General features: G+C 43.3%; 2 protein-coding genes across 2 annotated transcripts; one reads left to right on the top strand and one right to left on the bottom strand.

Moving 5' to 3' along the window:
* Nucleotides 1–20,791: 20,791 nt before the first annotated feature.
* Nucleotides 20,792–35,985, top strand: GCM1 (glial cells missing transcription factor 1; the record flags this gene model as incomplete). The annotated part of the gene is made up of 5 exons (XM_079712565.1): nt 20,792–20,866; nt 30,510–30,762; nt 31,787–31,899; nt 33,496–33,624; nt 35,251–35,985. The coding sequence occupies 5 exons, from the start codon at nt 20,792–20,794 to the stop codon at nt 35,983–35,985; spliced, it is 1,305 nt and encodes a 434-aa protein (XP_079568691.1).
* Nucleotides 35,986–49,949: 13,964 nt separating this feature from the next.
* On the bottom strand, nt 49,950–70,807 carry FBXO9 (F-box protein 9; the record flags this gene model as incomplete). The annotated part of the gene is made up of 13 exons (XM_079712658.1): nt 49,950–50,537; nt 52,623–52,774; nt 54,549–54,642; nt 55,091–55,186; nt 55,771–55,861; nt 56,059–56,177; nt 58,919–59,033; nt 59,827–59,957; nt 61,983–62,082; nt 63,481–63,538; nt 66,001–66,156; nt 68,319–68,405; nt 70,772–70,807. 13 exons carry the CDS (start codon nt 70,805–70,807, stop codon nt 50,429–50,431), a joined length of 1,344 nt encoding a protein of 447 aa, XP_079568784.1. The 3' UTR covers nt 49,950–50,428.
* Nucleotides 70,808–72,089: the final 1,282 nt, after the last annotated feature.

Raw genomic sequence — 72,089 nt, 5'->3', positions numbered from 1 at the left:
TTTAAGCTAAATGGCTCTGACCCCACATCCTCTGATTCCATTCAGTTTTGTGGCCATCTGCCTATTGTTGTTTCTGTCTAAAATAAGTAAGCTTGGGAAGAAAGAGGAAGAAAGATGGCTAGGAAGAAAGATGGTTAGGGCTCTCCACTAAAGGGTCCTATCTATTCTTTTTACATCGCATTATTAATGCAATGACAAGGCTTACTTAGTTATGGGCAGCATAAGGTTTTTTAAAATGAATAATACTAACATGGTTAGATGGACGCTTTTTGCGTTTAATTATTAACTGGTAGAGATTCTGCAGTTTTAATACTTATCTTAAGTGAGACTTTATGGTGACATAGAAAACTGTCTCCCTCCCGACTCCCTACAAATCTTAGGGCCAATTCCAGCCCTATCCACACGTTGGAGTGATGAGTGTACTCTTAGGCACAGCTCGTTGCCAGTTTCCCAGGTTTCCCAGCCTCCTCCTCCAAAACTTCTAATGCAAGTCTGAGGGCTTCCCAGGGTGGAAGTGGGAGGAGCTTAAGTTTGGGGATGAGAAGGTAGTAGGTAGTAGCTTTTCTACTGGTTTTATCTTGGTTTTCTCTTCTAGGTAAAATAATCTTGATCTGGACTATAGTGGTTGGTTCTTCTGAGTACAAAAGACAGTGCATGCTAAATAGTCTTTAGATTTTTTAAAACAAAGACAAGTTCTCTGAGATCCTCATCCTCTAAAGGTCTAGGAAACATCATCTGTCCAAATTATTTAGGTAACATTTTTTTCTCTATTTTTCCCATCTTCCTTCACTCTTCTTATTCTCCATCACTTCCTCTTGTCCAAAACCTCCAGGCAGGCGTCAGGTCAACTTGATTCTCTTCAACTGCAACTTCATCAAGGAAACCTTTAAATCCCATAAAAGTAAGTGATTTGTTATATGTTTACTTCTTCGTGTATTTTTAAAATATTCCTACCTATTTAAATAATTTAAGTTTATGTTATTTAAGTGTGTGAATTATTTTAGGAACGAATGGAATTATAATCACAAGCAAGTGTCCACTCCTAATTTTTCCTTTGCTGTTATTTTGGGAAGTTCTGCTTTGATTTACTGAAATTTGCTTTCCTTATGGTCTCCAAGACTGCATACATGACGCGAGTGCCCTTGTCATGCCTTGGATCCTCACGACAGGAACACAAGGTAGCCTTTAGCAAGCTGGAAACAACACAATTTGTGGAGTGAAAAAAGACTGAGGTCCTCAATTTCACTTTTCAAGCTAATAACCTGTAATCTGTGCAAGTGACTTAAACTTTTTAAACATTGCTATCCTTATAGGTTATTAAAATAGAAACTGAGGCATATTAAAAATTTGAAGAGTTCATTTGAGCAAAAACTCATTCAAATCAGGTGGCACCAAACTGGACATGGTTAGGAGAGCTCTGCTGACAGAAAAAACATACAGAGGGAAAATACATACAGAGAAGGTGCAAAGCACAGAAAGGAAATTGTGGGATTGGCTGTAGCTTAAAGCCCCATTGGCTGTTTGTGATGGATTGCCTTTAGGTTTTGATTTTTCTACTTAGACATTTCAGCCTTAAGTTTTGGTTTGCTTATGTAGCCGCCAAAGCTTTCGGGCCACTTCACTCCACTGTCCTCCTTGTTTAATGAATTTTATGGGTAAAATGGAGATAACACATAACTCACAATGTCATTGAAAAATTAAGTACAAAACGAAGGCAAAATCATCTAGCAAGTAGACATTCAGTTCATTCATTTGACAAATATTCATTGAGAGGATTTATTGTCAAGCACCTGGAACTAAATAATTGAAGTGGACAAAACAGACAAAAATATATTGCCCTGTGGAGTTAATATTGTAGGCATAATAAGTACGTGGTATAATATGTTAGAAGTTACAGGGCAAGGTCATACTGGAGAGCAGGGCTGAAGGATCAGGAGGTCAGGTAGGTCACACTGCAAAGGTGACATTCAAGCAGATTTGAAGGTGACAGAAGTTCCCCATGCTGCTGTCTAAGGAAAAGCATTCAAGGTAGAGGGAACAGCCAGTGCAAAGGCCCCAAGCGGGAGCAGCCCTGTCTTGTTGCTGAAGCAGCAAGCAAGCCATGCGTTGTGCTGAGTGGGTGAGTGGGGAGATGACCGGAGGTGGAGTCAGAGAGGTGAGGGATAAGGAGGCAAGGTCAACTGAGTTTTGTAGGCCGTTCAGGGACTCTGGCTTTTCCCTCTCTTTCTTCCTTCTGAAGTATACTTGATGGGTGATACTATGTGTTACAGGTGTACAATATGGTGATTCACAGTTCCTGAAGGTTATACTGCATCAATAGTTATTATAGGGGCTTCCCTGGTGGCACAGTGGTTGAGAGTCCGCCTGCCGATGCAGGGGAAACGGGTTCGTGCCCCGGTCTGGGAAGATCCCACATGCCGCGGAGCGGCTGGGCCCGTGAGCCATGGCCGCTGAGCCTGCGCGTCCGGAGCCTGTGCTCCGCAACGGGAGAGGCCACAGCAGTGAGAGGCCCGCGTACCACAAAAAAAAAAAAAAAAAAAAAAAAAAAAAAAGTTATTATAAAATCTCTGGTTTTTGCTCTGAGTGAAACGGGGAGTCAATGCAGGGGTTTGATATGACTTCCATTTAATAGGATTTTTCTGGAGGCTGGGTGGAGACAATATCAGACAATAGTGGAAGCAGGGAGAACTGTTAGGAGGGTATTGCCGTAATCTAGGTGAGATGATGAGGTGATGATATCCGTGAGATGTGGTCAGAGATGCTGGATAAATTGTAAGTGGAGAGCCAGCAGAATCTCCTGACCGATTCTAGGTGGAGAGAAAGAGGGTGATCAAAAGGGCATCAGGGATTTGGGCCTGAAAGGAAGGATGGGGTGCCAGTAACTGAGGGAGGGTTGGGATGCTGGGGAAGGTGAGGGACCTGGAGTTCACTCTGGACTGATGCTTGGACTGGGATGTCGACTCTGTGGGGTCTCTTAGATGCTCCCGTGGCGATGCCAGGCCGGCAGTGGGTGACGAAGCACAGCAGGGGAGAGGCCTGGGTCGGGGTATTTATTTGGGAGTCATAAGCCTGAGAGATGGGCTTTAAAACTGTGAGTCAGGAGCAGCCTAGAAAGGTAAGGGCAGGAACAGAGCGAGGAGGTCCTGGGGCCCCAGCGATAAGAAGGGAAAAGAGGAACCAGGGGAGGAGGCTATGAGGAAGCATCCAGTAGGCAGGAGAAAAATCCAGAGGGTGTGGTGTCTTGGAAGCCAAGTGAAAGGAGAGCTTTGAGGCCGAGAGCAATCCCGGTGTCACAGCTGCGCAGCGACCAGGTAAGATAAGCCGGGAACGGCCGCTGGCTTTAGCCTCACAGGGGCCGTTGGTTACTAATGCGAGCAGTTTCGGTGGAGTGATGGGGATGGTTTAAGAGAGATTTGGGGGGGTTCCCTGGTGGCGCAGTGGTTGAGAATCCGCCTGCCGATGCAGGGGACATGGGTTCGTGCCCCGGTCCGGGAAGACCCCACATGCCGCGGAGCGGCTGGGCCCGTGAGTCATGGCCGCTGAGCCTGCGTGTCCGGAGCCTGTGCTCCGCATCGGGAGAGGCCACAACAGTGAGAGACCCGTGTACCGCAAAAAAATAAATAAATAAAATAAAATAAAAAAGAGAGATTTGGGGAAGAATCGTGGCCTTCAAGTGCAGATAATTCTTTGGGGATTTTGGCTGCGGAGGAGAGCAGTAGCTGGTGGGAGCAGAAGGAAGGCCGGGAAGAGGTTTTCTTTCTTTCTTTTTATTTTTTTAAGATTGGAAAAATTACAGCTTTTTGGTGTGCAAATAAGAGTGATTTAGTAGACAGAAAACCTGATAATGCAGAACTGGGTAAAATTAATGGGGCAAGCATCTTGAGTACAGGAGAAAGGATGGGATTAAGTGGCTTTGAATTGGAGCACAGAAGGTGGGGGGTCAGCAAACGCTTTCTAGAAAGGACAAGATAGTAAATTTTTTAGTATTTGCAGGTCCCACGGTCTCTGTCACAACTGTTCTGCTGCGGCTCTAAAGCCGCTGTGGACGATACATAAATGAATGGGCATGGCCATGTTCCAATAAAACTTCATTTCAGTTCATTGAAATTTTAATTTCATATAATTTTCACATGTCACAACCTATATTCTTCTTTTGATTTCCCCGCCTTCGACCATTCCAAAAGTCAATGGCAGGCTGTACAGAAATGGGCAGTGAGCTGGATTTGGCCCCCAGGCCAAAGTCTGCCAACATCCAATCTATGTACCTGAAAAGAGTAACCCAGACAGGTACAAAGAAATTGGAGAGAAGTGGTGAGGGGAATCTGAACTCTCCGGAGTGCTTCAATTTTCTCAGTGAAGTAGGACCCTGAGAATGAGGATGAGTGAGAAAGTATAGAAGATTTGAGGAGAGAAGCAAAGACATAAAATACAGAGCATGGATTGACCGGGAACATCTAAGTAGAACGAGTCTCCCTGCAGCCTTAAGTCCCCTTTTGAGGACTTGAGTCTGAAGTCAGATCAGATTTGAGGACTTGCGGTCTTGAGTCTGAAGTCAGATCTCTTCAGGGGAGGCTGTGTTTTTCTGCAGCCACGATACAGAGTTGTCACAAAGTTGGGCTTGAGAAGCTGTGGTTCTGCCAAAGGAGTTTCAAGTAGGAGGAAGCGAAGTTAAGAGTTTTCATCCAAGAGATTATAGATGATCGTAGGCTTATGAGAGATTTAACAAAAAATAATACAGGACGCCCAGTTAGATCTGAATTTCAGATAAACAACAAATATGTTTTTAGTGTAAGCCTGTCCATGATTAGGAGGAAGAGAGAAGATAAAGCAGTCCGAGGAGATGTGCAAATTGGGACATCAATGGATTGGAGGTCTTGTCGGGGAACGGGTGTTGGGGAGGACCACCAGCAAGGACAAGGTAGAGTCGAACTCCTGACCTTGAGATGCTGAGCAGTGGCAGCTACCGGTCATGACAAATGTTAGGCTTCAGCCACTGGAGGAATGAGTGGCATTGGGTGGGGAAGATCATTGGAGGTAAGGAATTCAAGGAACTGTGCAGGGGGATCCTGTACATTGATAGCGTATGGATAGCACCACGGATGACTAACAGTTCACACTCACCGTGTGTCCAGCTCTATGTGGGGACATGAATTAAAGATTAATCAGGATCCCAGTCCAGCGTGACCTAGAAAGGGCATTTAGAGCTAGATCTTGGGCCCTTGGATGTGATGCTAAGAACTTCAGACCACTGGTTTAACATCCCTCCCCTTCTGTGTGAAGGAAAGTAACAAATCAACGAAATCAGTACACCTCACCCGATTTGACATACCTGAATATGAAAGTGTTTAAAATACTTGCAACACATTATGTTATGATATATATATATGGGGGTTGGGTTAGCTGCAGTTAGGTTTTTTGTAAGCTTTCATGATCTTCTGATTACTTTTAAATGAAAGTGATTTAGAAAATACTTGAAGGACGTTCTTTTTAATTTGCCCGGAACAAGTGAGTAAAATTAGACTGAATAAAAAGAGGAAGGTTGAACCCTAAAATATGCCTGTGGTTGATGCTGCAGGGTGGGCTTAAGGAGGACTTAGGGAGGAGCCAGCAAGGGGGGTTGTGACCCAAACCAGGTGTAAGTTCTGACCTTCCAGAAGAGGGAAGAGGCAGGCAAACATTTTCTGCTAACTCATGTCCCTGGTCCACTTCAGCGTGAGCTCACCACTCCCCTTCCCCTTCGCACACCCAGGTGGTCACTGGGATTTGGAAACAAAAGCTCCAAGGAGACACACGGGGGCTTTAGAGTTTTCAAAGTACAGTCCACTCGGCAAGATGTTGGCTAAGATGTGTGGCCACCTCTCCAGAAGGTGAGCTCTTGTTATCCAGTCAGAAATGAAAAATGATTCGGTTTTTATTATTATGATAGAATAAGCTCAGGAAGAAAGTACAAACTCAGTAGAGAAGTGGCAAACCCACAGCAGCTACAGAGATCCTCACTCGGCTCTGGAAGGGATGGAAGAACGGTACGGGAGAGGGACTGGGTGATGGTTAAAACCCCTCTAACCTACCTCTGGAGACTAAGTTTCAGGGAGCAGAGAAGGGGTTTGTGCACAGCTGTACCCTCAATTCCTAGAGCAGCTCCTTGACAGAGAGGAGGAATAATACTTGTCGAGTGAATAAATGAGTACAGAACAGTGAAAGAAAACCTGGGGAATCTCCTCGGCTACCTTTGGCCACTTAACCAGATGTGTGGCCTTGGGCGAGTTAATTAGCATCTCTGAGCCTCAGTTTCCTACACCTCCACACCTTTGCAAAGCAGAAATGAGATAGCGCTTAACTTTTAAGAATAGTGGTTGCTGTGGGTTACTGATAGGAAAAGAGATGGGGCGTGATCTTTGCGTGGTGGGAGCGTTTTTTTTAGAACTAGCTTGAGAATTTTAAAAGGGGGCGGTACTTTAAAATTTTGGGAAATCCTGGAACTTAGAAGAAAATTTTTCAAGTAAAGTTAAAAAATTATGTACTTTCTATTATATGTCAACTCATATGGAAGACAGTAATATACATTATCTGCAGAAAATCCTTGGGGATAGGCAACATCCTAGGAAAAAACATAACAAGTATGTAAATGGCTAAAGAGCAGCATGTAAACAGGGGGGATAGGGCTTCAAACCAAAATTCAGGTTTAAGTATCTTGGAATGTTAAAAGCAAATTTAGAGGGTTAGTCCCATCTCCCACACAGAGCCCAAATCTTCTCTGCAATAGTGAAATCTAGATTTGGAGCCAGAGTTAGACCTCTTAAGACAGTCCAATTCATTTTGAATTAGTTGAAGGTTTTTCCTTCCAAAAAATTAAAGCTAGTCTCGAGCAATTTCCCCTCTCTGGCCCTGGCTCTGACCTCTGAAGCTGCCCGGAGGAAATACAGACCAGCCAGAAGGACAGGGGGTTGTGTCCTTCTCACCATCGTTACTGCTTCCCACAGCCGTGCACGCAGGGGACACTCAGGAAATGCTTGCTGCATCAAACCTGGCCTTGCCTTTTCTCGCAATGACGCCTAAGAGACGAAATAGCCCCAGTCTCCAGCCCTCCAAGATCAGTGCTGCTGTTGCCCTCTGAGATCCTGGCTCCAAGCCTTGACCTGAAAACCCCCTGGGAAGATAGGTTTATGCTCTCATTAACTCAGTCGGTCAAGAAGCAGCCACCGAGCGCCTACTACGTACCAGGTGCTGTTGTAAGTGCTGGGAACCTATCTTCTAACAAAACAGACAGATTACCCTTGTATCTTCTGTGTGAGAATACACAACGAATATAAGATGTTCCAGAAAGTGATAAGTGGTAGGGGAAAAAAAATGGAAGCAGGTAAGAGGAATTGAGAGTGTCAGTGGTGCTTTCAATGTAAGTGGGATGGCCATGTCAGCCAAGAAGAGGAGGTGATGAAAAGGTATCCATGAGATCATTGTGAGGGGGAGTGGCAAGGGAACAGGCTGTATAAAGTGCTGAAGTGCCAGCCTGCATGGTAGGGGGGAGCAGAGTGAGCTCGGGGCAGCAGGGGACCCATCACAGAGATGCTGTCAGACAGATGCAGGCTCGGGCTGCACTGTCCCCAGCAGGAGCCTCCAGCCACGTGGGGCTACCCAGCTCTTGAAATGTGGCTATGACCCACTACATTTCAAAGACTTTGAATGAAAACAAGAATGTGACATTTCTCAATTTTTACGTGGATTCCATGTTAAAACGGTAACAACTTAGAGATACTGTGTTAAATAAAATATACTATTACAATCATGTCACTCGTTTCTTTTTACTTTTTTATTATGGTTACCAGGAAATTTAAAACGCCACGTGTGGCTCCTAATCTGTTTCTATTGGATGGTATTGGTCTAGGGTCTTGCACACCCTTCTGAGGACTTTGGCTTTTATTCCAATTGAAATGGGGATCCCTTGGAGAGCTTAGGGCAGAGGAGTGACAGGATCTGGCTTTTTACAAAAGGATCACTCTGGCTGCTGTATTGAGATTAAATTGCAGGAGGTCACTCATGGAAGCGGGAGCCCCTTCAGGAGGCCATGGCAGTGATGCAGGGGAGATAATGGTGGCTTAGTCTAGGGGGGTAGCGGTGGAGGCGGTGAGATGTTGTTGGAGTGAGATGTTGTTGGAATCGGATGTATTTTGAAGGTAGTGCCTACAGGAGCGCCTGCAGGATTAGACGTGGGATGTGAGAGAACGGAAGGAACCAAAGGTGCATGCAGTGATTTGGGCCTGAGGAGCTGGCCATTGCCTGAGGGAGGAAGACTGTGGGCAGAGCAGTGGACTGTCAGGAGGTCAATTTGGGTGTCAATTACAGTCATGTGCAGATGCTGAGCCAACAGCTGGGTGTTAGAGGACAGTGCCCAGGGGAGAATTTTGGGAACTGTAATATCTAAGTGGTCTTTAAAGTCAGGAGACTGGAGGAGCTCACCACAGGAGTGCAATAATATTGGGAAGAAGGCTAAGGACTGAATTTAAGAATATGAGGTTGGGGAGAAAAGGTGGAATCAGCAAAGGACTAAGAACGGAGGAGGCAGATGGTGGTGACCTGGAGCCAAGGAAGAATGTGTTTCCAGGAGAAGCAAGAAGTCAGCATGTCCAGTGCTTCTATGGACAGAGTTAGGATGAGGATGGAGAGCTGACAATTGGGTTCAGATTATGTGGAGGTCAGGAGTTTTTTGGAATAGTCTGAGCAAAAGCCTGATAGCAGTGGGTTTGCCCAAGAATGGCAGGAAAGACTTTGAAGACAGCGAGCATGGAAAACCAGGAATTTTACTGGAAAAGGGAGGAGAGAGGTGAGGCCATAGATGACAGGTACTTGGGGCCAGAGAGGGATTCTAATTAATGATGGGGTAGATAACAGCAGGTTTGGGTGCTCGTGAGAATAGCACAATAGAGAGAGGAAAACTGATGACGTGGGGTAAAGGTGGACCATTGCTGGAGTCAGGTTCCCATGGAGATGAGAGGGGATTCTATCCAGGGCACGGGCAGCCTTGCCTGTAGGAGCCACGGCAGTTCCCCTTCACTAACAAGTAGGAAAGCCAACTGTAAGGGTGTGGATGCAGGTGGGGACGTCACGGAGGGTCTCTTCCAGCTGCTTCATTTGCTCAGAGAAGTGGGAGGCAAACCCACCAGCTGGGAGAGGCTTTGGAGGTCTTGCAGAGTGAATTCAAAGTGTAAAATAGGTGTCCAGGAGAGAGTGAGAGAGAAAGCACTGGGGAAATAGGGGCTGATTAACGTCCCCCCCGCCCACCGACACCTTGGTACTTTTCGGAAGTGGGTTTAAAGTGAGAGCAGTGGGCATGGTGGTGTGTTTTCTCTAGCCACTTTTCACAGCAAAGGGCCAGGAGTACAGTAAGCCCGGGGCTGTGGCACCTGCCAAGGTGTGAGCGTGCCCTCAAGGGAGCGAGCCTAATGACTGACCACAGACTTGACTCGTTCAAACAAATATTTGCCGAATGGCCGCTGTCATCACATCAGTAAGGTAATAAAACTGCTTTTGCGCTCAGCTTACGTTGTGGTCCTGTCGCCATATCAACCGCCTCTCTGGTGACGCTGCGTGCTCTTGCACTGCGTCCCCGTGGCCGTGGCAGGAACTGCGGCTACTGAGGCACCAGATGAGACAGGCCTGCCGCCTCCTGGCCAGTTTCTGCTACTGCAGATACGCCAGGACCACATCTACAGCTAGCTTCTCACTGCCTTGGGCTGGTGAGCGGTAAAAACAAGGACCCGACCAAAGGCTAGTGCTGGGCACCCAGGACCTCTGCTTTTCCCCACCCCTCCGTCTTCCATTCTCATTCTCAGTAAGGAGCAACGAAATCCCTACTAAAGGACGCTCCTCTCCTGGGAAGGTTTCCACCTTAGCAGACAACTTTAAGCATCCAAAAGCCCTCAAGAGCTATGGAAATGAAACAGTCATTGAATTTCAAGCATCTGTGGAAAATCAATGCAGGAAATATATGAGATGCAAAAGTCTGCCTTGTGGCTACTCATCCACATACTACCATATAGATGGCATATTAGCATTTTTGTTCTCTTTGACTTTGGTTTCACTCTCTGGTTAGTAGGTTTTGCTGATTTCACTTTCCTACTTGTTATTAATTTTTCATTTCACTGTTATAGTTACAATTTCTCAACTATACTTCAATAAGAAATAAAATAAAAGAAAGATAAAAAAGAGTTCACTGTCATGGAAAACCATCACATAAAATATTAAGATTAGAAGGACCTTAAGATGTTGTCTAGCTTATATTTCTGTGCCTCACAGTGAAATTGTACTCAGGAAGTGACTTCTAATGCTCATCACAGCTATGGACAGGCAGTGTGGACAAAGGGACAGGGTTGAAGCTGGTGTTGTTAGACCGCTGGTGGGGTCCCTGGTACCCCACCTGGTGATGAGCTAATGGCTGAAGTTCTCACCTTCTTCATCTATAAAATTGCACAAATAATCACCCTGCCCATCTTGTAAGATGGTTGTAAAATCACATGTTGTAATTCAGATCGAAATAGTTCATTAATGGCGTACTGCATTTGTATTCAAAGATAAGTTTATGGAATTTGCCAGGAATTTTGCTACACGTTATGTGGAATGTGCAGTACCTTCAGTCCTTCTCTAAATTCAGAACATTCCCTGATCTTATGAAACTTACAATTCAGTAATATCTCTTTAGAGAAGAGGGGAAAACAACAAAGACAAAAATCTTACTTTTTTTTTTTTGAACACTGGAATTTGCTTCTCGAATTTGAAATAACTCAGTGCATACTTCTCTGATCCACGTCTACTGCCATTAGCTCTATTTTGCTTTTTTCTTGGCTGATGCATTTTCTCTACCCTTTAAATGAAGGCTTGAAAAGCTTAAATGCGGTGGAAACATCCCAAATGTCCATCAGCGGATGGATAAGCAAAATGCGGTATGTACATACAATAGACTATTATTCAGCTTTAAAAAGAAATAAAATTCTGAAACATGCTACAACATAGATGAACCTTGAGGATTTTATTCTAAGTGAAATAAGCCAGAGAGAAAAAGACAAATACTGTATGATTTCACTCATATGAGGTACCCAGTCAAATTCATAGAGATGGAAGGTAGAATGGTGTTTGCCAGGACCTGGAGGGAAAGGGAAGTTATTATTTAATTGGTATAGACTGTCAGTTTTGCATAAATGAAAAGAGGTTTGGAGATGGATGGTGGCGATGGATGCGCAACAGTGTGAATGTACTTAATGCCACTGAACTGCACATTTAAAAATGGTTAAAATGGTAAATGTTATGCTGTGTATATTTTACAACAATTTTTTTAATGGGAAAAATAAAGCAGCCTAAGTGCATTGTAACTGTGTAAATCCAGTAGCATGCCCAGAATTAAAAACAGCTGCGCATACTTTTCTAGTCTTACACGTCTGTCACAAACAATAAGCATTCCATACACCTGTGGGGCTTGTTGAATTGCCCTGGATTTCTGCATATCAACTTTCAAGTGACTTCAATGAATTTTTCTCAAGGTTGAGCTTTCTGGATGAAGTTCGAAGGCATTTTAAGAAAGATGACTGAAATAGCTTTCAATAAATACTAAGTTTCAAGTATTACATTAGAGAAAAAGGAAGAATTACAGGGAGTCACTTTCAAAATGAGTCCATTTCAGCCGAATAGTGTTTCCAGCCCTCTAAATGACTGGGATTGCTGGTAAATGTCAGCCCTTCCATTAGCAGGGACCTTGGGCAATCATCTGGTCCAGCCCGTGCCTTCCGGCAGGTAAGATATCATCATCCCATTTTGCAGATGTGGCAATCCTTGTGCCCAGAGAGGCAAAGAAACTTGTGTCAAGTCACACAGAAAGCGGAGGAGTGGTGTCCAGAACTCGGGGCTCTCGCCTCCCAGAACCTGTGCTTATTTCTGCTGCATCATGCTCTGGTTTACGTAACTTCTCTGAGTCTCTGTTTTCCCACCACATTCTAGAGTGAAAATGTATCCGTTCTAATTATTGTGTAAAAATTCTTTAGGTGTCCCAGGCTGTTGCTTATCTGGGAAAAGGTGGGTGGTTATCTGGAATCAAGTTCTGGATTCAGAGTCTAAAGACAAGAATCAGCCTGTGATCTTGGTTGAATTGGTTAACCTCTATGAATCTGACTATCTGTTTAAAAATATGTCAATTCAAAGTGTTTTTGAAAGAGTCAAGTGAGGCTTGTTAGTGCATGTATTCTGTATAGTATAAAGAAAAGTTTTCAAAGAGTAGTCCATGAAGACTTGGGGGTTCCCCAGACCCTTTCAGAAGGGTTCCAAGAGCAAAACTATTTTCATGATAATACTAAGCTGTTACTTGCCTATCTTCACTGCAAATTTCTCACAGGTATGCAGTGGGGTTCCCAGAGGTTACATGGCAGGTGGTTTTGTAACAGATTGAATGCAGGAGCAGAAATGAGGTGTCCAGCGGTCTTCTATTAGGTTAGATAGTAAAAAAAAATAGGCAGAAATGTTAAACAATGTGACTTCTCAATTTTTTGTTTTGAATATAGTTATTTTCATTAAAATGTTATTTATGTTAAAATGTAATGGGTTATTACTATTATTTTAGATGAATTAATAAACATTTCAAAATTTTTTCAGTTCTAATTTCTAATATGGTAATATTGACAGATATAACCACATACACAAAAGCTCTTTTAGGGTCTCAATTTTTCAGAGTGAAAACTGTCCTGAGAGCCAAAAGTCTGAGAACTCCTGCTATAAAGTACTGTACAAATAGTAGATATTTTTACTTTATATCATTGACCTTTAAAGAAAAAAAGTATCACATGATTAAAAAAAAAAAGGATGCATGCTTCTTATGGAAAAGTTAGAGAATTATAGATAAATAGAAAGAAGGAAATAAACAGTATCAATAATCCTATAACACAAAGAACAACTGTTACCATTTTTGTTGCACTTTTCTCACTATTCTCTCATTGTAAATATCTAGCCTGTGATCTTTACAGGCTTCGTCAGTCTTCAGAGTTTAAATAGGGGTGGCACGGGGAGTTTGGGGCGGTTATTCGCTGGTCCTCGGACCACCAGCAGGATCTCGGCTCCGCCCCAGTCATCTCTGGTTGTTTCATCGGGTGGTGTCTCGTGTTCGCTCATCACTGAGTCTTTCGTTACAACACGTCCATCTTTTCCTTCCTCTTCTGCTTTGCCGCTTCGGAGCTGGGACTGCTAAGGTCTGCACAGCCCGCCGCCTCCTGCGGGTCAAGCATCTCCATCTCCGCGGGGCGTACCCCCACTCCCCCATCCCCCCCATCCCCCCACCACCCCAGTGCAATGGGCGGGAGCTCCGGGGCTACGGAAGTGGTGGGTGCTGGGTCTGCTGGAATCGGTCCTGGGTGCCGAAAAGCCTGGCTGTGGGCAGGGCCTCCCTCCTTGAGCGGTATTTTGCCCGACGGGCGCTGATGTTGTGCAGTTTTACCGAAAGCTTCTTCTTCCTCATCATCTCCCTTCGATTCTTGCCCACTTTCTAGTCCTGAGCTAGGAGCCCCGTGGAGGGCTAGACACGGGGCAGTTTGCACACTGAGCTCAGAAGAATATCGCCAGAAAGAGCCTCCCCCTGACGGCCAAGTTGCAGAACTTTAGGACTTGGTACTTTACAGCAGCAGTTCTCAAACTTATGGGTCTCAGGACCAATTTTCACTCTTAAAAATTGAGGCCCTCAAAGAGTTTATGTGTATGTGGTTATATTTGTCAATATTTACCATATTAGAAATTGGAGTTGAAAAATATTTTTAATATTTATTCATTAATCTAAAATAACAGTAACAACTTATTACATTTTAACAAATAATATTATTATGAAAAATAACCATAACACCATATTTTTATGAACTATAAAAAATTTTTATGAAAAAAATTGGGTACCTCCCTCTTTCATAGAGATGGTGGGATCATATTCCTGCTCCATTTGATCTGTGGTTCTTAAGTTTTTCTTTTAAAATGTTGGTGTTGATTTTCTAATTTGCAAAAATGTTTATGAAACAGCATAGTTTTCTCAGTCCTGCCAGTGCCCACATTGTTATCAACCTGTAGGACATCCCATTTCTTGCCTTTGAGCACAAAACAAAAGGACAGCAAAATATTTGCTAGGAATTGGAGACAATCTACCACTATGAATTTGAGAACTTGTTTTTGATTTTTTTCCATTTTTGGGGGGTTGACACTTGGGTTTGTGCTTGTGATTTTGATATTACATACACGTATGTTAGTCATCATTTCTATTGGCAAAACAGTTCTCAAGTTTTAATATTTTAAAATTTTACAATATTTTCCAAAAAGCACCATGACAGCCAGGGGCTTTCCCACCTGACCCACCGACAATGGATCTCAACAGCAGACCATGTTTGTCTTGTCTGCCCAGAGATTTGGAAAGAGAATGCTAAGTCAGCCTCTTCTTTCTCAGAACAGATACAGCTCAGAATCCACTTTAAAATGACGCAGGTTCTCTACAGAACTGAGATATTTAGACAAAACTTGGAGACGCTCCATGTGAGAATCACAAATGGCTTAAAATTTGAGAAACCCTAAAGGAAAAATCCAAAGTTCTCTTTTACATAGCACAGAAAAGCGATCTCTGAGAGTCCCTTGGTTACTTGCTTTAAAGCTGCCTGTGCTACCTAAATGTCTCATTGGGTGAATGGTGGCTGTTCCCTGGGTCCTGCACATTGACTCAGGTGAGACATTAACAAGTATTTTCTGATTTTAAGGGGTATCAGACAAGTGCCTTAGGGTGCCCACCTTTAGAAGCATAAATAAAAGGGACAGTGCTTTATTTTGAAGTCTGGGCTAATTTCAGGCTTACTTAGACGGGAGATGTGTTAGTATATCTCTAACAGGTGCAAGCTGAAGCTGCTCACCTTTAAGGGGTGAGAGTGTAGATGGTCTTTGGGGATCACGTGATTGGGAAGGAGAGGTTAGGGCTGGCCTCGGGCTTGCCTGCATCCAGGTTTCTCTCCTTCCTCTCCCTTTGTCTGTCTCTCCCCTCTGCTTTTCGCTCCCTTGTTGGTTTCATCTCTCAGATCTGTCATGTGGCCGCAGAGGTGACCACAGCAGCTCTGAGGTCAGGCTTACAATTTGGCATCTGAAATGAAAGAGCAATACCTCCACCTCTGATTTGGAAAATTCCAGGGAAGAACTGTGTAGGTCAGACTGGGTCCCATGCCAGAAGGGACAGAAAATTCTGATAAACAGCCTTGGGGGAGGAAAGAAATATTCTGGAAAATGGTGAGGTAAGGAAGCAAGAGAATCTTGATGCCAGAAGGGACTGGTATGTCAGACAGACTTACTCTATCAGGAAGGGAATGCCTTTTAACGTCATTCTTCTCTAGTTGATATTTCTTCTTTGACCAAGGTCAGTTTGCTGATGCCAAGAGATTGGTTATTTCACAATCTTATAAAGATCAAGTTACTTAACCTTCCTGTGCCTGTTTCCTCATACTAATATGGCTTAATAATACTATATCTCATGAGGTAGTTGTGAGGATTAGAGAATAGCATCTACCTCACAGGGATGCTCTAAGGACCAAGTGCTTAGCGTGGCACCTGACACATAGTAAGTGTTTGGTCAAGGAAAGTTTTCGTAATTACCATTGTTATTAATAACAATGACAGAGATCCAATTAGGAGAATTTGGGCAAGAATGTAGGGCGTGGCCTTAAGAGAGCAGAAGTGCCATCACCTGTCTGGGACATACGGTCAGAGCTCAACCAGAGTGTGAAGACGGAGCACCTTAGATCCCCCCGTGTCAGGGTGGGGTTTGTTCTTGGGACAAGGATGGATCTGCTGCTGAGGCTGGGATTCCAGCAGATTCTTCTGTAAAGAGAAGAAGAGTGGAAGATACCAACCTCACCTTGAAGGAAATAGCAGCTTAGCAGGGAACTAGGACTAACGGGCATGCACAGTTAAAGCAACAGTACGTACAGTCGTATTACAATCATGCAAAGTAAGACCTGCATTTGGTGAGGTATGTAGGAAAACAAGAGCCTGAAAGGAGTGACCGAAATGTTACCTGTGGGAATCTCTAGGAGATGGAAACATGCGTTGTTGTTGTTGTTTAAGATTATGAATTTAGGGCTTCCCTGGTGGCGCAGTGGTTGAGAGTCTGCCTGCCGATGCAGGGGACACGGGTTCATGCCCCGGTCCGGGAAGATCCCACATGCCGTGGAGCGGCTGGGCCCATGAGCCATGGCCGCTAAGCCTGCACGTCCGGAGCCTGTGCTCCACAACAGGAGAGGCCACAACAGTGAGAGGCCCGCGTACTGCAAAAAAAAAAAAAAAAAAAAAAGTTATGAATTTATTTTGTAATTAAGAAAAAAAGTGCTAGTTTTAAGTGATGTAAGACAGCTTATAACTCAGTTAAGAGTTCTGGAACACCACTGAAGTGAGAAATCCTGTGCTCTAGACTAACATGGGAAGACGTCATAAGGGGTGACATTTTGGGGACTCCTGAAAGATGGAGGGGGTATAAATGTATGGAGGGGAGAAGACACCTCTGGCGAGGAGCCCTGAGCAAGTGGATAATCATGGCAGGTTCAATTATCACCTTATTGCCTCTCAGCTCCACGTCCACTCTTTGCCCTGCTTCCTGATTCTGGAGCTGGACCCTATGGACATTTCTCTTTGGCCAGCTGGCACAACGTCAGGCTCTGTCCTGCTACCATTGTTCAGGGTGTGGAGAAAGATCCTGACCAAGGAGGGCCTACAAAGAGCAGACCGAGATTAGCCAGGAAAAGCACGAGAAAATCATTCAGGGTCTTCACCTCCAGATGGAGGAGGAGTTCACTCGTGAACTGAAAGCCTAGTGGGACATCTTCCCAACATTGCCAAGGTCTCCCAGGGCCTAACACAGCCGGTGAGGCTTCCCCAGCATCTTGTCTCCCGGCGTGCTCATTCCTCCTTCTGATGGTCTGGACCTTCCTACAGGTACCGACTTCTCATCAGGCTGAGCACACACTTGTCATACCACTTTACCTTTGCCCATGGTGTTGCCACTACCTACAGCAACCTCTTTTACTCCTTGATGCCTTGACTATTTGTCCTTCAAAAGGCTGATCAGGCATCCTATTGGTGTAAAAAGTTTCCCCTGAGTCTCCTCCCTCCAGCTTAAAACCTTCCCCCTGTACATCCTTCTAGACTACCTCTATGCCATGCATCACGTTATCTTAGGCTGATTCAGTGTCTGCTCATCTTTTCCACCACTGAACTTCATGGCTTTAATGATCCCCTGTGTCTCCAGAGACTAGCAGACTGCCTGGAACATGGCAGGTGAACTGAACCAATGTGGGCTGTGCCCCGACTGCTGAGAATGTCTTTTGAAGGCAGGATTATATTATTCTGGCAGATTAGAACACTCAGAATTAGTGGGGCATCATTGTTAGGGGCAGAACAGCATTTTAGTGCTTCTGGTTTGGGAGATCTTGGTTAACCAATATCTATTCCAATAAATTCCATCACTGTCACGTTTCTCTCTGTCTGTCTTCTCTCTCTAGTACACATGCAGAGGTAGATGGTGGAGGAATTATAATCTACCGTTAATCAGTCTGCCTTGGGCTCAAACTTTGAAATTACAAGAAGGAAAACATCTGGACTTCCTCATGAGAATCTTTGCAATGTCCATTTCTGTTAAAATGCCTTTTTGACATAAACAAGGGGAAAGTTCATAGGCGTACTATAGAATATTCATCACATTGCTGGCATTCTGCAAAGAATTGGGCTGGTTAAGTGGCTCCCAGGTCACTCTTACCTATCCCAAGCTGAGAGCATCTAGATTTTGATTGGATTATTGCCAGAGCTCATTAGCATAGTGTACCTTGACCTGGATTAGGGAACAGCAGCTTCTGCATAGAAAATGACCAGAGCTTGCTGGGACCTGAAACAGAGATGAGATTTTTATGACACAGTTTTGTCTACATCTCCATAAGAAGTCAGAGGTAAGGAAACCATTACAAAGTTTCAGTTGTAAGATTAAAAAAAAAATGGGGAAGTAATATACAGCATAGGGAATATAGTCAATAATATTGTAATAACTTCATATGGTGACAGATGGTAGCTTATGATGATCACTTTGGGATGTCTACAAATATCGAATCACTACGTTGTACACCTGAAAGTAAGATTGTAAATCAATCATACATCAATTTAAAAAAAAAAGGTAAAGAAGCCGGAAATCCTGAGGAGAGACAAATGTAAGGGATGTGATAATGGCCACCTCATTTCTACAGGGTTTCATTTGTTCTGGTCGGTTTTCTGTAGAGATAATGAAACTTGAACCAGTTTCAAGCTTGGCCCAAGTTGCTTTGAAAAAAGAAAGTCTTGACAAATGGAGTTTTTTAATCCTAGAGGAAAACTGAATTGGCTTGTTTATGTTTTAAAGGCTGCAAACCATCTTTTCTTCTCTCCTGTGTTTTGGTCTTAACTTTCAGAGAGATATTAAGTTCATGTTCATTCATTTGTCAAGAATTTATATCAGAAAAAAATCGAAAAAGCAATGTAGTTTTTCTGCAGCAGGATTTTTGATTCCCCTTCCCTTAATTTAAAAACAAAAGAATTATATCTATTTACATTGCCTAGGCTTAAAACAACGTCTTTGATTTTTTGAAATGTGAATCTTGTTATTCAAGGTTTTGTAAAAAGGTCAACCTGTTCCAGTTAGCTGTAACAAAGCTTAGACCATCCAAGTTACTGTTGTTAATGTTAAAAAGTACATAAAACCGTTGCTATCACATTTATCCTTGACGTTTGCATCTAATATACTTGTTTAAGTCTGAATTAAAGTCAGTCTATGGCATCATTTCTTCAGTAACTTAGTGTTTATTTGCCAAACATAGAATTTGATTTAAAACTCAATGGGGATTTAATCTTGCACATCAGTGTTTGAACTGGGGGGCAGGGGTTTCATCTTTTTGAATCTTGGACCACTAAGTTGTAGGTGAGTGTGGGTAGGTGCATTAGGGAAGGAAGAGACTCCTATTAGATTGTTATTTAGTGGCCAAGAACTTCATTTACATGTTCAGGTCAACAGTCTTCTATATCCATACACTTGCCCTCAGTACATCTCAGTGAGTGACAAGTATTAATTAGGGTTACATAAAGCTAAGTAACTGAGGAACAGAGTGCATGGGACTTCCTAAGGTTGAGACTATTAAACTAACTTGTGGTTTGAGTGACTGTTAAGTAGTTCTATGTAACATCATTATGGCCCTTGTTTTTTACTACTTTATTTATTTATTTATTTATTTTTGCGGTACGCGGGCCTCTCACTGTTGTGGCCTCTCCCGTTGTGGAGCGCAGGCTCTGGATGCGCAGGCTCAGCGGCCATGGCTCACGGGCCCAGCCGCTCCGTGGCATGTGGGATCTTCCCGGACCGGGGCACGAACCCGTGTCCCCTGCATCGGCAGGCGGACTCTCAACCACTGCGCCACCAGGGAAGCCCATGGCCCTTGTTTTTACTAGCGCACCAGCGAATGGAAATGTCACACATGTAAACGCGTTTTATTCATATTCTGCTAACAAGCACATTTCATCTCAAAATGATTGTCTTTTTTTCCCTCAGAGTTGAACACTTTAAATTTCTTTCCTTCTTTTTTTCTTTTGTTTTTTTTTCCTTTTCTTTTCTTTCTTTCTTTCTTTTTTTTTTTTTTTTTTTTTTTTTTTTTTTTTTTTTGGTTGGGGTATATCCCCTTTAACCAATTATAACTAGAAACTAGTATTTCTCATGGGGGAAAAAAACACAGTTTGCACAAACATTTTTGAACATCTATTGTTTATACAATACAATTTAATCAGAGTAAAGTCAGACAGAATTTTCTTGTAGGGGGCAGGGAAGAGTGAGATTGCTAAAGATAAAGCCAGAAAGTCTTGAAGGGTGCTTTGAATTAAACAAAGTTGAGAAACACTATTTTAGAGCAATAGTTCTCAAACAGTTTTGACCCCCAGGGGAAATTTGGCAATGTCGGGAGATATTTTTTAACAAGGAGGGGTGGGTTGCTACTGACACCTAATGGGCAGAGACCAAGGATGCTGCTGAATATCCTACAATGCACAAGGTAACCTCCACAACAAAGCGTTACCAGGTTTGAAATGTCAATATCGCCAAGGTTTTAGAGGAGTCTAATTATCATTTGATAATACTTGAAGATATAAAATACATACTGGATTGTTCATCTCTATGGAAATTTAGATTTTAAAAAAGACTTCTAGACACATCTGGTTGTGATGTGCCCCTCTTGTAACACACCCCAGGTTAGCTAATTTATGAAGGTGTATCCATGGAAACAACTCTAAACCAGCTATCCCTCCTGCCCCAACAAAGGTACATGGAGGATAAGGTTTTAACCATTGGCTACAGGTGACAACAGTCCTTACTAAGGCCTTCCTGCTTGGGGCTAGCAATGAGGAAGGAAGCCTAAATCTGAGAGTGAATGTGATGATCTTCTTTTGATCTCCCATGGTCAAGCTTTATTTCAGCAAGGTCACTAATGGCTCCTACATTTTGTTTTTGTTTGTATGTTGGTGCTTGCCAAAATATCAATGAAACAGGCTTTTCTGGCAGATGAGCACTGATTTTTATCACTTTAATGGTCAGTGTTACTGTCATTTATTTTTTAGTGTCAGAAGACAGTCTACTGGTCTAAAAACTGCCTGGGTGGACTAATCCAACTGTGTTAAGAGCCTTTGAGAACAAAATTCTCAAGCACTCCTGAGGGCAGTTGGATAGACGGAAACCTGTGGGCGACCCGACTTTATCATGGAACTTGAGAACGTTGATTCTGAGGACAAAGAGACGTTAAGCTGGGATATTAATGATATGAAACTGCCACAGGTATGTACTTGCTTTAACACCGCCTTCAGCATTTGGCTGTGAAGTCTTGACCGGTAACTTGCTAAGACCTGAAAGGAACTTGATGAGGGTCCCAGCTGGGTAAACACCTCTCCTCCAGAGCTTCAGCTGGACATCTGACTGAGGACTTTTAAGAGGAGGTGCTAAGATCTATGAATTGATCAACACCTTACCAACCAGACTCACCTGGTTACAGACTGAAGCAAAGAAAATGTTACTTCCCTTCTCTTTCAAAGTTGGCTTGGGGGCTTCCCTGGTGGCGCGGTGGTTGAGAGTCCTCCTGCCAATGCAGGACACACGGGTTCAAGCACTGGTCTGGGAGGATCCCACATGCCACGGAGCAGCTGGCCCCATGAGCCACAATTACTGAGCCTGTGCGTCTGGAGCCTGTGCTCTGCAACAAGAGAGGCCGCGATAGTGAGAGGCCCGCGTACCGCGATGAGGAGTGGCCCCCACTTGCCACAACTAGAGAAAGCCCTCGCACAGAAACAAAGACCCAACACAGCCATAAATAAATAAAATTTAAAAAAAAAAGTTGGCTTGGCTCAGATGGCACCCGCCTGCCAGCTAGTAAAATAAAATCCACGCTAATGTGTTTGTCCATAGATCGACTCTCTGTAATGCACAAGCTCCCATACTACCTTATTTGCTATAGTCATGGGTTTAACCTAAATCTGTCACTGGAATGTCCCAGTGAGAGTGCTCTTCTAGAACTTTTGTAACTAGTACACAGTCCACAGACATGGGGCTCCTCTCCAACTACAGAGTGACTTTCATTTCATGTTTTCTTTGCTTTATCTTTGGCAACTGACTTTTTTTTTTTGGCTGCCTCGGATCTTAGGTGCGGCGCATGGGCTTTTCGTTGTGGTGCGAGGGCTTCTCTCTAGTTGTGGCATGTGGGTTTTATCTAAGTTGTGGTGTGAGGGCTCCAGAGCATGTGGGCTCTGTAGTTTGCGGTACGCAGGCTCTCTAGTTGAGGCTCGCGAGCTCAGTAGTTGTGGTGCGCGGGCTTAGTTGCCCCAAGACATGTGGGATCTTAGTTCCCTGACCAAGGATTGAACCCACAATCCCTGCATTGGAAGGCGGATTCCTTACCACTGGACCACCTGGGAAGTCCCAGCAATTGACATTTTAAACTCTTAATTTGGTGGAAAACATTAGTTGTTTTAATTTTTTTTTTTTTTTTTTTTGCCACGCCACATGGTATGTGGGGTCTTAGTTCTCTGACCAGGGATTGAACCTGTGCCCCCTGCCATGGAAGCTCAGTCTTAACTGTTGGACCACCAGGGAAGTCCCCGAAGTGTTTCTTTTGTTTCTTTTTATGTTTACCCTTAAATCTCCTCCCGTATTATCTCCAGGTAGGTCTTAGAAAAGCTGGGAAGCACCAAGTATGCCCTACTTTCCATCCATTTAAGGATGGTTCAATACACCACAGCTAAATCATGCAAATATCTATTTTAAGGATTTATCTTTGTAGTTGCTTGTAATTGGTTTACAATAGTTGTAGCTGTTTTAGAGGAAACTTTAAGGTTAATTTTAATTACTCCTGGCTCAGGGACCCATATTCCTAATTCATGATTGCAGCTCTCAAATAGAGAAGATGGGCATCCTCAAAAACAAGAGTTGAAGGAAGCAGGTACATAGATGATTTTGCAAAGTCACATCGTAGAGCAGGAGCTTTAATGGGGTCTACGAATCCTCTGAAATGGCGGGCAACACTGTACTAATGTTTATTTTTTCTGGGACAGAGGATTCGTATCATTCATCAAATCTGTAGACAAAAGGAAGAAACACTTCCCTGGAGGGGATCTCAGGGCTCATAAAAGTTCATGTTCCAACATGAATTTTCCAAAACTCAAGCATTCTCAGCTACCCAAGACATTAAAATGAGACATTTACAGTAAAAATACACATTCAATTTTGGAAGTGTATCATTTTTAGTTCATAGAAAAAGTTTGATTGTTCGTGGAAATAGGTAAGTGCCCTTCAATTTGTTAAATATGCCCAGGAAATGATTAAAAGAGCAAAATAGGGGGCTGCCCTGGTGGCGCAGTGGTTGAGAGTTCGCCTACCGATGCAGGGGACGCGGGTTCGTGCCCCGGTCCGGGAGGATCCCACATGCTGTGGAGCGGCTGGGCCCGTGAGCCATGGCCGCTGGGCCGGCGTGTCCGGAGCCTGTGCTCCACAACGGGAGGGGCCACAGCAGTGGGAGGCCCGCGTAGTGCAAAAAAAAAAAAAAAAAAAGAGCAAAATATTCCTTAGTATTTTCTGAGCAGAGTCAACACCATCCTCGTCTGGGTTTATGCTGGCTCTGGAATTGTATCAAGACGTAGTTGAGGTGAAAAATAAAAGGTCTTGGAAGGATTTCCAAGCACAGTAGATTTTATACTTCAAGAGTGTTTCTGAAGGCAGAGTGGTGTATGGTGAGAAGAACAGGGCTAGGAGACCAAGTCCTGGCTTTGAATTCCAGTCCTGCCTCTTTTTATTTGTAGAATTTCACAGGGTGGTTTAGCTTTTCTGAGGCTCCCTTTCCTCTTCTGATGATGAAGTGCTTGCACTAAATAGTCTCTTACGGACCCTTTTAGTTCTAAGAGTCTAGGATTCGGTGAACTGAGATTTGGAAGACGGCCTGCACCCTAGAATGGGGGCCGGGTGCCAACCACAGGGCCTGGCACGTGTTAAACACAAACGACAAATACGAAATTCATGAATGATTGGCTCTATGGCTTATCTGTGTGACTCTAAACAAATCTATTTTCTTAAGTCTTCATTACTTTCTCTGTAAAATGAAAATAGTAATTCCTTAGATACCCTTCTTAAATGTCTAAGCTGTTTAGAACAAATGTGTTCCCAAAATGTGTTCTGTAGTGTGTAAGTTACAAGGAATTTTAATGGATGCTGTGAAGGAAGAAAAGGACTAAGTTCAATGAAGTTAAGCCAATTTTTTTTTTTTTTTTTTTTTTGCCACACTGTGCATCACGCAGGATCTTAGTTCTGACCAGGGATTGAACCCGTGCCCCCTGCAGTGCAAGCGCGGAGTCCTAATCACTGGACCGCCAGGGAAGTCCCTAAGCCAATTTCTCTACTGCAGACATGGTGCCTTTCTTACTGCACTGGTGGCTCTCCCAAGAGGAAGCTGTTGGCATTGTTGCCCTAACACAGTCTTGACTACAGAGCTCTTTTTTCATGGAGCCCCTTGGGTGATGAATGTGCCTCAGACCATCTGTTTGAGCATTAAAACATATGTTTTAAAGGATTACATCTATAATAACATGCACTGGCTTATTACTATTATACATTTCCCCAATTTCATTCTCTTTCCCACCCACACAAAGAATTTACAGTTTATTGTTCATATTTTTATATTCTTGCCAGGATTCCTGCAAATTCCTGTAGCTTGTGGACAAATTCCTTTCTTAGTAATCCACCCACCTGCTTCAAGTTTTGAGATGGTTACCCGAGTGCTCACTGCATCTTTTGGTCCTGGGAACTCCATAGCCCTTTATACATCCCAGATAGATCAAGATCTATGGGTTAATTTTTGGCAACAGTGAACAATGACATCCTTATCAGGATAGCAGAGGTTTTTGAGTGACGGGGATGTGCAAGACACCATAGCAGGCTCAGGGATACAGGGGCCGTTAAGCTATGTTAACTTTCACAGAAGGGCTCATGATCTTCTGGACCAGTGGAGCAAGATCAGTGTCCAAACAGAGAATCGATGCCGTGTAGAAAAATGCCAGAGGCGCTGAAAGAGGACGTACTTAATTCAGCATGACTCAGGCATGGGGAGCAAGGCAGAACATCTGGCAAAAGGCTCTCTGGACAAATACATTGTAAAAGGTGAGAGGATTAGGGCAGGTGAAGATAAGAAAATCCAGGCAGGGTAGAGCACTTTGAAGACTGTTCAAAGGCTGCATATGGGGAAGCTGTGCACAGGCATTCAGCAAGGGGATCTGGGAGGTTACCGGCGTGAAAGGTGGTTTGGACGCAGGCTATCCTAAGATGATTCAGTTATTTTATTTTATTTTATTTTATTAAAAAAAATTTTTTTTAAGCATTCTTTTTTTTTTTTTTTTTTTTTTTTTTTGTGGCACGTGGGCCTCTCACCGCCGCGGCCCCTCCCGTCGCGGAGCACAGGCTCCGGACGCGCAGGCCCAGCGGCCACAGCCCACGGGCCCAGCTGCTCCACAGCATGTGGGATCTTCCCGGACCGGGGCATGAACCCGTGTCCCCTGCATCGGCAGGCGGGCTCTCAACCACTGCGCCACCAGGGAAGCCCAATAAGCTATTCTTATTAAAGAAAACCTGGCAGATCATTGCTTTACATTAGAATAGATTATATTCCAAGGGAAAAATCAAATTTAATATAATAACATGATAATGTAAATATTTTTGATACCTTATTTCAGAATTTTGATTTTAATTCATTAGTTTTATGTAATAGTGTATATTTAATTCTTAAGTTACCCTATTAAAACTTCAAGTAGTTAAATAAATTAGAATGAAGGGAAGATGAAGGGTGCTCTGATTGCACAGGGCAGCGGTCCCCAACCCTTTTGGCACCAGGGGCCGGTTTTGTGGAAGACAATTTTTCCATGGACAGGGGTGGGGGATGGGGTGCAGGTGGGAGTGTGGGCATATGGTTCAGTTAGTAATGTAAGCGCTGGCGAGTGATGGGGAGTGGCAGATGCAGCTTTGCTCACTCGCCGGCCTCTCACCTCGTCCTGTGCGGCCCGGTTCCTAACAGGCCAAGGACCAGTACCGGTTCACAACCTGGGGGTTGGGGACCCCTAGCATCGAGTTTCAAAGATTTTGAGTGAGTTAGAGGATTAAGTCTCTTAGGGAAAGAAACTACATACATAAGGCCCAGAAATATTCATTAAACCCCCAATGACATTACCCATGAGATTATAAAATATAAATTTGTTATATTTACATGTTGGAGACCTTAAGAATATTCCCTTTAAATTATAAACTTCTTAACCAAGAGGAAAAACAAAGAGTTACTCATGAAAAGTTAGAAATTAAAATAAACAGAAGATCTGAAAAGAAAAAAATGTTTTGTGGGGATTTGCTAAACAAGATTAAGAAATAATTATTCTTCCTTTGAAAATTTTATTCTCTAGTGCCTTAAATTTGGGAGCTTTTCAGAGTTCCTTATCATTCATTGACACCTGGGTTCCTTTGCATCACTGGAATCTGGGTTTTCTCATAACTGCAATGTCAAAAAATGTCAAAAATCTCACTAAGTATCCAGGTCAAAAGACTGGTCATAAATAAATAGCCAAGAGAATATCTTGATGTAAATACACTTACTCCTAAGTAATTTTCTTGAGGTCATACTTTGTCAATCTTATTACTGCATTATTAATGGAACTGGAAAACTAAGGTACCAGTGGAGGAGCTGCTGAAAAAAAAAAGCTAACAGACCTTGGAATGTAGAATGTTTTGTGGGCTTTAAAACAAACCGCAACAATGCTAAAATAATCAAAAACACAGACTGTGTTCTCCCACTACAATGGATGCAAACTAGAAATTAATAGCAAAAGGCAACAGGAAAATCTGTAGATACATGGAAACTAAACAATATATTTCTAAATAATCCATCAAAGAGGAAACCTCAGAGGGAGATCAAAATATACATTAACCTGAGAGAGAGAAAAAAGACAGTGGAGCTCATTTCTTCCTCCACAGGCAGGGAGTACTTGCTTTAACTGGAGTGGTTGAGCCGCTCTCACAGACACTGTCATTCCTCCAGGTTGGTGGAATTTATGCCACTGACCAGCCTGAAGGGACCCCTCACCTTTAAAACATGAAAACCTCAGCTTTCCTTCAAGTCCACCTCACCCTTTTCTCTGCTGCCCTGACAACTGTGTTTTGTATTGGAAGAATTCAAATCCCCAGTCCAAATTGCTAAAGGTCCATATTTTAATGTTTTAACCTACATTCTTATTATTTCAGAAGATAAAATATTATGTTTTCTGTGGCATTTCTGTGGCAGAAGACAAGAGAGCACTATTTAGAGCTTTAGGTCAGAAGGAAGAGAAGAGAAGGGGGTGGAGGAAGGAGACAGGGCTGCCTGCGGGGTTGCCTGAGGTCTTCTCACCCCGGGCATTGAGTCTTGTCCAGCTCAGAATTACCAGGGAAGTCGGGGAGAGAGGGAAACAACTGGAAAAAACAGCTCATTCAGCATCTTGGCCTGGCCAGGCCTCTTTCCTAGACACTCGACTGTAATTGCCCAATGGACCAGAGGGGACTCCTCCGGACGCCATCTCCCTTCTTCCTGCCCTTTTCGAGCAGCATTCCCTTCCCAAGCCACAGGGCAGCACCGGAGGGGCATTGTCACTGCTCTGAGAAAGAAGGTCACTAACAAGATCTGCACCAATTAAGCTTTTGTTTTATAGGGGTTTGGACTCCTGTCTTGCATTTGGCTTAACAAGGTTTAGAGCATGAAGTGACCTCTCTGGGGGTCATCTCTGTCCTAAAAGCTGGTGGCCCTCACAATCATACTGGCTGGTGTGTGTGGCCCCAGATCTGACAGAGTAACAGCTAACACTGATGTGGAACTTGCTGTGTGCCAGGCACTGGTTTTATTTTATTTTGTTTTTAAAAATTGAAGTATAGTTGATTTACAATGTTGTGTCTGGTATGCAGCAAAGTGATTCATATATATACATATATATGTGTATATATATTCTTTTTCATATTCTTTTCCATTATGGTTTATTACAGGATATTGAATACAGGTCCCTATGCCAGACACTGTTTTTTTTTTAATATTTATTTATTTTATTTATTTATTTTTTTGCGGTACGCGGGCCTCTCACTGTTGTGGCCTCTCCCGCTGCGGAGCACAGGCGCCAGACGCGCAGGCTCAGCAGCCATGGCTCACAGGCCCAGCCGCTCCGCGGCATGTGGGATCCTCCTGGACCGGGGCATGAACCCGTGTCCCCTGCATCGGCAGGCGGACTCCCAACCACTGCGCCACCAGGGAAGCCCTATTTATTTATTTTATTTATTTTTTTGGCTGCGTCGGGTCTTAGTTGTGGCACGTGGGATCTTCGTTGAGGCACGTGGGATCTTTCGTTGCAGCGCGAGGGCTTCTCTCTAGTTGTAGCATGTGGGTTTTCTCTCTCTAGTTGTGGCGTGCAGGCTCCAGGGTATGTGGGCTCTGTACTGCAGCACATGGGCTCTCTCACTGAGGCACACGAGCTCAGTAGTTGTGGCGCGTGGGCTTAGTTGCCCCGCGGCATGTGAGATCGTAATTCCCCGACCAGGGATCTAACCCACGTCCCCTACATTGGAAGACGGATTCTTTACCACTGGACCACCAGGGAAGTCCCTGTTTTTGTTTTTGTTTTCTTTTCCACTATAGTTTATTACAAGATATTGAATATAGTCCCCTGTGATATACAGTAGGATCTTGCTGTTTATTATATATATGGTAGTTTATACCTGCTAATCCCAAACTCCTAGTTTATCCACCCACCCCCCCTTTGGTAACCATAAGTTTGTTTTCTATGTCTGTAAGTCTATTTCTGTTTTGTAAATAAGTTCATTTGTATCTTTTTTTTTTTTTAGATTCCACATATAGGTGATATCATATGGTATTTGCCTTTCTCTGACTTTCTTCACTTAGTATGATAATCTCTAGGTCCATCCATCTTGCTGCAAATGACATTATTTCATTCTTTTTTATGGCTGAGTAATATTCCATTGTATAGATATACTACATCTTCTTCATCCATTCATCTGTCGATGGACACTTAGGTTGCTTCCACGTCTTGGCAGTTGTGAATAGCAGGCACTGTTTTGAATGCTCTGTGTGTGCTAACTTGTTCAGTCTTTCTTCACAACATCCCTGCCAGGCAGGTAATCCTGTGACCTCCATCTCACAGAGCAGGAAGTGGAGCCCTGAGAGGGAAGGAACTATTGTAAGGCCCTCACCCAGGGCCTTCACAGGCTGTGCTCTTACCAGGGGCTGGTAAGCTCTCTGTGAAGGGCCAGATAGGAAATATTTTAGGCTTTGTGGACCATACAGTCTCGGCTGCGACTACTGGACTCTGCCATGGTGTGTAAATGTATCCACAGACAACACTTGAATGAACATGGCTGGGTTCCAATAAAACTTGATTTATGAAAACAGGCATTGGGCTGGATTAGACCCATGGCCCTAGTTTTCAGACCACAACTCTTTGCTATTAACTAGAACTACCTCTCGTGTACGTAAAACCTCTCATTTCTATTTCCTCAGACCCACCTCAGTTCCCATGGAGTTCCGTACAAATGACAACTATCATTAATTATATAAAATTTACAGTTCACAACACATCTGCTCTCCACAGTACTTTTGTGAAGCATGTTTTATCAATGTCCCCATTTTAGAGAAGAGCAAAATTCGGCTTCAGAGACAGTCACCTGCCCTGAGTCTCATGTTACAAAGTTCTTTGGCATGTTCTAAACTTGAAATCTAACTGAAGAGACACCTACTCCCCTGAGTTGCTTTTCCATCCTAATGATGTTTGCTTTTTTTCCTTCTCAAACGTCTTGTCTTTCCTTTCTCATATCCTATGCTGTGTCTTCTTGTTGGGGAAGCAAAGCAGAGGCACCCTGATCTCTCTTCCTGGAGCTTCTAGAATCTTCTACCATAACCTTCTATAATCTTCTTGCTGAAAATGTTCTTATACCAAGGCTCTGGAAGCTACGGGGGTGGGCACAGCCTAAGTTTGACTACTGAGACCCCTTAATGATTCTCACCCTAAGAATCTGTCAAACGCCACATCCTTTTGAGCCACAACTTCAGTGACTAACATTTATTCTGAGCTCCCTCCAGGCTAGGTGCTGTGCTAAGTAATTTTTATATATTATCCTATTTAATTCTCAGACCCACTTGAGGTTGGCAGGTCTAGCTAGTTAGCCCTATTATGCAGGTAAAGAAACTGAGACACAGAAAGCTAAATAACTTATGCTGTAAGGACTGACTATCCTGTGTCTCTGCCCACTCAAAGGAGAGTTTAGTTAGGTATTCATGGGCAGGGAATTGTGCCCGTCCTGGCAAGAACACAGACGTTTCCAGTCAAAGTAAACTCTTCCTCACCCCTCTGCCCTGTTTGAGGCGCATGAACATGAGTGTAGAGCAAAGGGGAGAAAATCTCCACGGGGGAGAAAGCGGCTCTCCAGCCTTCCACCGCGTATCTCAGGTGGCTTTGTATAAACCCTCCGCTTTCCCAACAAGGTAACCACCGCCCGGCGAGAGACATTATCTCACTGCCCCACCCCAGTGCCGTCCACTGTCATTGTGCAAGAACACAATCATGTTACTTCACCTCCAACATTCTCAGTGAGACGGTCCTCACTCTTATCACCAAAGGCTAGAGAAACATCAATCGGGGTAGAGGGGCGGCATCACAACTCACTCTGGTCCAGGGAGCAGCTGTTGGGTGGACCCAGGAATCACATGCTCGCGGCTGCGCTGTGCGTGCTCAGACCCTCACGGCGGAGTGAAATCCAGCTTGGTCTTTGCTAGAGGTCTCGCGCCCAGCTCTCAAGCGTCAAAAGCAGCTTTAAGCACAGTAGTGTTTTCCAGCTGAAACTATAATAATAGTCTTTGTGTTTTCATCAGAATGTGAAAAAGACGGACTGGTTCCAGGAATGGCCAGATGCCTACGAGAAGCACATCTACAGCTCGGAGGACAGGAATGCGCAGCGGCACATGAGCAGCTGGGCCATGCGCAACACCAACAATCACAACTCCCGCATCCTCAAGAAGTCCTGCCTGGGCGTGGTGGTCTGCAGCCGCGACTGCCTAGTCGCTGAGGGCCGCAAGGTCTACCTGAGGCCTGCCATCTGCGACAAGGCCCGGCAGAAGCAGCAGAGTGAGTGGGGCTCCTGCCCCGAGGGGCCACGACGTCCCCGCACCCCCCAAGGGCCCATCCTTCGCCCTGGAGGGTGGTGGAGACCAAGGCCTGTCCTTTAGGTTATCTTAAGGAGAGCCAGCCAGCTCCCTGGGCTCCGATATCCGTCCCAAAGATCTGCCACGCCCAGGGCACCCAGCATTAACCTCCCTCGGGTTAAGACGCCTGACTCGGGCCTCTGTTAAAAGGAAGACACATCACTTAGGGAACGAACAGTAATTCACCAACACACCCACCTAACGTTTAAGAGAAAGTTGTGTATCACGCTTGCCACCTCACATCTTGGGGAATGGGGTCCCCAAAATGATCTCAGTGAGTGCTTTGATCTGGAGTGGGAGCCGGGACTGACTCTGAGGTTAGACTCAATTCCATGCCATTTAGGGTCATGCCATAATCACATGCTGAGATAATTCTTCATTTTGTTTTTTTATCATATTCATCAGATTGTGAAATAGATGCGTTTGGCATTCCCTGTGCCTTGCCCACTTCAGACCTCAAGTTACTTCATGTTCTTTCCTTGTAATTTGTTTTCAAAACTTGCTCTCAGGGCAGGATTTGGTATCAGTCATTTACACTTTAGTGAAACTTTAGTAGTTGCGTTCTCTCCGTCATGTGATTTTGCTCCTTGACCCTTAGTTCTAATTGTGAAGTGAAAGAATTTTTTTCTGCTTCTCTACGAAGAATTTCAAGTATCAGTAAATAAGGAGGGAGGGATTTTTTTTTTTTTTTTTTTTTTTGCTCAAAGGAGCTCTCCCCTGTCCTGTAATATATCCCACTCTGTAGGCAACTGCTTCCTCTACCACGTGTGAGAGTGACCTGCGCTGCTTTGGTGGTCTGGCCTCCTAGGCTCAGGGGTCATGCCCAGTTTACGAAAGCCTATAAAGCTGTGCTCAGGTGGAATCTTTGCCACCCAGGAACCTGAAATCGGCAGGGCCGCACAGACGCAGGTCACCTTCCTGAGTCACCTTCCTCTGCTCCTTTGTAGGGAAACACTGTCCCAACTGCGATGGGCCCCTGAAGCTCATTCCCTGCCGAGGCCACGGGGGCTTTCCTGTCACTAACTTCTGGAGGCACGACGGACGCTTCATATTTTTCCAGGTTGGATTTGAGTTAGAGATTCCATTTCTCTTTAATTCAGGAACTCTTCACAGAGCACCGGCAGGAGTTTCCTCCAGGAAATGCACAGGTGGAGGGGAGCCTGCACCCTCCCTGGGGGACCCTCTGGGCGAGCAAACGTCTATACCCCAAACCTTGAGAGAGGAGTCAGGGGCTGGAGCCCAGGACGGGCGGCTGCCCCTGCCTCAGGCTCCGAAGGGGATGCTGCGGTCAGTAATCTGCTTAGGCAAGCACTGGCCTTCCACAGACCCAGCTCTGTAAACATGGACACATTGCTTTACTCCCCTAAGCCCCAGTTTTCTGTAAAACGTGGTGTTAAGAAGTCCTCATGGGGGAGGTGGTAGAAACAGTGGCTTCTGACAGTTGGACTGCCTGGGTTTGAGTCCGTGCTAAACCTGTCTCTGAAAAGTTCTGATGTGTAGGGTTTGCCAGTTTCTGGGATATAACTATTCCCATCATGGCTGATATCAAGCCGTTTTTTTTGTTTGTTTGCTTGTTTGTTTGAAAAAGCTAATTATTTTACTATATATTCTTTCTTACTACTTATACGATCATATGATTGAACATGGAGTTTCATGGCAAAGCACATGGCAAAACTTGACAGAGGTTCTCTGGAAAGCTGTCTTTGGTAGAAGTGTGCAAGATGAGCTGAAGTTTTCTCTCCCTCCTTTCCTCTTTGTGAATTCGGTTTCTTCATCAACTATATATTTTTTATTTTAATTTTATTGGAGTATAGTTGGTTTACAATGTTGTGTTAGTTTCAGGTGTACAGCAAAGTGTCAAGCTGTTTTTACAACCAGCTCACAAATTCCTGAATGGCCAACAGTTGGCTTTCGGCCTGGCTGGCTCTGGCACACTTTGAATCCTAGCTCCCACACGGACTAGGGGAGGTTTCCCAGGTGGTATAAACCCTCCATGCCTCCTGGGAAGGATGATAATGGTATAGCCCTCACAGCCTTGTGCTGAAGGTTCAGGGAGAATTATGTAATCAGCATTACTTGTCATCACTGTGAATGTGACTTGGCCAGGCTGGGGAGAGACAGCATACGAGGAAGGAGCATCGTCAGCAAAGGCAGATGGGCACGTGGGAGAGGGCATGGGGGGCTTGGGAGGATCTTAAAAGGATGCTCCACCAAGGGGGAAAAGGCGGGTGGTGGGATGAATTGGGAGATATGTATATCTCCATATACATATCTCCCATATATATTGACATATATACACTATTTTTTTATACTATTGATACTATGTATAAAGTAGATAACTAATAAGAACCTATTGTATAGCACAGGGAACTCTACTCAATGCACTGTGGTGACCTAAATGGGAAGGAAATCCAGAAAAGTGGGGATATATATATACATATAGCTGATTCACTTTGCTGTACAGTAGAAACTAACACAACATTGTAAAGCCGCTATACTCCAATAAAAATTAATTAAAACCAAAAAAAAGGTTGCTCCAATCTTGTCTTAGTAGTCAACTGCAGCAATACCCAGTCCGATGGCAGGGCACAGGATAAAGCTTTACACACCGTGAAGTGCATCTAGTTATTTATTTCACTGCTTCGTCTCCTCTAAGTCAAAGGGAGAGCATGACCATCCAAAGCCAGAAACCAAATTGGAAGCCGAGGCCAGAAGAGCAATGAAGAAAACGCACTCTGTGTCTTCCTCTGTCTCCTCGAAGATGAAACAGGGCCCACAGATAAAGGTAACCTTGCCCCATGCAGCTTCAAAACGTACGACGACTTGCCATCCCTGTGGTGGAGGCAGTAGATTTCCCTGTCCCTTACCTACAAATGAAGCCGAAAATCACATACCTTCAGGTTCACCCGTGAGTCAGCCTCTGCCAAAGAAACTGAATCTGTGGGTTTCCTCTTAATTTCTACCATCTTTGTAGCATGCCCTCAACTGTAAAGTCCATAGAATTTCAGAATCGTCTTCCCTACTACAATTAAAAAGAGACTCGAGGGCCTCCCTGGTGGCGCAGTGGTTGAGAGTCCGCCTGCCGATGCAGGGGATACGGGTTCGTGCCCCGGTCTGGGAGGATCCCATATGCCACGGAGCGGCTGGGCCCGTGAGCCATGGCCGCTGAGCCTGCGCATCCGGAGCCTGTGCTCCGCAACGGGAGAGACCACAACAGTGAGAGGCCCGCGTACCGCAAAAAAAAAAAAAAAAAAAAAAAAAGAGACTCGAATCAGCACTTAACCTATGTCTGGCACTCTGTATTTCTGATAGAACCAAAATGAAATGATCTGCACAAAATATGAGCCTCGTGCTTTTTCATTCTTCCCTAAAGCAGATGATTTCCTTAACACACTCCACCAAGATGAAATAACCAGGCAGTTTCTGAGAACAGTGCTCATCCAGGGATGTGGGGATAGAGGCTTCTTCCCGCAGTCAAACTGTGATGTGAAGTTCATGGCTTTATGGGTGTCATACTGTAGGTTTGTGGGTTTGTCTGCTTAATAGTGTTACTAATTCCTCTACTTTTTCTACTGTCCAATGTTCCACATTTCAGGAGTACAGAAATGAAGCCAGTCCATCCCTGGAGGCTCTAAAGTACCTTAAGAAGAAAAATTGTAATTTGAGTCTCTTGTAGGGAAATAGGAACCCCTGAATCCCAATGACCAGTCTTATCCCATCTCCCAGCCCTGGGAGAAGTTGAAGGGTATTTCCTCCCACTCACCCTACCTGGTCACAGTCTCTCCAACCCCATCAGTCGATAGTTTTACCTAAATAAGAGGATAACTTAATTCTCAACCAGATTCTTTTCTTGCGATTAACTGGAGGACAATATACTTTCTCCACTGATAAAAATAAATTGACCACCTCGTATTCCAGAGATCTACAATTTAACAAAATGAGTTCAAAGTCTCTTGAGAAAAAAAATAAGCCCTGGTCTTATGGAATCCAGACAGCACTAAAAAATAGAAAGAAGTCAAGGAGGGAAATGAGGTTCCCCTGAGAGTTATACTGAGGATAAAGTAAAACTTTGAAGATAAAGTTTGATTTTTCTCAAATAGCCCCTTACAAGTTTCTCACAGAGTCAGTTAGGATATCAGACTTGGGTTTAAGGAGAAACATTTTAAACACACTCCTGTCTGAGTAAAGGGCAATTCGGCCCTTCCTGGTTGGTCAGATTTCAAACGGAAATGGCAGCAGCCTTTAGTTCTTCCAGGCCTTGGGTGCTTGTGCAAAGCCCTGTGTGTGTTTGTGCTTCAGGTATGCAAGGAATGAAGAAAATCTGAAGAGCACTTATTTGTGCAGGATCACTCGTGAGTGTCTGGGGTAGTTAGGTCAGTTTAATTTATTAACATGAGTTTTCTGTTTCCAGCCTCTTCCAGGTGCAACACAAAGTTGGGAAAGTTTAACTTGGTCTTTCCAGGAAGGTGTCCAATTGCCTAGTAGTTACAGTGGACATTTAATAGGTAACGCTCCCCAGCAGAAGGCCCTGAATGATGGCTCATCCTTCTCTGAGAGTTATGCTTTGGGGAGAACCTCTGACCCCAGAGACTCCACTCCCACCTTGGGCCCCACTCAGCTCTACGAGAAACGCGATTTGTCCAATAGTCGGGTCTCCAGCAGCCAGGACCTGCTTCAGCCTCCTGTCTCTGGAGTCTTCTCTGATTACAGTGATCTGCAAACATGGAATAAGAATGTTGCTTTGGGGAGAAATCCTTCCAATGACAACAGTTGTCCCAGTTACCCTTTTCCTCTGACCAGCTGGCCTTACGACTTCTCCCCTTCCCAGAGCTCTTCAGAACCCTTTCTCCAGCAGATTCCCATGGAATCACCAGCAGCCAAAACTAGCTGTCACCCCTTCTGGCCAAATCAAGGGGGTGAACTTTATGAAGAGAAGGTGCATGTGGATTTTAACAGCTACCACCCTTCCACCACTTGCCATTCACCTCAGGAAGACCCCTTACTCCTCACCTACACCTCTCAGCCCCATCATCAATATTCTCTGACTGGCAAGAGCAGCAAATGGGATTTTGATGAAGAAATGAGGTACATGGGTTTGGATCACTGCAACAACGAAATGCTTCTAAACCTCTGTCCTTTAAGATGATCCAAATCCGGAGACTTGTGCACTGCCGGTGGAAATGTCATTTCGTGCAGCCTCTGTGGAAAACAGTATGGAGGTTCCTCAAAACATTAAAAGTAGAACTACCATATGATCCAGCAATCCCACTTCTAGGTATATATCTGAAGGAAATGAAATCACTATCCCGAAGAGTTATCTGCACCACCATGTTCATTGCAGCATTATTTACAATAGCCAAGACATGGAAACAACCTAAGACAGATGAATGGATAAAGACAATGTGGTGTGTATATATATCTACACGATGAAATACTATTGAGCCATAAAAAAACAGGAATCACATCATTTACAACAACACGGATAGATCTTGAGGGCATTATGCTAAATGAAATAAATCAGAGAAGGAAAGACAAATACTGTATGAACTCGCTTACATGTGGATAATTCAAAAACCCAAACTCATAGAAATAGAGATCAGATTTGTGGTTGCCAGAGGCAGAGGGTGATGGGTGGGAGAACTGGGTGAAAGTGATCAAAAGGTAGAAACATCCAGTTTTAGATAAATAAGTTCTGGAGATGTAATGTACAGCATGGTGACTATGGTTAACAACACCATATTGTATATTTGAAAGTTAAGAAGAGAATGGATCTTAAAAGTTCTCATTACAAGGAAAAAAAATATAACTGTGTGGCATTGGATATTAACCACTCTTATTGTGGTAAACATTTTGCACTATATACATATATCAGGGCATTATGTTGTACACCTTAAACTTATACAAGGTTATATGTCAGTGATATCTCAATAAAATTATATCTCAGTAAAACTGGGGGAGAAAAAATGACCGAAATCTTTTATAGCCACTTAAAAAGCTGCTTTGGGAAATGACTGAAAGAATTTCTTTAGGAAATGGTTTTCAGAAGGTAACCACAGATAAATCAGAATCATGACGATGAGCAGAAGGCAAGACTTCTCTCTTCACACAAGTGATCTGTTGGCCTGTTCTCCTCCTCTCTAGTACTATAGGGGTACTAGAAGTACTAGAGTACTCCTCAGGAGTACTAGACTATTGGAATACTCCTCAGGAGTACTAGAGTACTCCTCAGGAGTGCTAGAGTACTAGGACCGTTTTCAGGAGTGATAGAGTACTCCTCAGGGAGAATTGAAAACTTGTCCCATCTGTGGCAGGAAATGTCCTCTGCTATTTTTTTTCTCCACAATATTTGGGGTTCTCAGCACCTCAACTGCATTATCTGTTGCATTTTCCATGTCCTTGGAATCATCTCAAACAGAGCAGACATGAAAGGCCCAGGATCTCACCTACGCCTTCTTGGAAACAGAATGAAGGAAGGGAGAGAGTGAAAGAGTTTCAGAGGAGCAGAAAGACGAAGATGCTACCACTGAAGTAATAGTACTTTGTCTAGTATGAAACTTGTGGGGTTGGTTTATAAAACATGTGTCCTCTAGTTGATTTCTAAGACTCGTCAAGACAAGGGCTATGACCCAACCACATTTCCTGAACACAAAGAGCAGCAGAATTGAAGAACTGCATGAAGAGACTTTTCAGTGGCACCAAATGGTCTCCTTTCCTTCTTCTTCCTCCTCACCGTCTTCGATGAGAGCTCCAGTTTTGTCCCATTTACCTTTATTTTTCAGTGCCTAACAGCACCAGGTTCAAAATATGTGCTTGAGAAATGTTTGCTTAGAAGAGTCCTTGTGTAATGAACATGGCCATGGTCAGGCAGCTGTATTTGAATGACAGTACCTCTTTTTTGCTGAAGTACTTTACAAAAAGGTGAGCCTAGACACAAAATCTGGAAAGAACCATACAATCAGCAAACATTTTCAAAATAAATGCTCTTTTCTATTTGAATGGTGACAAATGCACATGATAAAAAATTGCTTCCTAGTCTCCTTCTTAAGGCATCATTGACTAGTTTCTTGTCTGTTTTCCAAAGACTAGAGATATTTTCTGCATACAGTAGTCCCCCACTTATCCGTTGGGGGGTTGCGTTCCAAGACCAGTGGATGCCTGAAACCATGGATAGTTTCAGGCTATGCTATGCTATGTTTTTTCCTATATATACATACATACTGATGGCAAAGTTTAATTTGTAAATTACGTTCAGAAAGAATATCTGAATTGCCAGCATCATTACTCTTGCACTTTGGGACCATTATCAAGTAAAATAAGGGTTACTTGAACACAGGACTGTGATACTGCAACAGTTGATCTGATAACTGAGATGGCCATCAAGTGACTAACTGTTGGGGAGCATATACAGCGTTGAGGCCTTGGACAGAGGGATGATTCTTGTACTGGGTGGGAAGGAGCCAGACAGAGTGAGAGTTCATCTCACGACTCAGTGAGCAATTTAAACTTATGAATTGCTTATTTCTGGAATTTTCCATTTAATATTTCAGACTGCAGTTGACCACAGGTAATTGAAAGCACAGAAAGCAAAACCATGGATAAGAGGGGGACTGCTATATATGTAAGTGGTATCATACTAGATTCATTTCTAACATGACTTTTGTCATTTTTGGACACAATTTGGACATCAGATCCTTATAAGGATAAAGGACCACAGCTACCTCATTTATAATGGTTCGTAATACATTAAATGACTATATTATAATTAATTTAGTCCCCTACTCATAAAAATTTAGATTGGTTTGAATCTAGTAAATTATTTTGTCTCAGTATATAAATTTATATATTCAGTTTAGCAGAGTTATAAAGCAAATGCTTGTATAAGCACCATCCAGGCCAAGATATAGAACTTACTGGCATTTCAGAAGGTCCCCAGTATCACCTCACATGGGTCAGAATGTCCATCATGAAAAAGTCTACAAACAATAAATGCTGGAGAGGGTGTGGAGAAAAGGGAACCCTCCTACACTGTTGGTGGGAATGTAAACTGGTACAGTCACTGTGGAAAACAGTATGGAGGTTCCTCAGAAAACTAAAAATAGAATTACCATATGATCCAGCAATGCCACTCCTGGGAATATACCAGGACAAAACTGTAATTCAAAAAGATACATTCACCCCTATGTTCATTGCAGCATTGTTCGCAATAGCCGAAACATGGAAACAACCTGAATGTCCATCAACAGATGAATGGATACAGAAGATGTGGTAAAGAAGGTCCCCTAACTGCGGCCCTCAATCCCACCCACTCCTGATCACAAGCCCCTTCCTGCATCCCGAAGGTGATTGCTAAGGTGGCTCTTTATATTTTTACTACCTTTATATGTATTACTCAACAATAGTTTGATTTTGGCTTTTTGGGGAGAACCTAACAAATAGAGTCACATGGTGTACTGTTAAAAACGTATTGAACTATAATGTACACACAAAAGAGTGCACGGTCATAGCCTAAGCTCAATAAATTGTCACAAGAACACAGCAGTCTGGCCACCACCAAGTGCAAATTCTCTCATATCTGCTTTTTCTGCTCAACATTGTGTCCAGAAGAATCATATTGTTGTGTATAGCTGTATTTGTTATTTTCATTGCTGCATTAAATTTATTTATTTGCACCTAAAATGCCTTTCCTCCATGCTCTAAGACAGGTGTCTCTGCTTGCTAAACATTTTGGCTTAAAATTCTAGGAATTTTGTCTGATAAAAAGTGTCTGATGTAATTCACCTCCCCTCAGAGAGCCCCAGGAGTTTGCATCTCCCCACCCTGCATGGTCCTTGAGTATAAACAACCAATCAGAGAGCTATAACCATTGGATCCGGGGGTTTGAATAAAGTTTAAAGGTCACTTGTGCAAATATCTGAACAGACATGAATCTCCTTTACAGCTTCCCAAACAAAAGCTTATCCAGCATGTGTTTGTATCTTTGCAGAGAAGAGAAATTCTTTCCTTCAGAACATAATCAGCATAGTAATTTCATCAAGTGCTTTGAATTCAGGTCATTTCAAGGATGCCTTACTGTTCCCTGAGGACAAGGAAAAAATATTAGGTCTTCAGTTGAAAAATATTAAAAGCCTTATATACACCCAGGCATCCAAGTCTGTGTGAGTCAGAAAGCCAAGCAAAGGACCCTGAAAATGCTAGTCCTTACTCTTAAGATGCAGTTGTCAAAACAACCTAACATTTGCACTGACCACAATACATGGAATTTCAAACTTTTGGACAGAATCCAAAGTACTTTTTAGATTAGGGACCGGCTGGCAGCCACAGCATTACAAAGAAAGGCCTTTAAATTAGGCTCTGTTGAATATTCAAAAGGCCAGAAAAGGAAAGGACAGGCTTAGGGTGGAGCAGGCTGTGGGATGAAGCCATGGGCGTGGAGCAGTCTCCTGGGTCTGCGAGGCTCCCCCTGCACCTCAAGAAAGTGTCAAGGAACAGCCACTGCGTGGGTGGGAACTTTAGTTTCTATTTGGTCCAAGGCTTTCTGGATGTTTCAAACATTTCACATCTACTAAACTAGGCACTCTGCCCTCCCAAACCTTTTTTCTAGAAAATGACAGTCATGATATTTTTCAAAGCAAGAACATTGTACATAGCTTGAAACATCAGATGGCACCACCAAACTTTTGACGAATAACAGCCATCTCTACCCATCCCTCCCCACTCCCAAGTCCTTTCCCCACACTCCACTTTTTAATTCTTTTAGCTGATGGCATTTTGTTTAGGTGTTGCCAGCCTCTAAGTGGCCTTGACTCCAGATGTTGCCTTAACAGCCATCGCTGTCTCTTGTCAACCAGCCCTACCAGTTAGGGGTCAAAGTTAAACTGGACCTGCACATTAGGGCTTGGTTGGAAGCTGACTGTCTTGGTGGCCAGCTGGGTGCCTCCAAGCTCACAGCGTGAGTGAGATGGGGAGACTTCAGGAGTAGGTGAGGGAGATGTAGAGATGAGACTGGTGGTTGTCAAGGGGGATGGGGGCAGGGAGAGGAATTTGGGTGTGGTAGATGCAAACGATTACATTTAGAATGGATAAACAACAAGGTCTTACTGTATAGCACAGGGAACTACATCTAATCTCCTGGAATAAACCATAATGGAAAAGAATGTTTAAAAAAGAATATATATGTGTGTATGGCTGTCACTTTGCTGTACAGCAGTGACTGATACAACATTGTAAGCCAACTATACTTCAATTTAAAAAAAAAAGAGTGAGTGAGGGGAGGGTTGGGGGAGATGGAATGGAGGATAAATAATTGCACGTGGTGACTGAGGAAAAGAAGATGGAATGAATTTTAAAACCAGAACCAACTCCCAAATTCTCATTCTGTTGTTCAAAATAGAAAGAATCATTGTCCATTTTCTGACCAGAATCCCTCCCTTAAAATGGAAGTATTGTCCTATGAGAACAGGAGGCTTTTGGCCCAGGGTGATTTCAGTAATTTATCCTCTCATCCTGCAAATATCTGGAGGATTCCTCCAGAGCAGTTTTTTGTTTCTTCATCAGGAGAGAAGAAACATACCTGACTTGTTTCTTTTTCTAGCTTCCTTTGCCTTGCTAAGAAAAAAATTATTTTGGAAATCTAAGCATCCTCTGCTAAGCCTTGGGGTTGTTTATCTAACTGTCACAGAGAATTTGTGTTCCTTTTGGTACAAAATAAAATACAAGAATCGGCAGTAACCAGGAGACATAGGGTTCTTTGGGCTGACGCAGGCTGAGATGTACAGCCTGGGAACTGTCATTCCTTCAAGTTCCTTTTGTGTGACCTCATACCAGCAATTTATCCTTGTGCAAACAATGGAACAGATCACTGTCCTCTTTACCCTGAGAGAGTAAAGAGCTCGTGTCTAGTTCCCTGTCTGTTCAGGCTCTTCATATGTCCTCAACAGACCTTCCATGGACTGGCCTTTTCCCACCTCTTGGAACCATTTGGTTTTGCTCTGGTTATAAGGCAAATGGAAAACATCCTTTGAGGAACTCAAGTCTATGAGCTGTTGAGACTCCATCCTGAGATGCTGAAAGCTTTCATGAAGGCTGGGACAGAAGGTTAAATAGTCTGAGACTTTAAAAAATAATTTTTATTTTTTTATACAATTTTAAATGTTACACTCCATTCATAGTTATTACAAAATATCGGCTGCATTCTCCATGTTGATACATCCTTCAGTCTGTCTTACACCCAATAGTTTGTACCTCCCACTCCCTCACCCCTGTGGTTCCCCTCCCCCTCCACTGGTAACTACTAGTTTGTTCTCTAGATCTATGAGGCTGCTTCTTTTTTGTTGTATTCACTGGTTTGTTGTATTTTTTAGAGTCCACGTATAAGTGATGTCATACAGTATTTGTCTTTCTCTGACTTATTTCACTTAGCATGATGCCCTCCAACTCCATCCAGGTTGCTGCCAATGGCAAAATTTCCTTCTTTTTTATGGCTGAGTAGTATCCCATTGTGTGTGTGTGTGTGTGTGTGTGTGTTATCTCTCACATCACCTTTATCTATTCTTCTGTTGATGGAACTACCCTGAGACTTTCTATTGAGAGCATAGAATGTGCCAGAAGTTGTGCCAATCTATACACTACCTTATTTAATCCTCAAAACAATGATGTAGAAAGTGTGATTGTCTGCGTTCCACAAACAAGAAAACTGAACTCCGAGATGTTAAGTAACCCAGAAGGACACCCAGGAGACAGTGCAGAGTAAGGGTTAGTTAAGAGAATGAGCCTTCAAGGGGGTGGGGAACTGGGAGATGTTGGTCAAAGTGTACAAATAAGTTCTGGGGATGTGGCACACAGCAGGCAAGGTAGACTTCAGGGCAAGCTGCTAGTATGATTGACCGTCCCTGACACCCAAGCAGGTGAGCTTAAGTCACATCTGGGTTACACCTGTCACTCGGTGCTGAGAGGACTCAGGGCTGCAGCTGGGCACCCACAACATCCAGTGACATTCAGTGAGCTGCCACCATGAGGGCCTGGCAAAGCCACGCCACCTCCACAGTACTCCATGGCGTCCCCAAGGTTCCCACACAAACACACGCGCCTTTGTGCATCAGTTGCCATGCTATCTCCAGCAGCCCGCTTCATCAGAGTCACCGTGGCTTCTCCTGCTGCATTTTATTGGTGCTGTGGTAGCAAAAGCTGCCAGGGCTTAACCATAGGATGGAGACACAGCACTCTGGGCTAATGTGAAGAATTCTTGGCGGGGATGTGGAAACTTGCTTTGGATGAATAGAGATCAAAAGGCTGACTTTAATGATAGCTTCCTTAGAAATGCTCGGCATTTCGCAGAAGCCATCAAAGCCTGGCATAGTCTGCATGGCTAAGTAATTGTCCTATAAGCAAAAATCTGAAGCTGTCTCTCTCTTTGGCTTCCGGTTTCTTGGGCCAAGCCCATCATGAGGACATAGATAAGATGTGGGCTGGGCAGCTTGCTTTGGGCTTTTAGTGACCCTGCAAGATGCTGCTGAGAAACCCACAAAGTGCTGGCCATGGAGATCGAGATCTCCATCTTCCCTTATGGGAAGCATGTTTTAGGGAAGCAGTGGGGGTGATGACAAGATCAGGTTTCGGCGAAAGGAGCCGATAAAAATTGAGGATTAAGTAACCAACCTGGGCAGTCCCGTTCACCCGACTCAGGAGTGTGGTGTCAGTACCTTGGAGAAGTAGAAGGGGCTTGGAACTGGGTGTCAGAAGATTTTGTAGGGGAGGGAAACTTTCCTGTACCCTCTCAGGTCTTAGGCTGGGACCCTGGAGATTAAACTGCTGAAGACAGATTAACCGGATAAAGAGATTTATTTCAAATGAGTATTGAGGGTCTCACAGAATTCAAGGAAAACCCCAAAGAGGTGGTCAGACCCAGAGGCTAATACAAAGGACAATACATTTGTGGAGAAGTGTCACAACAGAGGAGAAGGGCTCTGAGCATCTAGGGGCAGTGCATTGTGGGATGGTAGACGTACAGGGAAACTAACGGAAGATGAGGTTTGTTTTAGGAAGCTTTGGGATGTGGATTCCTCTCCCTGCCGCCTCTGGACTGATGAGAGTCTGTGGTCCTCTCCAGTGAAGAAGAGTCATTCTGCCCTTCCTGGTACTAGAGGGGAGGGAGGCACCTTCTCATGGGAAATTTATGCCCAGCTTTTAGGCAAACAGGGGGAAAGGCAGAGAGCTTTGCTTGCAGTCTACTGTTTCTCGGCTGCATTCAGCTCAAAGCAATCCTTATGCCAAAGTGGCATTATTTGGAGAGGCACAGTCTGCTTCCTTTCAGCTTCATATAACTTACCGACAATCTCTTTCCTGTGAGACTGGAAGCAATTTGAGGGCAGGACCTCGTCTGTTTGTTCACCATTGTATCTCCACCATTGTATCTCCAGAATGTAGCACAGTGCCTGGCCCATTTGTTTGACTGCAAATTAATGGGTTTTGAGCTGCTCTGAGCCTCTGTTTCCTTGTCTGTAAAGTGAAGATAATGGTCTTGTCTTAGCATCTGAAGATCCCTTTCTACATTGACTTACTCTGCAGCGGAGGTTCCCAGGTTGGTCATAAGAAGGAAACAGTCTAATCTTCCTTCTTGATTTAAATGGAAGCTCCTCCTTATTTGAATGTTCCCAGAGAAACATGACAAGAGGTGACGGAGAGCACAACCAGACCCATTGCTGCAGATTACCTGTGAGCGTGTTCTCATTTTGTCCACTCCCGTGATGAAGGTTTGGCTCAGAGTTTGAAATATGTGGATGCAGACACGACCCACACATCTCCCTTCTGCCAAGGAAATGGCACCGAGGTGGGGATGGTTAGAGCAGCCAATGTTACCCTCCAAATGCTACATTCATAAAGGCTGAAAGGACAAGACCAATCAAGGCCCGTTCTTGTACAGCTGCAAAATGGAGTCTTTGGAAAATGCAGCCTTGTGATAGCTCACTTGTGTTTTTATCAGAACATTTCAAACATTGGTGGCAAATCTCTGGCTTAATGGAAAACAGTCCTCAAAGTTAGAGTTAGCTGTCCTGGATCCTACCGAAGGCATTCTCTGCCTTGTCCTCGGGTGAGCCATATTTCTCGGGGCCTCAGTTTCCTCCGTTGATTTTAGCGTCTAAAAGGGACCCCTAGAGTCTAACTTTTTTTTGGGGGGGTCGTTTTTTGTTTTTGCGGTACGCGGGCCTCTCACTGTTGCAGTCTCTCCCGTTGCGGAGCACAGGCTCCGGACTCGCAGGCTCAGCGGCCATGGCTCACGGGCCAAGCCGCTCTGCGGCATGTGGGATCTTCCCGGACTGGGGCACGAACCCATGTCCCCTGAATCGGCAGGCGGACTCTCAACTACTGCGCCACCAGGGAAGCCCTGTGTGTGTCTTTTTAATTTGATCCAAATTTTAAAAATATGGACATTTCACACACAAACCAGCTTCTCTTTAAACATGGGAAGATCTGGCTTCAAGGAGACAGTCAACAGGAGACTAGTAGCTGATTCCCTTTCAGGCAAGCCACACAAGGACCCGCTAGCAACTGTCTACCTGCCTGGCCCACTGTGACTCATTCGTGGCCCCCCGCGGACCCTACCACAGAGAGGAGGGCCGTGCAGCGTTGCGTGATGCCAGCTGGTATAGTCATGGGCGCTAAACTTGTAATTTTCTCTTGACTCTCTCAGGTAATTTCTCAGGCTCTTCTGGCTACCCCTTTTGGGCTGCTCCTGGTTAGAATTAGGAAATCATTGAAATTTGTCCAACATATTGTCCACCTTTCCTTTTGTATCAGCCTTTGGAGCATCACTGCCTTCCATTTATTTCCCCTGAGCTACCCAAAGCCTGACCGCTGCTCTAGACGTCCAGACCCTTGCCTGTGTTAAGAGCAGTCTTATGCATTGGTCAGTGAGGAACAGAGGGTAATTATGTGCCACCCCAGTCCTGCACCCAGGGCAGGCATCATTAATCAATCAATTCTGGCATGCTTCCCTGAGTTCAGACTCAGCATCAGAATCTTTCTCAACTGCACTTCAGGCAATCCCTACCAATCGATCAAGTCCAGTCATAGATTTGACATAATCTGACTTGCCCCAGGATTAGAGGATTTCTGATATAAACTGCCCAGTTGAGATAGGTCACAATGCATCAGGCTCTGTGTATAGTCTTAGGGCTTTTTTCTCTTTCAAGATTTATGATTTTAGGATCTTCTTTCTGGGGGCTCCCAGTCATAGAGCTATTTCCCCCACCCATCTGAGTGTTACTGTTCTTTTAGATAATCCTAGGCAATAATAGTTTCCATTTATAAAAGCCTATTTTGTGCCAGGGCTTAAGATGTGTAGTATTTTGCTGTCATGGCAACCCTGCAGCTAGTTACCATTATGCCTAGTTTACAAATAAGGCTCCAGGTGTTTAAGTGAATTTGACTACGATAATAAGTGCTGGTAAGGGTGGATGTTCAAACCCACAGCTATCCAGCTCCAAAGTCCAGCGTGTTTCTACCATTTTACGCAATTTCCTTACTTCTCCCTTCAAGTTCTGAGTTAGGGGGAAACCTTACTCCTTCACGTCTGGAGGAATAAGATCCTTTCCTTCCTACTCAGATTCCAGGGGCTCAAAGGAATCATGCTTCCGTCTGAAGGATGCTTAGCCAAAAGACCCTTAATCTAGAGAAGCCCCAATGTTTGTAGCTACCACTTGCTCCGAACGGTACAAGTATCTATTACTGGAGGCTTGACTTGGGAGCCCCAGGCAAGGATCTCCTCCTCTGACACGTTGCTGGTCGAGAAGGCCACAGAGGCTGCCCCTCCACTGCTCCCCGGCCCTGCATTGATGAGGATGGTCTGACTGGGAGTTGGCTCACATTTACCGAGCACCTACGATGCATCAGGCTCTGTGCTAGGCGCTCTGAGTGCAGGTCCTTTGATCCAGTTGGTGGTCTTTGAACCACACCATGTCACAGTGCTCCAAATAAACCCGCTCCTCCAGATGATCACACAGAGTAGGTGTCCACAGATGAGAACAAAGAAGAAACAAGGCAGGAAACTTGGCTTCTAGCCAGACACTTGGAGGGAATGAAAGTCATAAGGCAAAAAGAAGACGTCTCTCGGCAACTGTCCTCAGTTACCTGGGATTCTGAACAGAATCCCAGCACAGATGTGAGAACGAATCAAGAACAGACATGAGAAAAGTAGAACCTAACAAAGAGTAGAAATCAGCACTTTTTCATGCTGTCGGTGATGCCTCACACCCAAGTCTCCATCAGCCAAGTGCAGACTTGGTGACATTCTGAGGGAAATTAGCAGGGCCCAAAGCAGTCACTTCACACACTAGGAAACCAAAGGTGTTTTCTTCTTTTCTGTCAAGAGGAAGAAAAATAGATTGGAACAAATAACCTCATTCAAGTGAAACCTGATGAAAAGCAGGTTGTAGGGCCTTGGCAATGCCTGGTATGTAGAGTGGCCATCCATCCCCACTTGCCCAGGACAGTCCCGTGTTATACTGGTTGTCTCAGTGTAATTACAAAACACACTCCTCTTTCCCCTAAAAAGTGTCCTGATTTTGACAATAACCTGACTATACAGTCACTTTGCTTCCACAGCAGGTTTCAACTTACTGCCCCTTTGGCCTGCGCACAGTATATCGGGTTGAATGTATTTCCAGTGTTCAAGGAAGAGTTAGTCTGCACAGAAACCCATGTTGTCAGAAAGAAGCCTGTGCTGCTGATGGAATTTCCACACTCTTCCCCCTCAATCTGCTGCGCGCGCACACACACGCAGCATCTGCTGTCAGTCAAATCTTGGATCAGTCTTGCAAGCTTTTATGAATCTCAATTCCACGACTAAATGTCTATTGGAGTCACAGGCAGAAGGTGCAGATATGGAAGCTTCGAGTGGATTTAGGGGTGATGCAGCAAATATCTGCACTGGGCAGAAGACTGGGAAGTAGGGCTTGGGGCCTCCCAAAGTATGCAATAGTTATAATAAATCAGGCCGCGTGTGTGTCAAAAGGGGAAAGGCCGGTCTCTCTTGTGCCCCTTTTCACCTTGTCTACCTCCTAACCCGACCCCAGATGCCTCATCCCAGGAGCCCTTTTCTGTTCATTCCAAACAGGATATTCAGTTTCCTCCTGCAGCCAAGATAAACCGGCCAGATTAACACTGGCCAAGAAGACCGGGCTTCCTTGGCTGGCTATTGAGGAGTTCAGCAGGCGGGTGTCAGGGCTCTGTGGTCAGGGTGGCATCTCATTTTGGATACACACCTTGTCTTAGTTCCTATCACGTGCAGCTTTGAAGGCCAATCGGAAGGCCGTGGGACGCCCCATTTTCCTGTGTGAAAACCAGCTCCCTCCCTCACACTGACGAGAAAAAGAAGCAAACTTTAAAGGAGTGGGACAAGAGCGTCACCTAGTGGCAAAAGCATAGTTCATTCATTTGAAAGAAGAAACGTAGTGTTGACTACTATATATAAAAGATAAAATGAGAACCTACTGCATAGCACAGGAGCACTATTCCAGGAGCACTATTCGGTGCTCTGTGATGACCTATATGGGAATGAAGTCTAGAAGAGAGTGCATATATGTATATATATGGCCGATTCACTTTGCTGTACGGCAGAAACGAACAACATTGTAAATCAACTATACTCTAATTTTAAAAATAAAAAATAAATAAAAAATGAAAAAGGCAGTGTTGAAAGCCCCGTGGAATGTCTGCTGCTTCCTAGGGGTTAATGTTCACAGCACAGAGGTGCTTTGGGATCAGGAATTTAAGAGAAAGAGCCCCTGTCCTAAAAGAACCCAGACTTTTATCAAGGGACACTGACATGTACAAAAATTAGAATAGTGTGATACCTGCTGGGATAGAGGGAATGTGGGGTATTTTGAAAACGCAGAAAAGGGACACTTGCTGGTGGAATCAAGGAATGTGTCACAGAGGCGCTGAGCCTAAGATGAAGTGGGAGTTAACTAGCTCCGGTCTCGGCTCACCCATCCCAGCGAGTTTGAGCATGGCACACAGCATCCACCAGCTTACACTTTCCTGTGACGTGCCCACATTTCTCATTTCTCAGACTGCTGCAAAAAGCCAAACTAAATGGAGCTTTTTTTCCTAAACACACCGGACGGGGGGTTTTCATCTTTTTTGGCTGCACCACACATCATGTAGGATCTTAGTTCCCTGACCAGGGTTTGAACCTGCACCCCCTGCATTAGAAGCGTGAAGTCTTAACCACTGGACCGCCAGGGGAGTCCGGTTTTCATCTTTAACATAACATATATTAACTTTTTTAAAGGCCTGACCCACATTGAATTGTGGGAAATTACAAAGCATCTTTTTTTTCTCGGCTGCGTCGGGTCTTCGGTGCTGCACGCGGGCTTTCTCTAGTTGTGGTGAGCGGGGGCTACTCTTCGTTGCAGTGTGTGTGCTTCTCACCACGGTGGCTTCTCGTTGCAGAGCACGGGCTCTAGGCACACCAACTTCAGTAGTTGTGGCGCACGGGCTTAGTTGCTCCGGGGCATGTGGGATCTTCCTGGAGCAGGGATCAAACCCGTGTCCCCCGCACTGGCAGGCGGATTTTTAACCACTGTGCCACCAGCTGAGTCCCCAAAGCATCTTTTAATGTCACTATGAACTTGAAAGCAATCCTGGCTGCAGCTGTTGACTTCTGAAAGTACACAGGTACTCGACTCTAGCTGTATTTGAATCACCAAAACCAAACCTGAATCTGGTAGAGATGTGCCAAACGCAAACTCTGAAATTACTCATAGCGTTGTTCCCAGGGCAGTAACGTACAGTTCACTTGGTGGCTGGCTCTCTCCCAACTTTAGTTCTGGAGAGAGTTAGGCCTGGGTTTATATGATCCGCTCCCGCTCTTTTAGGAACAAAGATGATTGGCTAAGCTTGTTGAAGAGTTCTGGCCCCGAGGGAGTCACCCTTTCTCACCTAATGTCACGTATCTGTAGGGGGCCTGGGTGGGGTCAGAGTACAGATACTATAGTCTGTGGCTGTGTATGAAGACCAAGACGAAAGAGGCGCTCATTCATTCGTAAGCCTTCACTGGCTACCTTAGGGTTGTTTATCATTCTGACATTTTAAAAAGGCTGTCCAGATACATTTTCTTGAAAGAAACATTTATTTATGATCTTTATTGGTCAAAGTTTCAAACAAATCCAGAACAGGTGTTCACATTTTGAGCCTTTAGTGAAAGACACTATGTCACGCGTGAAATAAATGCTGATCCCGTGGGGTGCTCCCCTGACGCATTTAAATACTGGGCTGATCAGTCAGAAGACGACCTATGTGACAGAATCTGCTCAGAAATCTGCTCGAAAAAGGGCATGATTTAAATCTCATGTGGTTTTTCACAACATAAATGTACTGTAACTTATAATAATTTCAAAACAAACTCCCCAAGAATCAACTCTCTCTTTACATAAAAAAAATAATCAATTTATACTCTTCTTGAAAGAACTCCAACAATGTAAAATAAGTTCCAATTCCATATATATATAATATATGTACATTTATAACTTAGGTACTCTGTTTCTCTATATACTTTTACTCATGCATCGTGGCAGGGGTGGACGTGAGGGCTACAGGGGCCTCTCGGAGAAGGCAGTGTAGCTCCTCACCCTGGCAAACAGCAGGGGCGTGTACATCTTGTCGATCTCGAAAGCTGTGACCGCAGTCTCTCCAGTTGATCTGGAAAGAAAGCACAGAATCCCTCGTTACCAGGAGATATCAACTCATTTGAAATCCTTGCCTATTTGGCGGGGGGGGGAGGAGTTTATTTTAGGCTTTAGCCTTTTTTTAATTTAATTCATCTCAGTCAATTCTAAATAATATAGTGTATTATAGAAAATTTGAAAGATTTAGAAAAATGTGAAGAAAAATCACTCATCATCCCATCACCCAGATACGGCCTCATGAAGCATTTCTTCCAGGCACTTCAACCTTGCTATCAAACTTTACTGCTGAGATCATACTCTACTTGTCATCCTGCTTTTTTAAACATTATGACATAAGCATTTCCTCATGTCATTAAATACTCTTCAGAAGCCATTTTTGTGGCTGCATAATATTTCACTGTCTGCTTATACCACATTTACTTAATTCTCCTTTTGCTGGAGATATAGGCTGTTTCAATGTTTGGCAATTAAAAATGATGTTGTGATATTTTTGAATATGAACAAAACAAAACAAATCCCTAAGAGTAGAATTTCTAAGTCAAAGACTATAGACTTTGTAAAGCTCTTGTTAAAATGTATTTTAGAAAGAATTATAATCCTAGAAGAGAATTTAATGAGTTCATATTTGCATGATCAACAGCACAATTTCAGGTTGGAGGGGAAGCAGGTGACGAGTTATACTACCACAGCTTTTAATTTTCTCCTAAAAACAAAAAAGGAGAAATAAACAAAAACATAAAATTCAAGTGACTTTATAGATATTATTACAAGGAAGTCAACGTGATCATTAGCAGTTACAAATGACATCACTTTTTTCTCTTGAGATGTGATGCTTTTCATTTGCTTGGTCCTACTTCTGGGTTTGGTTTCTTTCTTTGAAAAAAAAAAAAAAAAAAAGATTCCACTTCACAAATTACTCAGAGAAGCAAAAAGAAGATAGGAGGACCAGTAGGTAAGGATGAGAAGAGAGAAAAATGCTCTTTCTCAGCTGTCAGGACCTCCCAGATGAGTGGGAAGAGTTGTTCGTAAGATGGAAATGTGACAGAGGAAGTTTTCAACAACGTGGTTGAGGCTGTGAAGGAGGCTAATGGAAGCTGACCTCACAACCTGCCTCTCAGAATTCTGATTTCAACTGGCGTGGAGACCCTCGGGCACACACCGGTGTTCTTTCAAACCTAACATCAGCTAAGATCTGTATCCACACGAACTGACATTTCACTTTCCTAATTCCTTTTTTTTTTACTTTACTCATTTCTGCACTGTTCCTTTCTCACACATTCTCATCTGCTCATTAATTATTTCATACAAGTATATCCTAACTCATAGGACAAAGAGCTTTAAATAGGAACCAGTAATAGATTTGGCTTTGGAACACACGGGATATTTCCAGCAGACTTACTTTCCTAACTACAACTTATTTTAAATCTGGGTATAATCCCTGGAGATAAACCAAATGGAAATAAGGTGAAAAATGGTAAGACTGAAACATGGAAGAAGAAAAAAGGTCTTGGGCCTCCCTGGTGGCGCAGTGGTTGAGAGTCCGCCTGCTGATGCAGGGGATACGGGTTCGTGCCCCGGTCTGGGAGGATCCCATATGCCGCGGAGCGGCTGGGCCCGTGAGCCATGGCCGCTGAGCCTGCGCGTCCGGAGCCTGTGCTCCGCAGCGGGAGAGGCCACAACAGTGAGAGGCCCGCGTACCGCAAAAAAAAAAAAAAAAAAAAAAAAAAAAAAAAAAAAAAAAAGAAAAAAGGTCTTGGTGCTTTACAACTGCCTTGAGTAAGCCAATGAATGAAGTCACGCACAGACAGCTTAGTGACCAGGCACCATCCATGCACGGAAGCTGCTCTCAACCCCACAGGGTACGTGCCCACTCGCATTACCATGGGCAATGGGCAGGAGCTCTGAATGCTCCACTTCCTGGTCCACTTTTAGGTTTTTTCCAGTTGGCCGTTTCCTTGGTTTGAAGGATTATTATGCTGTGGTTTTGTTTTGTAATCGAACATTAACTCTGAGGAATCAAACCCTATCTGAGTCCCTCAGCTGAACAGGAAGGACACATCTAGTCTGTAACCTTGGGATTTTTACTGCATTTGCCTACTTGTAAGTAATATGACAAGAATGATGTATCCAGATGAGTTTGTTGAACCTCTGGTGGCCACTGGAACACAGCTGAAGCCCCACGTGAAAATTCTGATCGGCTTCTTGTACAGGGACACGGCGAAAATATCTGTATTTATAGTCAAGTGGTTTCTGCAAAAGAAGAGGTGCATGAGCAACAGTGAGGCCTCACTTCACTGACAGAGAGATGGATGGTGCTACATCTGTACATAAATACCTCAGAGACATGTTAAGTTACATACTATCTGCACATAGTAAACAGCTATTTTGGTTATCAACTGAGAATGTGTGTGAGTGCCTGGAAATACACGAAGGACTCTAAACGCAGAAGGCTCTTCCCTCCAACATCACCATCTCAGTCAGCCGTCACAACAACCCCAGGTGTGACGTGCGACCGCATCGTTGCCGTGTGATGGCCGACAGGATGAGGACCCAGGGCGGGCAGCCCAGGGCCAGTGTCAGAGGTGCGAACTAAAGCTCCTGTCTCCCATCTCTAAGCCTAGTATTTCCTTCTACTCGAAAACACTTGGGAATTTTTTTTTTTTCGGTACGCGGGCCTCTCACTGCTGTGGCCTCTCCCGTTGCGGAGCACAGGCTCCGGATGCGCAGGCCCAGAGGCCATGGCTCATGGGCCCAGCCGCTCCGCGGCATGTGGGATCTTCCCGGACCAGGGCACGAACCTGTGTCCCCTGCATCGGCAGGCGGACTCTCAAGCACTGCGCCACCAGGGAAGCCCCACTTGGGAATTTTTAAAGAGGGCAAGTGATAAACTGGTGAAGGCTGCAGAAAAAGCAGAGTATAACCGATCCTTTGCGATAACAGTAAAATAGCCAACGGAGAAATAGATGTGACAAGGTCCACTGGAATCACACTTCTGTAAATACTGCTAAAAACACAAGAATGTCGCCACTACGCATGGCTTCACTGAGCCATATTCTGCAGAGAAAGCTGGTCATCAGCATGGGAGTCCCTAAACTCTCTTATTAGATAAAATCTAAACAACTAGGGCCTCACGACTCCCCACCTCTGACCTCAGGAAACTCACGGCCAAGGTCACAGTGATAGCAAGCAACTCTGCCCCTCAGACTGTTGCCCCCGATTCCAGGAGCCAGAGGGAGCTGGAGAAGCCACAGCCGAGGGCCACAGGACTCACAGATGAAACCCGCCCTAACTATTCCCATACATGGTGCTGGGGGTGGGAGGGAGGCGGGTGTTTAACACAAGAGAAACTTCATTCAAGAACTATATTAATTATAAAAGCACCAGGCGAGTATTTATTCTAACTACCTCACAACTGACTTCTTGAGCACACATTAGTGTTTTCAACCAGGACTGAAAAAAGGCACATGGAGAAAAGGTGTGGAAAAAAGTAGCCCCTTAATCTGTTAAGAGAATTTAAAATACTCTGGAATGTAATAATTCAGCCACCGTATTTGCTCGGCATTTTTTTTTTTCCTTTTGCAAGAAAAGGAAGAAGGAAATTATCTCACTTCAGCTTATTTCCAGTACAAACTGAAATTCTAAAAATATCCTTGTGAAAGAATTATCTCTATGAGTCCGTTTAGGAAGAAAATCTCCTAGGATTCAAAATGAGAAAAGCAAAAACATAGTCATATATAACTCTACTAGTTATTTCACAGGAATAACTAATAGTTACTTTGGCTTTACATTTTCATGCGTAAAAAACCTGGACCAGAAAAGGAAACTTGGAGAAGAATAAGTTGATCCAATAAAAAATAACTGTATTTTAGAAACCCTCCAGCTCTCCTCAGAGATATGCTGTAAGTCAACACCCATTTTGTATAAATTATGAAACAGTATTTTTCAACCTTTCTAATCAAGAATGCTTGAATGAGCAGGGTAAGGAAATTAAAAGGAAACTGCCAATTCCACCTTGCATACTCACTTCTTCTTTTTTCTTAGTTATCACAGCAAATACTTTCGTCTGATTGTCTATATCTTGTGACAAGCGATAATGACCCAGTAGAATTGCATCAGTTCTAAAAATTAAAAAAAACCAACACTTTATATCTGTTAATCAGTAATGTGTATTTATTTAAGTAATCGAGAAAGTAATGGGTTAGTTAGAAGTGTTTATTCAATTTGCCCGAGGACAATCAGCTAGGATGTGAGTAAACCTAGTTTCCAAGGCCCCAGACCTACTGAGGGACATCTCTGGGGAGAGGCCCAGGGATCAGTTTTTTTTTTTTTCTTTTGGCCGTGCTGCACATAGCTTGTGGGATCCTAGTTCCCCAACCAGGGGTTGAACCTGGGCCCTCAGCAGTGAAACTGCCAAGTCCTAACCAATGGACTGCCAGGGAATTCCCGGGATTGGTATTTTTCACAAGTGCCCCAGATGACTGCTTCTTTAATCCAGTATTAAGTTACATAATCTGCAAGTTACCACTTAAGATGTGAACTGGATAGAAAACTACAGAAAGACACTACCTGGTATTCCTGGTTCTCAAACGCGGAACAATGGACTGGGGCTCCTCAGGGGTGGTCAGCATCATCACATGGCCATCTGGGAAGAACCTTATGTACCTGTGGAACAAGGAAAACACCGAAACACCACATGCAAATATAAAACACATCCTTATTTACTGGTACCGAAACCTATTTATTCATAGCTGTGAAACCAAAATGGAAATACCATGGACCAAAGAACTGGCAAAACATCATTGACACAAACATGACCTGTGAGGCCAGCAGAAGAGAACCAAAGTATTTGTGTGTTTTTCCCTAAAGCACTAACTAATGTCAAAAAAAAGTGAGGCCCAATGCTATTACAGAGCAGTTACCATAGCTTACGCGTTTCTCAGTGACACTAGTATCTGGTGAACAATAAGCCTGAGTAACAGCACAAGCTATCTGACAAGGCAGAAGACACGGAGGAGCTCTAAAATGACTTTATAGTAATTCTTAGGTTTAGAGCCCAGGAGGAATTAACTGATTTATCTTAACCTACTGGTTCTTTGAGTGCAGTTCCTGTTATAACACTGGATGAAAATACTGAGGGCTATTTTGTGGATAAATGCAAAAGCCACAAAGAACAGATGTCCAATAACTAACGAACCAATACTTGGAGAGAGAGAATTTTTCACTCACTCAGTTTACTACAGTTGTACCTGTAATATTCCACTTGGTGCCAGGCTCTATAGAAACCATCAAGAGACTGTTCCCCTTGACGAATATATGTGGTTTTACTGATATACACTCCTATAAAAAGAAACAGATGTTTTAAAAAGAAAATAATAAAAAACTTTTACAACCATGTAACATGTTTCCAGCTTTGTTTTTATTGCGGTTTCCTTTAAATATACTTATAGTACTCAGCTCTGTTATAGAAAATTAAGACTGTGTATTTCTCAAAATCAGCACAACAGGTCACCATTGCTCTAAAGAGTTCAACTTACCATCAAACCGAACACGCGGCCTTTCTAAAAACATCTCTCTCCAGGATGTATATGCAACAAGTTTAATACAGCTTCTGCCCCAAACTTTCAAGCAGGCCAAACGCCATATTTCAGGATCTCTAAGTAATAAAAGCACAACATCAATACATATAACAGGTGAGTCCCTATCCGCACTCAGACATGAGAAGCATTCCTGCCACCAGCCATCTTCCATTCGGCAATATTGGTTGAGTGCCGGCCAGGCACTGTCCTGGGCACTGGGGACAGACTGATGGACAGGGCAAAGGCCCTGCTCTTTTACAGGGAAAGCAAGCAAAAAAAGAAGAAAATGAGAGAAAAGTTTCAGGTAGTGTGCTCAGTACGAAAAGAAACAAAGCGGAGTAAAAGGACAAGGACGATGGTGGTGGGGAAACAGAGACTATTTTTTTCTGGGCAGGTGTCTACGGTGATGAGGAAGGGTATCCTGGCAGAAGCCACAGCATGCAAGGCCCAAGGGCTGGAGCGTGGCCAGCATGTTCAACAAGGAGCGAGAAGGATCATGTGGCTGCAGCAAAGTGACTGCGTGAAGTGCAGTCTACGTGTGTGAAGAGGCGGTCAGGGCAGGTGACGTAGTGGTCTACAGGCGAGAGTGGCCCTTTGAGTGAAGTGGAGGCCACTGGAGGGTTCTGAGCATGACTGATGCTTTTAAAAGATGACTGGTGGTCTATGGAGAACGTGCTCCCGGTGTGTAAGAGCGGAAGCCCAGAGACCACACAGGATGCCAATGCCATAAGCCAGACCAGGCCTAATGGTGGCTGAGCCAGAATGGTACTCGGAGAAACAGTGAAACGGTCAGACTGGAGATCAGTTTTGAAGACAGCACCAACCCTAACCCTAACAAGACTTTGTCATGGGATTACTGCAAAAAACGAAGCAACTGACATGGTTCTAATACAACTAAAAATAATTTTAACACCATCTTTAACGCTATCTTTAACTGAAAACATTCAGTTTTAAAGACGTAGGAATTACTTATATTGAAGCCAGATTGCAAAAAGAGATAAACCCCCCAAATTTACATTGCAACGTATTTAAATTTTTTTCTTTTAACGAATACTTTTATAACCAAATTTTATCCTACCCCTGAAAATTTATTTTCTTAATTCCCTTTTTGTTTTCTCATATGTAATTAAAAGGAAAGTTAATGGAATAACAGTGCTAGAGGCTGCAATTTCAAAAGGCTGGGTCAATCCACTAGGTGCTTGATAGGTACTTGTTAACCAGAAATGCACATAGAATCACCAAAAAAAACCCAAAGGCTTTAAAGTAATTCAAATGTTTTACCCAAAACACAAGACTCCAAATGAAATTAGGTTATTTAAAAACAGTGCATCTGGGGGCTTCCCTGGTGGCGCAGTGGTTGAGAGTCCGCCTGCCGATGCAGGAGACACGGGTTCGTGCCCCAGTCCGGGAGGATCCCACATGCTGCGGAGCGGCTGGGCCCGTGAGCCATGGCCGCTGAGCCTGCGCGTCCGGAGCCTGTTCTCCGCAACGGGAGAGGCCACAACAGTGAGAGGCCCGCGTACGGCAAAAAAAAAAAAAAAAACCAGTGCATCTGAATTTTAAGAACTACATAGAGTTATTTAAAAAGTTCTAGATGCAAAGGATAAAGTATTTATTTTTATATAAGACATTCATAAAGGACTACCTATCTTAAATAAAGTTACACTAAACTATGATTATTCTTCACATAGCCAGATTTTAAAAGTATAACTCTTTTCCCAATTTTACTGAAAAATATTTGACACACATCGCTGTAAAAATTTAAGGTGTACAGCACAATGGTCTGATTTACATCTATTGTGAAATAAGCCACAATAGGTTTAGTGAACATCCATCATCTCATACAGATAAAATAAAAAGAAAAGGTCTCCTGTGATGAGAACCCCTAGGGTCTACTCTCTTAACAACTCTCTATCATATGGCGATGGTAACCATAGTCATCATGGTGTACGTTACATCCCTAGTACTTATTTGTACCTTTTGACCACCTTCCTCCCTCCCCCACCTCTGGTAACCACAAGTCTATTCTCCTTTTCTATGTAGACGCCACATGTAAGTAAGATCATACAGCATTTGTCTTTCTCTGACTTATTTCACCTAACATAATGCCTTTAGAGTCCATCCATATTGTCAGAAATGGTAGGATTTCTGCATTTTTCATGGCTCAATAATATTCCATTGTTTATATATACCACATGTTCTTTATCCATTCATCCATCCACACTTAGGTTGCTTCCATGTCTTGGCTATTGTAAATAATGCTTCTATGAACATGGGGTGCAGATATGTTTCAGAGTTAGTGTTTTTGTTTCCTTTGGATATATATTCAGAAGTGGAACTGCTGGATCATATGGTAGATCTATTGTTAATTTTTTGAAGAACCTCCATACTGTTTTCCATAGTAGCTATACCAATTCATAATCCCACCAACAGTGCGAAAGGGTTCCCTTTTCTCTACATCCACATTTATCTCGTCTTTTTGATGATGGCCATTCAAACAGGCATGAGCTAATATCTCACTGTGGTTTTGATTTGCATTTCCCTAATGACTAATGATGTTGAGCAACTTTTCATGTACCTGTTAGCCATTTGTATATCTTCTTTGGGAAAACATCTATTCAGGTCCTTTGCCCATTTTTTAATTACATTTGGGGTTTTTTGCAATTGAGTGGTATGAGTTCTTTATACATTTTGGATATCAACCTGCTATCAGATATATGGTTTGCAAATATATTTTCCCAGTCCATTGGTTGTCTTTTCACTTTGTTGATATGTTTTTCACCACTGCCAGAGTTGCTTAAAAAGAAACAGTAAGTACCTGGCACAGATATAGAATCCTCTGCACACCTGTGACAACTGCTCTAACGATCTGAGGTCCAGGTCGCTCGACACCACCCATCGGAAGATGTACATCAGGACCTCCATCGGCAGCGCTGCAAAGGAAACTGTCCTCTCAGTGACTCTCCTTCCTATACATCGCTCTGCTGTCACGTTCTCCATGCAGATATCTTTATGTATTCCTTAAATTTTATAAACCACACCTTCAGTACTGCTCAGAGCTACAGCACAAGTATATTTAACTACCCAGAAGTAATAATGGTTCCTAACATCAAGACACAAAATATCTTTGTTTCTTCAGTATTGAACAGATCCGAAGGTATTTTTATAAAGCACCCCTTTCCCTTGGAAGATCATTTCATCATCAAGATACATAAAAATAGGTATGTTAGAAAAATAGTCTAGTATGTATGTGTGTGTATGCATTTATTAACATTAAAAAGTTATTTCCATCTCCTTGGAAATTTTCAATTGTCCTCCTCTGGAAAGTCCCATAGCTAATTAAACAACATTTAACATATGAAAAGCAAAAAAAAACATCAATTTTTAAACATTCAGCCCATCTCAGGACTACCGTCCAACTTGGCTGAAGTGCCTGATGATGCCAGTGTCCCTCCAGTTTTCTGAGGGCCGCCCCAACTCACACATTCACCCTCACAGAGCATCACTGAAAAAAGAATGGCACCCTTTAACAACTGTGCTACAAACTCCACTCTACTTCGGATCTTGAAAAGCTTATCAGTATGCACAAATTAATTACAATTAGATCTCCCACCATACTTTGAACTACAGCAACTGTCTGACAAGCTATCTGACCTTGTAAGTTTGGAAAACGTAAATCTAAGGAAAAGTATTTCTCACTGAGTTATAACGACCATGAAGTCACACCTGATATGTGAGTCTGACTGCTCTCAAGTTCGGGCTGACACAGTTTGAGCACAGACTCCTGAAACGTGAGCTGCTGCTGGAAGTAGGACAGGAGGTCTGCCATCTTGCTGTCATCATCAGTATCTTCGATGCTGAGAAAAGAAGGGAGGTGAGTGAACGCAGTGCCACAGTCTACACAACACAGCTTAGAAAATGATTTTCCACACTACTTTCAAAAAGTACTTTAGAAAAAGTCATGTAAAAGCAAACTTCTTACTACTTTTTTTTTTTATATGATAAATGGTTACCTTGCCTTGCAAAGGAGTACCATACCAACTTTTTGAAGAAAAAAGCTTCAGCAATTTTAATTCCCACAAAGAATTAGAATTTTTGGATACAGGTGTTGAGATTTAATTAATTAGTTTTATGGTAAATAGAGATTTCATGAATTAGTAAAAAGATACTTTCAAATAATTTTTAAAAATCTTATGTAAATATATCCTATTAAGTGACCATAATCCATTGTAACTGGATAAAAATAAAATATACAAATGTTATCTGAGGTGCTTACTTACCAAGGATTTTCTAACGTATGTGCCTTATCACCCTACCTTTAGAGAGGAAAATACGTAATTTTAAAAAGCAGGGTCCACAAATAATTTAGCAGTATAAACAAATACATAGTTAGAGTTCTAGAAAAATATATAGCTTTCCATTTTTGCTAATAGTAACCTTAAAAGTGATCAGACTTACAAGAAGGTTGGGTGAGGATGAAGTTAGAAAACCAGGATGGGCTTAATTATAAGACAACAAAGGGCACACGTGGCTGAGGCGAGATGGACTGCAGGGCTATGCTACCAGCTTTTTACAGAAGGCAAAAAAAACCAGCAGAGGCTTTTAGGGCCTGTTAAGTCTGATAAGAAAATAAACTGTACCCCTAAAGAACTTTCATAGCATCTGGGTTTGTGTAACAGGAAGGGAGAGAAAGAAATGTTTCTTTAATGTTTTCATACAACCTTTCTTAACAGCACTTGGCGTCTATTTATAAAACTGGCTAAGAGCTGGGCCTAAAGGACTCTACCCAAATTTAAAGAAGGTTTAGAAAAAGCCCAAATGAGTCCTTTTGAGTATGAACTACCTCACGTGATTAAATCTAATTTAGTGAACAATATTATTAGCCCCAAACAGACAACAAATGCTGACTTCATCAGGATTTTTTAAATGTGGCTTAGCCAAAGCTTAAGTGTTAATACTATAAGCAGTTAAATAGCACTGGCGATCAGCGTTAAGTTCTCGATAAAGGTAACCTCTTAATTGTTTCACGGCAGAAGTAATATAATATCTCATCACCAAAATTCTATTTTTCTATGTACTGCTCATTTTAAACCTGACATCCTCTTGTGGGGACAGACTCCCTTCCCTTCTAATATGAGCTTTGGGAGAGAGAGGGGTTAAGCCAATACAATTTTATAATTGTTTTACACACAGCTTCAAAAGTATTGGCTGAAAAATATGTTCTCTTGGTCTCTGTCCATATAAACAGTCAATGCTTGACCAGTCACTCCATGACCATGGTGCCAATGGCATCTGTATGATGAAACACGGTTTCTTTGGTTTCTTTTAGGAGCGCTTATGTCCGGCCCGTGTTTTTAAACAAATGTTACAGTCTTAACAGTGTTCTATCTACAACAAAGTCTGGTTAGAGTCCAGCATTTTCCTAATAAAAAGCCTTTTAAAAATTGTATTATTTCAAACGGATACAAAAGGAGAAAGACTAGTGTAATAAAACACTATGTACCCAATTTCAACCATTAACATTTTTCAGGCTTGTCCTGATCACATTTTAATAGTTTTGACTTTATAGGTTTCAGAAAGTTGAAATGTGTCCTTTAATTTACTCCTTTCAGTAATCACTGCTTTTATTAAAAAAAAAAAAAACTCTTTCATCACCTAATTTTTGTTACACCTGTTTAAAATATGCATTTCTATACTTTACTCTTAAAATTTCCCTAATTAAAAATTTTCTACAACTTTATAAACAAGTCTTTATACTAAAGACTATATAACAACAGAATTAGCACCGTCTTCTTATCATTATCATGTTAAGAGTCGACAGGGCAAAGATACTTAACTTTAACAAACTCTATATATTACTGTCTATCAAATTATGTACGCACTAGCTGTTTCCAACGCCATCACCATCTGGAGACCGGGTATAAGTAATCTTGAACTCTATATCAGGTACAAGTTGCATAGCCCTACGATAAAACTTGATGGCTAAAAGAAAAAATAAAGCTAAATTAGCTATGACCATACATTTTTGTCATTTCCTTTGATTACCCTAACTGTGGTTTCATTTGGTAACTTTCTTTATAAACAGCCAAATTCCCTTTTTCTACATGCAACAGTAGCAGTGAGCAAACTTATTTCCAAACCCTACTAGTCAGAAATAATCTTTTTCTAAAGCTCTCTCGTTACAGAAACTTAAGATGTTGCATTTTACTCTTATCTTTTAGCCCATCTTTTCCCTCTGCCTCTCACATATTGTCAGAAATGATCTTACATATGGCTGTCTTTCTCTGTGCTTTGAAAATGCCACTGCTGCAGCCCCAACAAAAACACCTTTAAGCAAACTTCTTCCTAGGATGCAGAGTTGAGGAAAATCAAATGTTTCCTCCTGAGTAGAGTAAGGAGAAGGGTTTTTTTGAAATTTATTGGAATTTATTCTTCAAATCCAACTTCCTTTAGTCTAGCTGCCTCTTATTTAGCTAAGTAACCTATACAACCTGTTTTTAAATCAATCTGCTGGCCAGGTGGTCTAGAACTACAACACTGAGCAGTCTCTCCCACGGAGACGTCCCACAGAACTTGGGGCTGCAGAAGCCGACTAGTTCTTTCCCCACAGATGAAGTCCACTCTGCCATGTTCTGCTGCTCTGGGTGAGTGACTGTGAACTACGTGGAGACAGGAATCTCACAGGCTAATGAAGACTGGCGGGATATCACCATTTGGGCCCTTTTCATACCTCAGAGTGAAAAAACCCCTAGAAGAAACTTGCAAATAAATGCAGTAATTTTGAAAATGTTATTTGGGGGGCATTTTCAAACCACTGAAGTGTTAGCATTTCTTTCCATGTCCCAATTAACAGCTTTTCTATCAGGAAATGAAAGCCTAATTACAAACCTAATCTGGTAAACAGCCCCACCACTTGGTTTACTTACACATTTCTACTGGCCTAAGAAAAGAGACAATTAAGGCTGAAGAGTATTCCTTCTCTAAAATGTACATTAGAATTTAGAAAGCACGTACATGTTCCTCTGAAACAACGTTCACCTATAAAAGGAGTATATCCTATTTTTTCAATAGCATATCCCGCTATTTTTCGATAAGCAACAGTATTTTTAAGACTTTAATAATGAAGGATAAATACTAAACCCTAAATGTAGAAAAAGGTTATTTTACTAATCCTACCAATATGATATTGTTTCTCAGCAATATTTTTTGGAAAGAGACAGGTTATATAAAAATACAATTTTTATTTTTAAAAAATCAGTATCAAATATAGAGACTGATGTTCTGTATAAATATATTCTATTTTTTTAAAAATTGGTGAATAGCAAAGAGTTCTTATTCAAAACTGTCAAGACAAGATGATCCTGGGACCTGAGTTTTTACCTTCATAGAGAGCTCCATTTTGTTCTTCTTCTACCGCTTTTAGGAAGAGCTCTCGAGCCTATAAAAATAAACAGTGAAAAACAATTTCTGAAAATCTGTACTAAAAATGAGTGTGGGTGGTAGACGGATAGCCTTTTCAACAAATGGTGCTACAACAGTTAGACATCCACAGGCAAAACAATGAATGTCAACCTCAACTTCACAGCTTACATAAAAAGTGACTAGAAAATGGATCAAGGACTTAAAAGTGAAACTTTAAAAACTTTTAGAAAAAAAAAGAAAGAAAGAAAATCTGGGAGACTTGGGCGAGGAGTTCTTATACTTGACACCAAAAGCACAATCTATAAAAGGAAAAACTGATAAATTAAACCTCATCAAAATTAAAACTTTTGCTCTGTGAAATTCCCTGTTAAGAGGATGAAAAGACAAGCTACAGAGTGAAAGAATTTACAAGCCACATATTCAACAAAGGACTTGTATTTGGAATACATAAAGAACTCTCAAAACTCAACAGTAAAAACATGAGCAATCCAATCAGAAAAGACAAGCAGGTATTTCACAGAGGGGCGTATAAAGATGGGAAACAGCACATGGAAAGATATTCAACATCATTAGCCATTAGGGAGATACAAATTAAAATCACAGGGAGGTATCACTACACACCTATCAGAATGGCTAAAATTAAAAAGTAATGACAGGGGCTTCCCTGGTGGCGCAGTGGTTGAGAATCCGCCTGCCGATGCAGGGGACACGGGTTCGTGCCCCGGTCTGGGAAGATCCCACATGCCACGGAGCGGCTGGGCCCGTGAGCCATGGCCGCTGGGCCTGCGCGTCCGGAGCCTGTGCTCCGCAACGGGAGAGGCCACAACAGTGAGAGGCCCGCGTACAGCAAAAAAAAAAAAAAAAAAGTAATGACAACTCTAAATGGTGACGGGGATGTGGAGACACTGGATCACTCATACACTGCTGGAGGGAAAATGGTGCAGACGCTCTGGAAAACAGTTTGCAGTTTCTTTTAATCAAACATGCACTTACCACACGACTTAGCAATTGCACTCTTAGGCCAGAGGGATGAAAACTCATGTTCATGCAAAAACCTGCATGTGAATATTCATAGCAGTTCTAGTGATAATAGCCCCGAACTATTATAACAGCCCCAAACTAAATAATAGCCCCAAATGTCCCTCAACAGGTGAGTGGTCAAACAAAGTGGGGTACGTGAACACCATGCAACACGACTGAGTGGTAAAAAGCAACAAACTACTGACACACACAACAACCGGGACGGACCTCAAAGGAATTAAACAACACTTTTTGAATATCCAAATTATAGAAATGCAGGCCAGAGTAGGGGCTGCCAGTGGTTAGGAATGGCTGGGGAGGAGGTGGAGAAGAGAGCGTATAACTATCAAGGTAGCAAGAGGGAGCCCTGTGGTGACAAAACAGTTCTGTATCTTGATTGTGGTGATGGTTACATGAAGCTACACGGCTAATTGCACAGAACTATTTATACACATACACACAGTGAAGTGCTTGGAAACCTGAATAAGCTCTGTGGACTGTACCAAGGTCTACTTCCTAGAAGTCTAGCTACAGAAGGTGTCACCGTCAAGGGAGGACGGGAGGGGTGCACAGGACTCCCCTGTGCTACGAACCTGTGATTATTTCAAAATTAAAATGAAACAAAACAAATATGGAAGTTTTTAGTTATCATGGTAATGTCGATTATTAAATGGCCAATTTTTGTAAAGAAAAACTTGGGTCTGATGGTATGAAGATGACAACCCCTGTGGAGTAACAGGATACAGTCAGCCCTCCACATCCCTGCTCTCTGCATCCTCGGATTCAACCAACTGCAGATCAAAAATATTTGAAAAGAATTCCACGAAGTTCTGAAAAGCAAGACTTGAATTTGCTGCGCACTGCTAACTATTTACTTAGCATTTACACTGTACTTACAACTATTTACAGAGCATTTATATTGTACTAGGTATTACAAGTAATCTAGAGATGATTTAAAGTATGCTGGAGGATGTGCGTGGTTATACGCAAATGCTACACCATTTCATACAAGGAAGGTGAGCATCCCCGGACACCGAGGGACAAATGTTGTGAAAACTGAAATGGTGGGCTGTGTGTACTTTGTGTGAACAGGCACTAGGAAAGAGGTGAACCATTAGAAAGCATTCAAAATTTTCCAGGATAAGGAAGTAATTACTGCATCACTATAAATCTGTTCAATTCAAAATATAACAAAATATTGCATTATGACCTTTGGGAAGGTGTTAACATTTGAACCAATGTTTTCCCCTTTCGGGCTTCTGTTAACAGATTCAGAGGCATCTGTCTTTTAGACCAGGTGAATCTCAGGGGTGTATATTACCAAAGAGTTCCGGCAAGACTATACCTGTAGGAAAGAAGGAGTAATGTGTCATCCAAAGGCCTACAAAAAGTGGTGAGGGATGGACACCCTGGCACACTTGTCACCATCTTGCCAAGTACAACGCCCCTAACACTTAACTTTTCTTCTTTTGCCAGCTCCTGCTTTCCTCTGGCGTCCGCCGCTCTCAGTGAAGAGCCTCTCGTTGCTCTCCAAGGTCGAGATTCTAAATTGCTCGAGCCTCCACCTGGGGCAAGTTCAAACATCCACTGAGCTCGGAACCTCTGGAGTTGTGCCTGAGGGGAGAAGAATGTTTCAGGACCCACCGAGGAAGAGGAGCTCAACTCTGGAACATTCTGTCAGTAGGTCCAACACTGATGTCCACACATATACATATGCTAAGATGAGAAAACACTGTCTTTAAATTATGAAATGACTGAATACTACCATTAAATACCTGTTATCTTCCACGATAATTTTTTGCTTACGACTTTGAAGAAATCGTGAAATTTTGCCTAAAATAAGATTCTCCATACAGGAGAAATCTAATAGTATGAGAAAATCAAATTTTAATTGGAATCGAAAGTGTAAGCCATCACTTAGGGACTGAACTTAGATGCTTTCAAACATTTCTTCCCTTGGAATACATCACCTCAAAATCCTGTACGCGAGCCCCAAATCTTTCTTTTAATAACCTTTCTCGTTTTTAAAAGAAATTATTTTTTCTAATACATGTCATTAAAAAGAATCTAAACATAGAAAAAGTGAAACCCCCTCTGTGGCGGGCTCTGCTGTGCTGCCCAGACCCCCCCATTAGGAACAGCTGGGAGTGCCACAGAAGAACAGCCCTCAGCCCTCGCCCTGCGGTAGGGCCTCAGGGAGACCACACCCCTTCCCAGGTGCTCCCCACCCAACGACTGATCAAAGGTCACTCTCTGAAAGGTCATTCTTCCCCCGCTCTGAGGAAGTCCTCAGAACTTCCGCAGGATTAACTGAGCTGGTCCACCGAGACTGCAGAGCAGTCCAGCTCCCCCAACCCACTCCGGCTTCCCTCCCTGCCTCCCTGGCACAGGTGCTGACTCCAACAGCACTGCTTAATAAACCTCTTACATCCACCTCAGAGTCTGCTTTCTGGGAACCCAACCTGGGATGCCCTTCCCCCCAAAGAAGGACATTGGTAATTGGATTGTATATATTAGTGCTGGCTTTTTTAAAAAAGAGTACAGATTTAAAACATGAAAGCTTTTAATAATTTTTCTCTACATTCTGCACACTGCTTTGACTCCCACCTTCCTATTACGAATGTAACACATATACCTCTGACTTAAACATGTGGGATCTTAGTTCCCTGACCAGGGATCGAACGCGAGCCCCCTGCATTGGAAGCGTGGAGTCTTAACCACTAGACCGCCAGGGAAGTCCTAGCAGCACTCTTAATGCCTACTAGATGGTGCACTCCAAATGCACAAGTATTATAAAGATTACAAATTCAGTAAGAAGCACTTAACTAACTACAATGAATATTTTTCTATTTCGATGCACAAAGCTTTACCCTATCCTTTCAAACGGCTGCAGAATATTTCACTGTATGGATGCATCATTACTTAACACAAGTGATGGATATTTAGGTTGTACTCCATTTTTCCATATAAACAATGCTACAGTAAACATTTTTGTATGTGTATATTTACTCACTTCCCCTATTATTTCCTTAGGATTAATTTCCTAGAAGTAGGATTGCTGGTTCAAACGGAATGTATGTTTTTCATTTTGATCCATATTGCTAATCTTCCCTCCAAAAAAGCTGTAGCAACTTACGCTTTCATGTATACTGCGTGAGTGTTCTCAGAGCCTGGACAGCAATAGGCATTATTCACTAATTTGATCTTTTTTTAAAAAAAAAATTCTTTGCTGATTTAATTTGTATTTTTAAAAAATTATTAGTGAGGCTGATTATCTCTTCTAATGTTTCATAAATATTTATATTAATTTTTTCCATTAGTTATCCATTCCTATCTTTCTATCCTCTGTTGTTACTACTTTTATAAGGATGTTACATCTGTATCAGAGATATTAATCCTCTTCCCCTAGATGGTAAATAGTTTTTCCAGTTAATTATTTCTCTTGATTTAGGAGGTCTTTTGCTATATATAGGTTTTAAACTTTTAGGTGGTCAAATCTGTCAATCTTTTTCTTTAAGGTGATGGGTTTTAGTCATGCTTATGCCTTGGTTTGAACACTTTAAACCCACATATTGAATTACACAGCAGCAATTATTGATATTCCTTTTTACAGAAAAAGAAATCTATAACATAGTTATAACTTAAGTATTCTAAAAACCGGTATGAAGATACAGCTACATTCAATGCAAATAAGAACCTATGAATCTTCATAATTATGACCAACTCCTGCTTATGTATGGAAAGCAACAGAATAAGAAATAAATGAAGAAACATGCCTGCAAATCTGTCTCAGCAGGGCGTTCGTTTTCATCATCATCTCCTGCCCTGACAGCGTCGGAATGACAATCTTCCTCAGCTTCTGCCTGAGTGGGGGAAAGCAAACAATGCTCAGGAATAAGCAAACACGGGTTTCCCTCGGTAACCTACATCTCCTATTCAGCTACCTGCCCAGTGAAACACATAGCTGCCTCTCTCTAAATATCTTCTTCACAGGTAAGTTAAATGATTCCAGTCAGAAAAGTCTGATACTTTAATTTTTTAATACTGTAGAATAAACAACTTCACTGGGCTCCAGCTTAAAATGTTTTGGTAGGTGGTTAAAAAGAACAACTTTGCTTCAGAAAATAACAGTTGGTGGTATAGAGTTCAAATAGTTTTTGTTTCATGGATCTCTTAAGGCCATATATAGTCCATATATGGCTGTCCCTTCTTTACACAAACTGGAATGTTATTAATGTGTGAACTTTAGTCTAATAATATTTTAAATGTACTAGAAAAGCTCATTCAAATCAAAGACATGTAAGAGTGAAGGTTTTTGTAAAGAAGCTCCTTCCATTTTATTTTTTTTATAAATCCAGATTTTCATATATTGGATTGACTTAAAGTGGAATAAAGCTGGGCTGGAACTACTGCGCAAGGCTTGGGACTTAATAGAAGCCTCAGGTCAGTTTCCTTCCATTTTATCCTTTTATTCTCCATAAATGTTTGCTAAATAAAACTGGATCTTATGTTCCAGTGAAAACGAAATGTTGCCTAGGTGCGATCTATTACCTAACACACTTATTAGCAAATAAGACTTGCTCAACACTTCAAGTGTTCAGTCCTATAAAGAAATGTGGCAATCAGGGAAGTGACTTTGAAGGTTAGTTAGAAATAAAAATAATAAAACCTATTTAACTTCACTCATTCCAAACATGGTAAGTTTTACAATTGCCAATTTGGGTTGTAATTTGTTCCCAGGACTAAAATGTCTGTATTAACACCTATCTTTGAGCACAGCACCCAGATATACTTGCACTACTTCATAGCACAACACAAACAAGCCTGGCTCCCTATCTTATCTCTGGCAACCAGACTTACAACAGAGGTGCCTGTAAGACGTGAACTAGTTAGTACGTGGTAAAGTGCTTGGCACCCTGGAAAGGCTAAATCAGTGAAGAAATAAATGAGAAAGGCTGAGCTTCGGATGAATTTCCAGAAAACTGGAAAATCTGAGCATTAACGCACTGTCAAATACATTTTTTTAAGTCTCTTTAAGCTGAGAGCTTTTCCCACTCAGATCATCAGTAATGGGAAATTACACAATAAAAGGGTTTGACTTTATAGATCTAACAAGTGTATTTCTCTCTCTTCTCAAATAAGGGTCTGCTTTATTACTATAAACTCTAAGGACAGCTAATGGAAGGGGACCTTGGTCCCTGGGGTATCTCAGTAATTCAGCCTCTACCTCTAGCCCAGCAGCCCCACCAAACTGACTTCAAGAGCTCCCCCTGACCTCTCCAGCCCCGCGCTTTGGCACATGCTGCTTGCTCTCTGCATCTGGAATGCCTGCATCCTCTTCCTCCTCACTTGGCTACTGCTACTCATCCTTCAAGATTCAGCTCAGGGATTATCCCAGTAGGAAACGAATTCTGATCCTTTCACTTGCCTCTTTGGTTTTCCCATTACAATTGTGCTGGTATCACAGCACTTAAGACTTGTATTGAGATTTCGTCTCTTTCGCTAGAAATTAGTGCATTGGCATCAAGATCTGAGGTCTGGCACTATGCCAGGCTGATAATAAGTGCTCAAAAAATGAATTAACAAATAAAATGCCATGAGGATATATAATGCGTATCTCAAGGATGAGGTAAGGAGACAGGAAGCCTATAATACAAAGAGCATCTTCTCCCCTGAGCTGTGTTAATAGAGCTCTCATCCACTAAGACTTTGATTGTGACAGTATGATGACAATAACACGAACCATCAAATTTGGGGTTTTACTATGCTCTTCAACTCAAATACTACTTGAAATAAGTAGGTCTTTGGCTGTCATCCAGAAATTTTCACTTTGTTTTTCATAACTGAGTTTGACCTAACATCACCTTTCACTAGAGTAGCTCGTGTGTTCATCCTTTTACTGTTTTACACATGGGACTAATGAAATACAGAAAGTTAAGTGCTTAATCCTGGTCAGAGAACTATTTCTGAAAGTTTAAAAGCATAGTCAATTAGTGTTTTTCTATTCACCAAATTGACTTCACAAAATAAGTTCATTCAACCATTCGTGTGTTCAATAAACACTTGGGTGTCTACTATAAGCTAATGAGTTTGGTATCGTTTCACCCTCGAATCACTCAACTTTAGCCAGAGATTAGTTTCTCGGATGCACAATTTATTTGAAGCCAAAGCAAAGCAGCATGGGGCAGAGACTACATATGCCAGCACGCAATAGCCCCATGGAATCTACTTTGTCAATTTCTGGAGCTTTGCTCAGTTCCTCCATTTGGACGGCACTGACGCTGCTTGGGCCCTCACTGCCGTGAAATGAGACAAAATCCTTCCTACCCTAAGCCGCCAGGACCGCCAGCCAAAACCCTGCCCCAGGAACTGCCGCGTCCTGGGGCAGGTGCCTCCTAAATCCAGGACTCCTTAAGGGGTCAGAACGGCGGCTCCATGGGCAGGCTTTTTTTGGGGGGGCGGGGGCGGCGATCAACAAGTGTCTCCACTTGCCAAGGCTCCCTCCCGCTTTCAGATGTTGCGACGGCTCACCTCAATCTACGCTCGCTTTTATTAAAATTAAAGGGACGAGATTGGTTCAATGCCCTCAGCAGGCCGAGAGGCATTATTCTCGGCCGTCCAGCAAACCCGCTCTGCTCACCTGGAGACCCAGCTGGGGGGCTCGGCAGGAAGGAACCCCGGGAAGCGGGCAGGGCTAGCACTGTCCGCCACCCTCAGGCCAGGGCCCCAGGATGGTGGTAGCCGTGCAGCCCCCAACCCTCGCAGGTTTCCCCTCTCCACTTCCCCCGGGGCTCCCCGCAGGCCCGGGCCGTCCCGCCCGCCGCCCGCCCGAGCTCCTCGGCGCTTTACCATGCTGGCGGGCCAGCCGGCTGCGGCCGAGAGGCTCTCGTCGCCCCCTCGGCACCGCCCCCGCGAGGAGGTGCCCCGGGAGTCCGGTGTTTACTCCTGCCGTCTGGTGCAGCGGGACTTAGCAGAGTTCTCGGTCGGAGAAGCGCACCAGGCAGCGGCAGTAACTGCGGGCCCGGCGTACGGCAGCCATCTTCGCAGGGTAGAGGGCCAGATCGCGGCGCGCTGGGGCGGCGGCCGGGGACTCGCGGAGCGCAGGGACGCCTGGGGCCCGCCGAAGCCGAGGACTGTGCGCGCACCGGAGCGTCGACCCTGCTAGAGACCCCGGACGCCGCAACGCAGATGCACCCCTGCCGTGGAAACCTGCGCCGGCGCAGCGAGCATGCGCAGTGCTGACCCGCCGCCGCCCGCGTGGGCCGCCCTGCTCCGCTGCCCGCGCACTTCCCTGTGGAGGGCTAGGGGCGTGCGCTTGCTGTGTTCGCGACTGACAGCCCGGGTGAGGTCAGCCCGGGGTGCCGAAGGCCAAACTCAGGCTAGTATTCGGCTCAGTGAACTTATGCAAACTTGAACAGGACTTAACTCAAATTTAGAGTTGAGACCCTAAGGCAAGCGGCCCGAAGGCATCGAATTGGGTGCCCGGGACGGTCACTACGCGATCCTCGGCGACTGTGGTTAGAGTCCCACTCCGGGATTGCAGGGAG

The sequence above is a fragment of the Hyperoodon ampullatus genome (genome assembly GCF_949752795.1).
Source record: "Hyperoodon ampullatus genome assembly, chromosome: 10".
In the NCBI taxonomy this organism is placed as follows: Eukaryota; Metazoa; Chordata; class Mammalia; order Artiodactyla; family Ziphiidae; genus Hyperoodon; species Hyperoodon ampullatus.
The sequence above is the reverse complement of the archived record's forward strand: the minus strand, read 5'-3'. Positions and strand labels throughout refer to the sequence as shown.